This window comes from Gopherus flavomarginatus, chromosome 3, assembly GCF_025201925.1.
Source record: "Gopherus flavomarginatus isolate rGopFla2 chromosome 3, rGopFla2.mat.asm, whole genome shotgun sequence".
NCBI classification, from domain to species: domain Eukaryota; kingdom Metazoa; phylum Chordata; order Testudines; family Testudinidae; genus Gopherus; species Gopherus flavomarginatus.
In genome coordinates, this window is record NC_066619.1 from 101,750,868 (window position 1) to 101,822,956 (window position 72,089).

A 72,089-nucleotide genomic window follows, 5' to 3' on the forward strand; every position below is an offset into this window, starting at 1 on the left:
AGAAGCATGGCTCGGCGGTGTGCTCAGGGGAGGAGGTGGAGGTGAGCTGGGGCAGGGCAGAGAGCTGCGATAGGTGCAGAGCACCCACCAATTTTTCCCTGTGGCATCCCTGGAGCAGCCACAGAGTCGGTGCCTATGACTGCACTGCCTCCTTTCCCCAAATGCTGACGAGGTCCAGCAGCTCAGCATTGCTCCACGTGGGGGATCACCTGGTGCGTAGATCAGGCATGGCCACCTGGAAAGATTCGCTGAGACCACTGCACGCATCGCTGAGCAAAGAGGAAGGGAACTTTTTCAAAATTCCAAAGAAATTTACAGGTGGGTTGACGGTCACCTGAGGGCAGAGTAGTAGAGTTCAAACCGATGACCGGAGAGGTGAGAACAGGCATTGTGGGACACCTCTTTGGAGGCCAATTGCAATGCTGTAATCAATCATGGTGCTGTAGCCCAGGCGCAGAAAGCTCTATGCTGCTCATTTGTGGGTTTTTTAGAGCGCTACAACTGCGCAGTTTCTGCGCACCAAGTGGCTTGGTAGTGTGTACGCCCTGGGAGTTACAGCATAGAAAGCTGCTTTACTGTGCAGAAATTTGGCAGTGTAGGCAGGGCCTTACTTTAAACCTTCCCAATAGCATTTTGTCCCATTGGGCAAAACAGCATAAAATCTCCCTCCAAATCTTACAAGATCTAAATTCTGTTGCTAAATGTGCTATTGCATAGTTAGTTACAGTATGTCATCTATATACATTTTATAATTCTTCACAAAAATTAAAATTAAATACTTGCTATCTATCTTGAAATGCCAAGGGAATTATCCTGCCGTTTCTCCCACATGATGAGAGACACCTGAACAATCAGCTTAGGAAGTACACACGTGATAGGCTGGTAGAAGTTCTGGCCCAAAGTGTCTCTTAGTTTATTACTTTAGCTCATGGTTCATTTAAGGGTGTGATTCCCCACTGCCTCCTCATGTTTATTACTGCAGCAAAAACATTAATTGTAAAGATTATTGTTTCACAGTAAAATGCATCTTCACTGAGACTCTGGATTCTAATATTAAGAGCTGTGTAGTGGTGGAGAAAATTACTATTTAAAAATGATATTTAGATCTGGGGTACTAAGCTGTTGATTCACTTAACTGCACTATAAGATCTCATTGTGAGGTACCAAAGGTATTGTATATATATGTGTGTCTATAACCTGGCGGCGCAAATGCCCTAGTCTATATCTTACAGTAAGTATTTTGGTGTCTTATTTTAAAGTAGTTTGTACGTTGTGTCAAAGATCATTAAAGCCCAATTGACTAAAATTAGTACAACTTTGACCTCTTTCAAAGGTCTATATTTTGTAGAAGGGAGAAGGCTTTTTTCCTTTAACTAGGGCTAAAACACCTAAATGTTTCTTTGTTCACTGTATTTTAAAGGATTTTTAGTCGAGATGAAATAGTCTTACATCAACTCTAGTACATGTAAAGCTGTAGCCCTGATAACCCTTTGTCTGCCCACATCTTCATCATTTTATTTCTACACAAGGACATATAAAGTACCAGGTTTTACCTGTAACTATTTTTTATTACTAGAAACTCAGAAAAGACTCAGTTTTGTTCTTATGGAAGTCAACAGTAGCAGGATTGGGCCCTAACTCAAGGAGATAAAAGAAAACAAAAACCCAGACATAACCCTTACAGCAGTAACACAGATTTAAGGAACCATTCTACTGAAGGGCAAAATTTGACTCATGAAGAAATGCCATACTACAACACAGTGATAATAGTCATCAGATCTTTCTGTACACTTAATTCTGACACTGAAGTAGCAACTACCAGTGCCACTGGTACTGTTTATAGGCACGTCAATGTAAGGATCTGTGGGACTAGAACCCAGGTCTGCAAAAATGGGATAACCGATGGTCCTACATTAGCACTAGGGGGTCATGCGGTGTCACAACCAATGACCACTGTGGAGTTTAGGTGCTGCAGGAAATATCACCCAACAGATCCAGGGTGACAGCTCCCTGTGGCCTTCTGATTGGCCCATTCTCACTATTTAACCCTAGAGAATGCCCCAGGATATTGTCTGGGTAATTTTGCAGACTTCTTATCTTTTTTGCTGATCTCCAATCTCTGACCCCAGCCTGGTCCTGACTCTTGCCTTCTGATTCTAGTCTGACAGCTATCTTTGCTCTCCTGTCTCTGTTCCTGATTTACCACGTGATTCCAGCCCGGTAACTACTTTTGCTTATTGATCCTAGAAGAGGCACCATCTTTCTTAGTTGTTGGGGGAGTGCTTGACCCCCTCTCTGCTCCAGGCCACGTCCCCACCCCTGAGCATGCCCTGCCCTCCCTCCACCTCTTTCTGCCCCCGCTCCTCCTCCTCCCTCTTGCGCCCTGCTGAACAACTCATCGTGGTGCGTGGCAGGCCCTGTGGGGGAGAAGGAGGAGCTGATTGGGGGTGCTTCTCGTGGGTGCTGAGCATCCATTATATTTTTTCGGTGGGTGCTCCAACACCATAGCACCCATGGAGTCGGTGCCTATGGATCCCATCTCCAGTGATTACTCTGATTCTGAGCACTGACTACTGTCTTGTGACCATCTATGAGTTGGTGACATCAGCCCAGCTGTGATTGCTAGACTAGCCCAACTACTCCCTGATCCCTTACAACCACAAACACCTTTGTGTTCACTGCTTAAAGGCAGCAAGGGCCTTTATGTTCCCCATGATCCACCACATGATCTGTAGTCTATATATAATACTCAGCTTTTACATGTGCATGTGTTATTCTGATCTTTCTGTACTAATAATGCACTCTAAACTCTTTAAATATATTTTAGTCAATAAAGAATTTTAATCTTGCTGAGGCCAGAGCTAAGGTTGTGTGGATGAGTATAATTGTGAGAAACTAGATATGTGTGTTTTTGGGGCTATATGTTGGAACTGTAAAGGAGAAGATGAGTTTGAAGGTGTCTGAGAGGTAAATTAAGTGAATTAGGGATGACAACTGCACCTATATTTCCCCTTCATGGTCCAGTAAGGGCACCTGATCTAGGTTCCAAGCTCCTCAGCCATCACCTCTTGGGTGGAGACCTGCATCTCTCTCCCTCCTCACTGGGTCTTTTTTTCCAGGTTGCACAGTTCCCTGCCTATATTGTGAGCCAATAAGCTAGATGACCCAAACAGCCTGTGTCTCCATTTTGCTTTCTCTCCCAAAGCTACAAACAGCATAACTGCTCACAGTTATGTTACCACATGGCCCATTCCAAGCAAGCACTTTTATTCTTAAGGTGAAAGCCTCACAGAGAAAATATATTTAAAATAATAAAAGTATGCATGCTAATAAGCTTACCAGAGATCACCCCCAACTCCCACAATGGATCTGGTAGGTAGTGAGTCCTTCATGCCCCACACAGGGTTTTTTTTTTCTGTGGTTCCAACTTCCACTTTTTGCTCACAATTAGAACCCATATATATATAGATTAGCCTTTCCTTTATACAGATTGGATCTGGGATCTTCAGAGACCATGAATATGTAACCAGTTAGACAGTGGTGCTCTTCTCAGGGCATAGCTTCAAAAGGTTGGATCCAACTGTGGGAATTTGCATTTCCCTCCTTCCAGGAATTTGCTAGGAAACCCACTGAACTTTGTGAGTTCCTTCTTGTCTGGTTCATTGTTTAAAATAGTCCTTTGAACCTCCTAACAGTTCTCAGGGTTACATACAATCCCAAAATAACACATAAACTTTGCATTTATAGTTCAGTGGATTCCAAAGCTGTTGAAACTTAATTCAATAAGATCTCTTAAAGATATTTGCAGTCTCACTGGGTATTAAGGAAATTGGAGCTTTCCAATATTTTTAATAAAAAGTGTTTAAGAAATGCAGTTTAGAAACCTTAACTTTAAGTTAACAAAGGGGGAAGGGTGTATAAAACTATTAATATCGTGAATGTGCACGCAAATTCATTACGCATTTTGGATTTGGGTACAGACTGTCTATTTCAAACTCTTGCTGGTCATTAATGTTTTACATGTTTGTAGTTTTCATGTTTGATATGGCAAACATCTGATATCAATACATTGACTTTTTGCCACCTATTACTGAACTACTTACATGTCAGTCTTTTAAGCCTTTTTGTCTCCTTCGTTTGGAATCTGAAGCTGTTATATACATTTCACAACTATAATACATAATACTGGAGCCAATAACAGCATATCTGATCAGGAAAGCTCTTTGGGTGAATTCTCTGAAACCTATTCCAAGCACAGGGAACAACTTTCCATTGTGCCAGGGGGTGCTTGACCAGCATCAGCTGTGCTCCAGGCCCCGCCCCCCACTCCACCCCTTCCCTCAAGGCCACACCCCTGCCCTGCCTTCACTCCATCTCTTCCCACCCCTGCTCCAGGAGGAAGGAGGGGCGGGTTCATCCGTAGACTTCCTCATGGAAGTGGCTGTTGTTCCATCTCCAGACTCAGCAGATTCTGTGGTTTCCACCCCTCCTTCTTCCTGCTCATGAGTGGAAGGCTGTGGGAGAATCTCAGAGGGAGGTATTTACAAATTTTTCCTCTTTTAAGAAGTGGGAGCTGGGATTCCCTACAGGCATGGCTGCTCCTTATGATAAGGGTGATATTGTCAAAGAGCTCAGCTGAACACTGCGTTCAGCATTCCTCATTTTTTATTAAAGATCTGATGGAATGAAGGGGAATAGTTTTCCCCCAGCACTGAATAGGTTTGGGGTTGTTAGACTTTTTCAGAAGAATTCCATATTTTTCCTGGGTAGTTTCTGACTGACATATTCCACCAAATGGGGAGCTGCATTTTAGAGGTGACAATGAGAAACTTTGATAATCCTAATACAAAATGGCCTATTCCTGCTCTCATTATTCACATGTAATTTTGTTTGTGGTGTATGCCCAAGAATGAATCTGGCCTGGGTGCACACAGAGGTAATGGGATCAGGCAGTGGGCCACAAACCTGATAAGAGTGCATGCGAGCACAGACTTAATATTCGGGGCAGTGCTAGTAAATGTATTGTGAGAGGTGCTGGGTACGTACAAACCTGACTTGATTTTGGTGGGGCGAGAGGGTATGTGAATGCACATAAACCTGATTGATGGGGTATGGGCAGGCTAATTACAAACTAAACAATTGGTGTGTGTTAAGGAGTGCATGCAATCTTGCTTATTGGGGGAAAGGGCACCAATCTAGCCTCTTCCAACACAACTGTCTACTACACCAAACATCCAAATTGACAAGTTTTTTTTGGGAAAAGTAACCAGGTAAAAAGTAGAATAGTAAAAGGTGGCAGAGTTCAGGTATGGTGTTTGGTCTGTTTGAATGGAAAGGCTAATTATCATTCTGTAACGATTATTTTTAATATGGAATTACTGTGTACTGAGACACTGATTCATCAGTATATTTAAGCATGTTCCTAAGTGGAAGCACTAACATCAATGGGATGGCTCACATACTTTGTTAGTCACGTGCATAAGTACTCTCTGGAACTGCGGTTTTAAGGCTGAACAATTACAGAGTTTTCTTTTTTATTCTCCTTTTTGGTTCAATAGGTATTTAATTCAAATCATTACTACTATAGGTTGCCATTTTATATAAAATAATTACACTGCTCTACAGCCAAAATGCTTCTGAAATAAATGTAGTCCAACTTTACAAATTCTCGGTCACTGAGAACGAAAATGATGCTTAAAATTGTTGATTGGCTCTAGTTTTCAAGATATGCTATTGGGTCAGTATATATGACCCCTGACTTGGGAATGGCGGAGGATAAGTGAGTTATAAAGGGAAGGGATCTCAATTTAAACCAGAAATGACTAAAATACATCTTTGACTGGATCTATGAATAAATCTATGACTGGGTTTGGACAGTACTTGCTTTTGAGGGAAAACAATGAATGATGCAATCTGAAGCTGGTATTGCGTCATACATGATATGAATTGCATCATGTTATTCCTAGAAGTCATGGATGATGCAATCATAACGAAGCTTACATCACTCTGCTGAACAAATTGCCCTATATCAGCTCTAGAAATCATACAGTGTCGTGCGCTCTTATTTGTCAGTGTTTGATTTTGCAAAGGGACACATTTCTGTTTAGCCAAAGTGAGCAGAGATGCCTCGTACTTGTGTGAACAGTGCAGATAACTTCTGCTATGTTTGTGGTGAAGTGACTTTTGCATCACAAAAGCGCAGTATAACCACTATGGTTAAGAAAGCCTATCACCTTTATTTTGGCTGCAAACTTGGAGATCAGGACAAGAGGTGTGCCCCACACATATGCTGCAACACTTGTGCAACAAATCTTCGCCAGTGGTTGAACAGGAAAAGGAAATCTATGCCTTTTGCAGTGCCAATGATTTGGAGAGAGCCAACAGATCATACCAGCAATTGTTACTTCTGCATGGTGCCTCCATTTGGGAAAGGTGTGTCAAAGAAGAAAAAGTGGACTGTGCATTATCCAAACATTCCATCAGCTATACGCCCAGTACCCCACAGAGAAGGACTGCCGGTTCCTGATGCACCAGAATCATTCTCACTTGAGTCAGATGAGGAAGTGGAAGAGGATGAAACGTCTGGTCCTGAACCATCAATGTCACAGGACCCACATTTTCTCCCATCCTCCTCCTCCTCTGAACCACACCTCATAACACAAGGTGAACTGAATGACCTTGTCAGGGATTTGGAACTACCCAAGAGTAAGGCAGAGCTCTTGGGCTCCAGACTATAGCAGTGGAATCTCCTGGCAGGCTATCAGGGCAAATGGAGTCCATCAGTGCTTGCAGACTATTGCTGAACAGTGACAAGAGATGCTCCATTTAATGAATACAAGAGACAAGCCAAGAAGCGCCAAGTAGACACTGAATAGGACTAAACTATGTACATAATAGTTTTTTGCCTTTTGTTTCATAATAAATTTTATGTATATAACCCTTTTGCTGATTTTTAAAGTGTTATATAAACAGGACAGGTGAAATATTATCATGTAAAGCAACCATAAACACATGAAAAGATCTAGGTTTACAATTTATGATTAAAACTCTACTATCTATACAATATACATAGACATAAAATGTAAAAACTTAAATATCTTAGAAACTGTAGCCAGTTGTTTTTAATTGTCATATTTGAATTCAGCACATCAAAATACATAATAAATATCACATTTTATCTCTGAAAAAGACGACTTCTCAAAAATTGTAGACTAGTGTTATTTATAAGTTACAAATCTATGATAAATACATAAATAGGAACAATAAATAAATAATAGACTGACATAAATATCCTGTTACACAAATATCATAAAATGATCTGAAAATATTTTCACAGTGCACGGATAGAATAAATAATAACAACAACTTTTACAATTCCACTGCATCTCATTTTAAATCATGTATAAAATATTCCTTGATTTCGGTTAGTACAGTACTTCTAAAAAAGTTAGTATTTAAATTTCTAAACTTCATTGTGAGTTTGTCCTATATTTGAAAACCCCATAATTCCACATGGATTCTCCTGCTAGCACTGAGGCTGAACTGCCTGTTTTATGAAATAATTGGTATCTCTTCACATTCAGCCTGGGAAACTTAGGTTCTTTCTTCCTGGTCAGAGAGTCCCATTTTCCATCACTGAAACCAAACATGTCTCCAGACACCAACCTGCTGATGAGTCTATGTTGGAATCTAAATGGAACTTCCACCTCAGTTTCGGAGAGATTTTTGCAAAAGCGGCAGGAAATATGTTGGAAGATTTCCTGGATTGCCACCTTGACATTCCCCTTCAGGAACACTCGAGGCTTGAAAACCTCTTGGGTCCACCTGAAACGTCTCTCTTTGTTCTGACATAAGAGGAAAACTATTCACATCTTTTTTGTTTGAAAGTTTTTCCAGTTCACATTTGTTATACTGTGATTAAGCTGCATGTTACAGTTCAGAGATGAGATTTGATTACAGAAGAGTTGAACCACAGAAATATATAGCAAACACATAATATCAACAATGTTTAAGGTCTAACCCTGTCTTAATTTTCTTGTAACTTTTTTGCATCAATATCCTTCATTTTGCAATTTAAACTTTGAGTAAATCACAGCATATTATCACATAAATTGTAATATGGGCAGTTGTAATTTCATTATAGAATGAGTATATTGCATAATACAAGGTCAAGCATTATGGAGTCTTAGAAGTCACTGTGGGAAGGATCAGCAGAGAGGAGGAAATCCACTGCAGGGTACAATTTCATCCAACTGGTTTAACCTCTGTAATCACTGCATCCTCGGTTGGAATGAAATAAGATTTGGTTAAAACACAAAGGGAAAAATAAATTTTCCATTGTATTAATGTCAGTTAATTAAATGAAAATATCTTTTCTACACCTCATAATCTCACAAGTCTTACACTATATTCATATTTTTAAAAAATGTCTCTAGGAAACTTTTCAAGCTGTGGTATATGATGAAGACAAATTAATAAATAGCAGCCCTGGTCATAATAGAAACACACTACATATGTAAAAGTCAGAGTACTTTGCAGGTAGAGGGGAAGTATCATTACTGATGACCAAAGTACTGGTGAGGTGGCTAAGGAGTCCAAATATATGTACTTTGTTGCATGGACTGCCAATTATGTAATACATAACATCACCTGATATGTGGGAAATTATGAAGAATTGCAAACCTAAATAAAAGTAGAAACACAGAAAAATAAATTCATATAATTGCAAATCTATTTCCAGCACAGAACTGGAAGAGCCTGAAGCTGCTGCCATAGAAATCAATTTCTATTTGGCCACTGATCCTGTAGAAGAGGATCAGGCCCTCTGTAAGCAGAGTTATAAAATATCCGCTATCTCTATTCAGCTGTATAATTGACACTAGGCTGTCATTTTGGAGTTTTCAACCCCAAAATTGAAAAGGAATTTTCATATTAATTAAAAAGAAGAAAACAAACATATCTGTTCATGTCACTTCCTTTACATCTCCCTGCCCCATCACCTCAAGCACTTTCTTTAATCATAATCTAGAGTTTTGCCTAAACTATTTGGAAGTGTCATTTTAAAGAACGCAGTTTAACTTTAAAGGGACTCAATCATACCAGAGGCTCTGCATTCACTCCAGCAGGAGTACTCTGTGTGCATTTCCTGGCAAGTTGAAGCTTCAGGAGATAATATTTATATGAAAGAGAGAGAAATTTTAAAATCTGAATCTTAACAAGAAAAGCTAAAATAAGAAAGTAATGCAGGGCAGGGGTTAGCTGGTCCGAGAGAGGAACTGATTCTGGCAAAGGGCTGGCTCCTGTTGCAGGGAATAGATCCACGAGGGGGTGTCAGATAACCTAGTCCCAGATTTGGACCTTAGCGTCCAAAATGTGGGGGTTAGCATGAAAACCTCCAAGCTTAGTTACCAGCTTGGACCTGGTACTGCTGCCACCACCCAAAAAATTAGAGTGTTTTGGGGCACTCTGGTCCTCCCAAAAACCTTCCCTGGGGACCCCAAGACCCAAATCCCTTGAGTCTCACAACAAAGGGAAATAATCCTTTTTCCCTTCCCCCCTCCAGGTGCTCCTGGAGAGATACACAGACACAAGCTCTGTGAATCTAAACAGAGGGATTCCACCCTCCCCGTTCCCAGCCTTGGAAAACAGAAGTACCGAGAGTTAATCTATCTTTCCCCCCTCACCCAGAGGGTATGCAAAGTCAGGCGAATAAATCTAACACACACAGATCTCCCTCTGACTTCTTCCTCCCACCAATTCCCTGGTGAGTACAGACTCAATTTCCCTGAAGTTTCCCCCTAAAGAAAAACTCCAACAGGTCTTAAAAGAAAGCTTTATATAAAAAAGAAAGAAAAATACATACAAATGGTCTCTCTGTATTAAGGTGACAAATACAGGGTCAATTGCTTAAAAGAATATTGAATAAACAGCCTTATTCAAAAAGAATACAAATCAAAGCACTCCAGCAACTATATTAATGTAAATACAAAAGAAACAAACCCTTTGGTACTCACAACTTGGAAACAGAAGATTAGAGAACAGAAATCACTTCTCAAAGCTGAGAGAAAAACAGGCAGACAGACAAAGACTCAGACACAAACTTTTCTCCACCCAGAGTTGAAAAAATCCGGTTTCCTGATTGGTCCTCTGGTCAGGTGCTTCAGGTGAAAGAGACATTAACCCTTAGCTATCTGTTTATGACAGGGGGCCATCTCCCTGCTCCTCTCACTGGCCGCACACAGCCAGTACAAAATTCTCCCTGTCAAAGTATGGCTTCTTCATGTTGCAATGGTACCCATTGGCTGTGAGCCCAGTTAGACAGTTCCACTACATAGTTTACCTCATTCAGCTGCTTGATGACCTTAAAGGGCCCATCCCAGGCAGCCTATAGTTTGTTCCGTGGATGTGGTGAAGTAGAGTTTTATTTATCTTGTTATGTTGCATGTGAGTCTTGCTGTCCTATACAGTACTAATACTGCGTGTGCCTTAGTTTCCCAGCGTATTACACCAATGCTTAGCTGGTGGGAATAGGGTGTGTGATTTTGCTTCTGCCCTCAGGACAGCTGAGACTGCCAGCTACTTGCACCTACGTAACCTGAGACCCAGGCGGGGGGTGCGACTAGGTGACACCTTTGGCCCAGGAAGCGAGACAAAGAGAAGGAGGAGGGGCATCAAGGGTGAGTGACAGAGGTTGTGGAGCTGGAGGCCGGCAGTCTGCATGGGGGGACTGAAAAAGGGGAATCCAGGATTCCCAAGATGGACTTGGCTGAAAGTCACTGATGTCTGTAAGAGCAAGCTCTGTTCTACACTGTGTTCCTGTTAATGACTAAACATAAGAAATAGCTCACAGGTTTGAGCATTGGCTTGCCAAACCTAGGGTTGTAAGTTCAATCCTTGAGGAGGCCACTTAGGGATCTGGGGCAAAAATCAGTACTTGGTCCTGCCTAGTGAAGGCAGTGGGCTGTACTCAATGACCTTTCAGGGTTCCTTCCAGCTCTGTGAGATAGGTATATCTCCATATATCAAGGTAAACGTACACAAAGTTTAACCTGTTTTTTGGCTTGCTAACAGGGAGTTTGGAAGGGGAGTGGGAAGGGAGGGGGGGTCCCTTGTCGGTCCTACCTGTTCCCCTGTAGTTCCCTTAAAACCTATAATCCAAACCATATTCCAAACCCCCTTTCTTTAAACCACCCTTTCATTAACTCAGAGACAATGCAGGCAGAAGCCCAGCAGCAGAGTGGGGGCTATCCAGTTTATTGCGCTGAGTGTAGCATGTATGATTACCTGCCCTGTGGGCGGGTGGTGTATGTGTGCAGTCGGTGCAAGGAGCTCCTGGCCCTCAGAGACCACGTACAGACTTTGGAGGCCAGGGTGGCGGAACTGGAGAAGCTAAGAGAGGCAGAGAGGTATGTTGATGAGGCTTTCCGGGACACTGTAGAATTGTCCCACCTTCGCTCAGACAGCCTCTGTGCTGTTGAGGAGGAAGAAAGGCCCAGGGAAGCAGAGCAGTCAATGGGAGCAGAGGGAAACCTTCCCATAGTTGGGACCCTCCTTCCAGATGGTGCTGGGGTTGCCTCTCACACTGAGGTTACCTCTCCGGGGGAGGGAACTCCAGTTTCTAGGAAAAGGCAGGTGTTAGTAATGGGAGATTTGATCATTAGAAACATAGATAGCTGAGTTTGTGATGACCGGGAGAACCGTATGGTGACTTGCCTGCCTGGTGCGAAGGTTGCGGATCTCTCGAGGCATCTAGACAGACATGTGTAGTGCTGGGGAGGAGCCGGTGGTTGTGGTACATGTAGGTACCAATGACATAGGGAAGGGTAGGAGAGATGTCCTGGAAGCCAAATTTAGGCTGCTAGAGAAGAGACTGAAATCCAGGCCCTCTATGGTGGCATTCTCAGAAATGCTCCCAGTTCCACGTGCAGGGCCAGGTAGGCAGGCAGAGCTTCAGAGTCTCAATGCGTGGATGAGACGATGGTGTAGAGAGGAGGGGTTTACTTTCTTTAGGAACTGGGGAAACTTTTGGGATGGGGGGAACCTATACAGGAGAGATGGGCTCCACCTAGACCAAAGTGGAACCAGACTGCTGGCACTAAACATTAAAAAGGTTGTAGAGCAGTTTTTAAACTAGGAGATGGGGGAAAGCCGACTGCTGCAGAGGAGCATGTGGATTGGACACAGACTTCCCTTAGGGGAGAGTCTGATGATAGGGAATCTCCAGGTTATAGTCAGGAGCAGAGGACGGAAGAGGATAATGTAAGGGCCGGATCAGATGATACAGTCACATAAAAAAGAATCTGGAACATCAGAAAAGGGCAGACAAATAAACAGGGACAAGTTTTTAAAGTGCTTGTACATAAATGCTAGAAGTCTAAATAATAAGATGGGTGAACTAGAGTGCCTTGTGATAAAGGAGAATATTGATATAATAGGCATCACAAAAACCTGGTGGACTGAGGACAATCAGTGGGACACAATCATTCCAGGGTACAAAATATATCAGAAGGACAGAACAGGTCGTGCAGGGGGAGGAGCGGCACTATATGTGAAAGAAAATGTAGATTCAAATGAAGTCAAAATCTTAAGCAAATCCACATATTCCATAGAATCACTATGGATAGAAATTTCATGCTCTAATAAAAATATAACAATAGGGATCTATTATCGACCACCTGACCAGGACACTAATAGTGATGATGAAATGCTAAGGGAAATTAGAGAGACTATCAAAATTAAGAACCCAATAATAGTGGGGGATTTCAAGTATCCCCAAAATGACAGGGAACTTTTCACTTCAGGATGAAATGCAGAGATAAAATTTTTCGATACTTTAAATGACTGCTTCATTGAGCAGCTGGTACGGGAACCCACAAGGGGAGAGGCAACTCTAGATTTAATCCTGAGTGGAGCGCAGAAGCTGGTCCAAGAGGTAACTATAGCAGGACTGCTTGGAAATAGTGACCATAATACAATAGCATTCAACATCCCTGTGGGGGGAAGAACACCTCAACAGCCCAACACTGTGGCATTTAATTTCAAAAGAGGGAACTATACAAAAATGAGGGGGTTATTTAAGCTAAAGTTAAAAGGTACAGTGACTAAAGTGAAATCCCTGCAAGTTGCATGGGCCCTTTTTAAAGACACCATAATAGAGGCCCAACTTCAATGTATACCTCAAATTAAGAAACACAGTAAAAGAACTAAAAAAGAGCCACCATGGCTTAACAACCATGTAAAAGAAGCAGTGAGAGATAAAAAGACTTCCTTTAAAAAGTGGAAGTCAAATCCTAGTGAGGCAAATAGAAAGGAGCACAAACACTGCCAGCTTAAGTGCAAGACTGTAATAAGAAAAGCCAAAGAGGAGTTTGAAGAACGGCTAGCCAAAAACTCCAAAGTTAATAACAAAATGTTTTTTAAGTACGTCAGAAGCAGGAAGCCTGCTAAACAACCAGTGGGACCCCTTGACGATCGAAATACAAAAGGAGCGCTTAAAAACGATAAAGTCATTGTGGAGAAACTAAATGGATTCTTTGCTTCAGTCTTCATGGCTGAGGATGTTAGGGAGATTCCCGAACCTGAGCTGGCTTTTGTAGGTGACAAATCTGAGGAACTATCACAGATTGAAGTGTCACTAGAGGAGGTTTTGGAATTAATTGATAAACTCAACATTAACAAATCACCAGGACCAGATGGCATTCACCCAAGAGTTCTGAGAGAACTCAAATGTGAAGTTGCGGAACTATTAACTAAGGTTTGTAACCTGTCCTTTAAATCGGCTTCGGTACCCAATGACTGGAAGTTAGCTAATGTAATGCCAATATTTAAAAAGGGCTCTAGAGGTGATCCCGGCAATTACAGACCGGTAAGTCTAACGTCAGTACCGGGAAAATTAGTCGAAACAACAGTTAAGAATAAAATTGTGAGACACATAGAAAAACATAAACTGTTGAGCAATAGTCAACATGGTTTCTGTAAAGGGAAATCATGTCTTACTAATCTATTAGAGTTCTTTGAAGGGATCAACAAACATGTGGACAAAGGGGGATCCAGTGGACATAGTGTACTTAGATTTCCAGAAAGCCTTTGACAAGGTCCCGCACCACAGGCTCTTATGTAAATTAAGCTGTCATAGGATAAAAGGGAAGGTCCTTTCATGGACCGAGAACTGGTTAAAAGACAGAGAACAAAGGGTAGGAATTAATGGTAAATTCTCAGAATGGAGAGGGGTGACTAGTGGTGTTCCCGAAGGATCAGTCCTAGGACCAATCCTATTCAATTTATTCATAAATGATCTGGAGAAAGGAGTAAACGGTGAGGTGGCAAATACTAAACTACTCAAGATAGTTAAGACGAAAGCAGATTGTGAAGAACTTCAAAAAGATCTCACAAAACGAAGTGATTGGGCAACAAAATGACAAATGAAATTTAATGTGGATAAATGTAAAGTAATGCACATTGGAAAAAATAACCCCAACTATACATACAATATGATGGGGGCTAATTTAGCCACAACGAGTCAGGATAGTGTCATTGTGGATCGTTCTCTGAAGATGTCCACGCAGTGCACAAAGGTGGTCAAAAAAGCAAACAGGATGTTAGGAATTATTAGAAAGGGGATCGAGAATAAGACTGGGAATATATTATTGCCCTTATATAAATCCATGGTATGCCCACATCTTGAATACTGCGTACAGATGTGGTCTCCTCACCTCAAAAAAGATATTCTAGCACTAGAAAAGGTTCAGAAAAGGGCAACTAAAATGATTAGGGGTTTGGAGAGGGTCCCATATGAGGAACGATTAAAGATGTTAGGCCTCTTCAGCTTGGAAAAGAAGAGACTAAGCGGGGATATGCTAGAGGTATATAAAATCATGAGTGATGTTGAGAAAGTGGATAAGGAAAAGTTATTTACTTATTCCCATAATACAAGAACTAGGGGTCACCAAATGAAATTAATAGGTAGCAGGTTTAAAACAAATAAAAGGAAGTTCTTCTTCATGCAGTGCACAATCAACTTGTGGAACTCCTTACCCGAGGAGGTTGTGAAGGCTGGGACTATAACAATGTTTAAAAGGGAACTGGATAAATTCATGGTGGCTAAGTCCATAAATGGCTATTAGCTAGGAAGGGTAAAGAATGGTGTCCCTAGCCTCTGGTCATCAGAGGATGGAGATGGATGGCAGGAGAGAGATCACTTGATCATTGCCTGTTAGCTTCACTCCCTCTGGGGCACCTGGCATTGGCCACTGTCAGTAGACAGATACTGGGCTAGATGGACCTTTGGTCTGACCCGGTTGGGCCGTTCTTATGTCTGTTTTACACTGGTTAAGAGACGGGTGCAGGGCCCTCTGGCTTCTCCAGAAGCCCTGCCTGTGCAGACTTGCTGTGGGAAGCGCATGGTGTGAAAAGGGGATGCTGAATGCTCCGAGGTCAGACCCAGGAAGGTCAGAGCTGTGTAAGCTTCTTGCCCTGGAGACAGTAAGCTCCAAGAAAGGAGGCTCCCCCAGAGTCCTGACCACGGCCGGCTCCAGGAACCAGCGAAGGAAGCAGGTGCCCTGGAGCAGCCAATAGAAAGGGGCGGCATGCAGGGGAGCATGACTAGGGCTAGCACCGACTCGCAGAGCGCTGTCCCAGGCAGCCTCCTCGCCGCCTCCAGTTTACGGCGGCAGAATGTCGCAATCTCGGCTCTACCTTGCATTTGGGGGAGGGGGGGGCGATCACGCTGCGGGCTCGTGGCCACTGGGCCAATGATTGCGCTACCTGCATCCTAGCGGCCAATCGGAGCATGGGTATAAACAGAAACGTGTGACAGGGGCCAATAGGAAGTCAGGCCGCTGAGTGTGATTATTGCCCTGTGCTCTGGCTGGGCCCGCGGGCGGCCGGAGCAGCATCTTTCGACCATGGACGCGAAGAGGCAGGTGGTTAACTTCGGCGCGGGGCCCGCTAAGCTGCCGCGCTCGGTGAGTACCCGCGGGTCCGCGGCTGCGGGAATTGCGGTAGCCTGGCGCGGGGCGGCGCGGACCCGGCTTGCTCTGGGAACCGGAGTTTGCGCGGGGGAGGAAAGCAGCCCCCCCCCCTGCACGGCCGCCCCCGGGAATGGAACAAGACGCTTTGCAGCGGGAGCGCTCGGGGGGAGACGGACTCAGCGGCGTTTAGCACGGGGGTAAATCCGGCTCGTCTGGAATTGGGTTGGGGATGATTCAGGCTGGCAGCCCCCTGTCCCCCGCACCGCCGCCGATCGCTCAGCGCGGGCCTGGGGACGCGGTGCGCCCTGGGGGGAAAGGGAGGGGTAAGGATTGAAATGGGTAAAGCAGAGGCTGGTTGCGGCTGAAGCCAGAGAAATCTGCGGGTGTGCTGGCTGGCCGGCTGCTTCTCCTGTTAAAAGTATCCTCAGCTCGGCACCGCAGATGCAGGCTCGGAGACCTGCCGGGGGTCAGTGTTACCAGGGGCTGTGATAGGTCAAACTCTAGTTTGAACCCAGGGATCTTTCTCCTGAAACTCAGACTGTGGTTAAGGGAGAGCGCCCCTCTCGGGCTGCTCGCTCCAGTACAAAGCAATGCCTGCATTGCAAGTGACTTGTTTTACTGTTAACCCAAGTGGGTAGCTACTAGTCCTCTTCCCTCAGCTGCTAAACCTGAAGCATGTTGGTCATCTGTAATTAATTTTGTTCCAAGGCTAGAGACATAGTGCATTGCTTTCAGGTATAACTCATTGGCATGTTAGGTAATTCTCACTGTCAGTTTTTTGTGGCATATTGCAGTTTTGCAAAAAGGGGTGGGTGCCAATTTGGTTATTGTCATTACAGATCTGCAGACTGAAAAATTAAGCTTAAAAAAAAAAGCATACTATTAACACACCAATGAGTTTTCTTTCTAGAAATAAAACTTGCCCTTACTACTGGGGAAAAGAAAAGGTCAAAGTAATCTAGTTCTCCTAACTGCAAAAACTGATACATTTGTAGTTAATTGTTGGATACACCACTTCAGTATGGGAGGTAAGTATTTGCAGATTCGTTAGTGTAACTACAGCAAATTAAAGCTCAAGCTAAGTGAAGGAGCAGTCTTTAATTGCTTTTATATGGAAAATATGATAATGTCTAAAGCAGGGGTAGGCAGCCTATGGCATGAGTGCCGAAGGCAGCACGCGAGCTGATTTTCAGTGGCACTCAGACTGTCTGGGTCCTGGCCACCGGTCCGGGGGGGATGTCTCTGCATTTTAGTTTAATTTTAAATGAAGCTTCTTAAACATTTTAAAAACCTTATTTACTTTACATACAACAATAGTTTAGTTATATATTATAGACTTATAGAAAGAGACCTTCTAAAAATGTTAAAATGTATTACTGGCATGCAAAACCTTAAATTAGAGTGAATAAATGAAGACTTGCACGTGACTTCTGAAAGGTTGCCAACCCCTGGTCTAAAGTATAGACTCAATCCTTTGGAAAGTTGCATCAGCAGCTATCTGTTATCCAATTACATCTGGGTGGAGGAGTGGCTCATGCTTTAATTTAAAGTTTCCAATTTTCCACACAATGGTTACGTACTGTCAGCATTTTTTGTTTTTTGGAGTTTTGTGTCTGGATTTGTTCTAACACATTCTTGGTACGTAGCTGCTGCTGTTTCTCAAAGTCAGGAGTCTATGGAGCGGCATCTAATGAATTCTCTGGAAATATTTTGTAGGTTATATTGCAAATAAACTTGTCTTTTCTAACAGAGCATTTAGCCAGGAAAGCACTCTTTCATTGGTGCTGCTCTAATGTTTAATCCTGCAGTCATTTAATTGCGAAGTATTAGTAGTCATGTGACTATATGGGATTACTTGTATGACTAAGGACGATTTTTGTGAGCGAAGGAGGACAGAATCAGGCTCTACAATTCGTTAGTTTGTTTTTGCCCCTCTTATTTGGAAATTGCAATACTCTTACAATGGAGTGTTTCACTTCAGTTTTAGTAGGGTCTAATCCTGCTTTCCTTGCATTCCCCAAACTGCCATCGAAACAAAGGAATGCCAGGAGCTGTTGACTTTTGCACATTTTGTTTTAAGACTTGGGAGAGGGGGATCATTTATGTGAGAGAGGAAGAAGCATATTCTTTTGTAAAAGTAATCTCCCTCCCTCCCTCCCTTTTAATTACAAATTTCCCCGAAACAATGTTACTAATACATAACACTGTTTTGTATCTTGCTTGTTTTGATAATTTTTTTCTTCCTGAGCCAATCTGCATGTGCTGTCCACTAGTCCAAAGTTCACAGTCTGCAGCTATCAAAAGTGACACTCTTTCCAGATCAGTCAGGTGGTGACCACCTGGTACCCTCAACAGGTCATGCAGATTTCTTATTGGGAAGGCAGTTTGCTTAGTGTGACAGGGATCCCAGGGGAGCCAGCTGAGGTCAGTCAATTAGGGTGAACTGCAAAGAATGAGGCAGACAATCCCCAAAGCTGGCGGATATTCCAATTCTCTAGATTTACCAAGCCAGCACAAACAGCTTTTTTACCTCCTCACTGGTTGCCTAGAACCCAACAACACGTTTCCCTTAAAGTAACCCAGCCTCAGTCCTCCACCCAGATAGCCAAGTCAAGATTGATGAGGGATTCTGAAAATCTTATTTCATCATATACAAAAGAAAAGGTTCTACCAATCCCAAAGGATCGAACGCATTACCTCCCAGGTTAATGAATATTCCAGATGGTACCCAAATACACACTTATGGCAAATTCTTATTAACTAAAGTAAAATTTATTAAAGAAGAAGAGAGCATGGTTAAAAGATCAACATTCATAGACATGAGTTCAATTACTGAGGTTCTGATTCATAGCAGAGATGGTGAGCTTTGTAGTTGCAAAGAGTTCTTTTAGAATTTAGCCCATAGGTCATAGTTGAATGTCCAAATATCATATTCAGGGTGTATCGGCTTAACTGGGATCTCAGTCTGAGGACTCAAACTTCCCCTAATGAAGCATAAGCAGATCTGAGATGACAGGATCAGGACCCAAGGGTTTTTATACAATGTTCTAACATCCACTTGACCATAGAGTCCTGGGTAAACAATAGGCAACCAGGGTGACTTTGAAGTAGACTTATTTCCTAAGCATCACCCGGTAATTACTCACACAGATTAACTTAAGGCAAGGGTGGCCAGCCTGTGGCTCCAGAGCCACATGTGGCTCTTCAGAAGTTAATATGCAGCTCCTTGTATAGGCACCGACTCCGGGGCTGGAGCTACAGGCGCCAGCTTTCCAATGTGCCGGGGAGTGCTCACTGCTCAACCCCTGGCTCTGCCACAGGCCCTGCCCTCACGCCACCTCTTCCTGCCCCGTCCCCTGAGCCTGCCATGCCCTTGCTCCTCCCACCCAGAGTCTCCTGCAGAGCACGAAACAGCTGATCAGGAGGTATGGGGAAGGAGGAGAAGGTGCTGATTGGTGGGGCTGCTGGTGGGTGGGAGGTGCTGGGAGCGGGGTGGGTAGGTGGGGGTCAGATGCGGGGGGGCTGCTGACTTATTTCTTTGGCAATGTACTCGGGTAAATTCTGGCTCCTTCTCAGGCTCAGGTTGACCACCCCTGACACAATTGCCGTCTTTCCAACATTTGCAGATTTGCTATACATTTAAAAGAGAGATGAATACAGACATCGTATGTTTACAGTTCATTTAAATGTTAAGATGTTCTTTTGATCTCTGAATTAACAGACTACTGCATAGACAGGGACTGTTGATTACTTTGTTGACCCCTACCAATATATATGTAAATACACAAACACACCAACATTATCTCCCCATATTTCTTTAAGGGTTGAATTTGAGTCATTCATCCTGCAGGATGCATAACCCTTTCTGGTCATGCATCACACTTAGTTTTTGCAATTCTCCAGAGTGTATGGTTCCTTGGCAAATCCATAAATGATGTGCTTATGTTTGCCAAGGTGAGCTCTTTGTTGAGTTCTTCACTCTCCTTTGAGGGGAGACAGAGAGAATATTATTTTCATTTTGTGAGCTAAGAATTATTCCACTTGTGGGCAACATGGTTTAATGGTTAGACCCTGAGTGCAGATCACTGGTGTATGATAGCAACAGGAGAGGACATGCTGGGGCATCAAGTCACTTAGGCCTAGACTTTCAAAAGTGACCAGTGACTTTTGTTTGGGGGCACATCGTTTTGTTTTATTTATTTACTGGGTGCCCAACTGAAGACACCTTTAAAGAAAGGTGATTATCAGGAAGAGTTGAGCACCCGTGCTCTGAAAAATCAAACCTCTTTAAGTTGCCTCCAGGTAAGCCACCCAGAATTCACAAGTTTGCTTCTGGTCATAACTCTCAACCTCAGTTTCCCCATCTGTATACTGTAGATAATACCAGTTTGCTTTTATTGATGATCTACAGATAGAAGGCGCTAATATATGCTCTAAGTTTTGGTGGTGTTAAATCAGCACAAAGGAGGTGGAAAGGTCCATCAAAACCATGCAAACACTGTAATAATCTGGATACTGAACCATAGAACTATGACTTGAGATGAAGAAGACTCACCTTGGGCACATGATTTGATTATCCCATCATCTGACAAGCTTGTAGATAAGGTGAAGTTAGAGTAGTATCTGAAATTTCAGTAATTTTTATAATGGACTGAGAAATGTCACATTGCCACAATCTGCAGCAGTTGGGATGTTTATGCTTCAACACTGGCACACAATGATGACAAATTGATTTATTTTTTATTTTTTTTGCGGGGGGGATAGGTATTGCTAGAAGCACAAAAAGAATTGGTGGACTACAAAGGACTTGGTATAAGTGTACTTGGTAAGGCTTTTTAAAAATTATTCTGTGTTTTACGGAGTTTAGAAGTTTAGCTGGATTATGAAATAAGTATAAGAAATTCTGAGCTGTAGATTTCAATCAAGTGTCGCATTTCCTTTTAAAGTTTTACCCCTTTAACCTCTGGAAGGTATCTGAGTCCTGAGGATCTGCTTACACATTAGTGTAGAGAAGAATACAATCATCCACTAGAAGGTTATGAAGTGACATGTGGACAGAGAGATTTTATATTTTATCGCTTCCACACTGAGGCCCAGAATCAAGGAACACAACAAATCATAGCTAGTGCTTCTGGATCTTTGCAAAAGATGTTTGTTCATTAATTTTGTCAGTGGAGAAGAAATGCCTTTTTGATGCCACTATATTATATTTATCTATATTGTATAAATCTTCCAAATTTATATGAAGCCACGTTTATATTTAAGAAGGAAATATGGTGTCTTGTTTGCTGTCTTTTGTGATATATGCATGTCCGTTTCATTGTTCAGAGCCCAAACTTGCAAAACAAACAACAAAGAAAGGAAGAAAAGAAAAAGTTTATGCAATGCACTTAGCAGTCCTGCTCGACAGGATCAGGGCCTTATTTTGTAATAAGTCATATACTTCTACAAATAGTGAGTACAGGTCTGATAATGAGAATTACTATTAATGATTCTTAGCTCTTCAACAGGATTATTGAACAAAGAAGCCTCTTAAAAACTACACTTTGGTTACAGAGCAGCTCTATACTGAAAATATACTTGGATTGTTACCAAAAACAGAATTAAAAGGGAGGGAGTTAGAGCATGGGCCTGGGAGTCTGGCTGGAGACCTGGGTTTTAATCCAAATTCTGCCACTGTCTGCTTTGAGGTCTTAAGCAAATCCCTGGCACCAGATTTCAAATTTAGATGGTCAGTGCCATCTTTAGTTATCTTAAAAATTGCTCTGAATTTCAGAGGTGTAGTGCACCCATGTGTGGGATGAAACTTAACTGGAGCTGCAGATGCATGTCACGTCTGAAAATCCAGCCCCTTACTCGGCTAAGTTTCCATGTTTGAAAAATTGGGCCTTAATGTCTCTGTCTCAGTTTATTTTTTATAAAATGGGAATAATACATAACCAGCCTTTTTAGTATGGTTCATGTTCTTCAGCGGAAAGGCACCATGCTCTGACTCAGCAAAGCACTTAAACGCATGCATTAGTGTCTTGGAGCTTGATCCAGTGCTCATTGAATTCAGTGGAAAGGCTCTCATTGAATTTAGTGGGTTTTGGAGTGGCTGCTTGCCGAATTAGGGATGGACTTACGAATGTGATTAAGTGCTTTGCTGAGTTGGGAACTATGTGAGCAAAGTATTATTAAAATATTAAGCATTGTGGTTTATATTGGGGACAAGTGGCTTACAGAAGGCTTTGCTGCTTATCCAGCTGTTTTATAAAGTCAAGTTTGTGCTATGGTTTTCTTTCACATTCTCTCTCTCTTTTTTTTTTTCTACGCTATAGAAATGAGCCATAGGACATCTGATTTCTCAAAAATTATAAACACAGCTGAAAATCTCTTACGTGAATTGCTGTAAGTTTTGGGTATTTTTAACTATGATTAACGTGAAAGCCCTTCACATCAAAGCACCTGTTTTTCAGATACTATGGCGATAAGAAAATATGTAAATTTGGCACTGAAATTGATCTTCCGTTTGCTAGTTTTTGTTTTATCTGAGTATGCCTAAAGGGTTTTTATTAGGTTAAGAAACTTTTCATATGCTTTTATACAATTTTATTAACTCAAAATAGCATGTTTTTAAAACTCCAATCTGTCATGGATATAGACCTCCTAAACGACAGCGATCCTGTTAGATACAATTGTACATGCACGTTTTAAAAATTTGGTCTCTTAAAGTTAAACTCTACTTTTAAGCTCATTAATTTTACACTTTTAGCATACATCTACTGTAACAATAGACCAATCTGTAAATCTTTTGCCTTCAGGAGTCCATTCTTTTTTCTAAACGGATTGTTTCTGACATTGAAATTATATATTAAAAGAAATGGAAAAATATGATTTTCTGTGAAACTAACAAATCCATTCATGAACATTAATTCTGTTGTACGTATACACCATCTTACTTGTTGTTTATACATGCTACTGTAAAATTAGTACTAGGGAATGGCTTTGTTTATTGTTAGTGTCAGAAATGAGCATCTTAAAATGTTTTGTGAGACCATCTTAAAATGTTTTGTATTGACCAATGATATGGCTCCTCATACCTAGATCAAACCAATACCAAACTGTTAACTTTTTGCTTTAATGTCTTTGAAATGACCCTATCTAAAACTTGTATAACTTTCATAAGACTTTTTCAGCAAGTGTAGCAGCAAAGAGTGTACTAAGTCCTGTGCATAATTTTGTTTGAAATAGAAAACTAATTTCCTTCTTTTACACAGAAATATTCCAGAAAACTACAAAGTCATCTTCCTTCAAGGGGGTGGGTCTGGTCAGTTCAGTGCTGTTCCACTTAACCTTATTGGACTGAAAGAAGGAAGATGTGCAGATTATGTGGTTACTGGAGCTTGGTCAGCAAAGGCAGCTAAGGAGGCAGAGAAATATGCCAAAGTGAACATTGTTCATCCTAAACTTGGAAGTTACACAAGTAAGTTGACATTTAGCTTGCTGTGTCTGAAAATCTTGTAGGTAGTCACATCTAACAAGATTTTCAAGTTGCTCTAGCAGAACAATTCTCCCACATTTGAACCATTCCAGAAATGATTGTGAGGTTACTGAACAGAACCAGTTAAACACTTGAGTGCCCAACCTTTATGTTCACTCCCTCTGGGGCATCTGGCATTGGTCACTGTCGGTAGACAGGATACTGGGTTAGATGGACCTTTGGTCTGATCCAGTGTGGCTGTTCTTATGTTTTAACCTTTTTTGAACTGCCAACATCAGCTATGCTTTCTGCCTGACAGTGTGAGCCATTAGACTGTTCAATATCCTCCTTTGAGGAAGGAAGGGAAGCCCCATCCCTCAGGACTTTTTAAAACTAGACTGAGCAGCCCCTAGAAACTGTGTGATGGGGAACAATCCTGTCTTGACAGGGAGATGAACTGGATGCTCTTAGCCCCCCTCCCCTAAAACCCACTCTCTCTCCCCTCACATACACACAACACGCTCCCTGTCACACTCCGTCCCATCTCCCTCCCCCCGCCATTTGAAAAGCATGTTGCAGTCACTTGCATGCTGGGATAGCTGCCCACAATGCAGCTCCCAGTGCCACTGCAAGTGCTGCAAACGTGGCCACGCCAGTGTGCAAGCAGCTGTCAGTGTGGACAGACTGCAGTGCTTTCCCTACTGCACTCTCCAAAGACAGGTTTAACTCTCAGCGCTCTATGTCTGCAAGTGTAGCCGTGGCTTTCACATCATCCTGTTGTTTCCTAATTTTTGTCTATAATGTTATGAGCTCTCTTGGACCCATTAAAGTTAATTGGAGTTTTTCCTTTTTCTTCAGACTAGAGGCTTTAGGGATGGGTACATTATTCTTTATTTTCAGGGCAGAAGGCTTTTTTTTTTTTGGTACCTAGACTACAGGTGAATTTGATTTGTTGCTGGCAAAAACTATTGTTACCTAGTGTAATAAAACCACTCTCAATAGCAATTTAAAGTTCAGTGCCAAAGTAAAGTTACACACCAGTAAAATCAGAGTGCTGATTCTAGCTGTTTTCGGTAACCTTTGTTTCTCCTCTTATTATTTGTATCAGAAATTCCTGACACAAGCAGCTGGAATCTCAGATCGGATGCCTCTTATGTCTACTACTGTGCTAATGAGACTGTTCATGGTGTGGAGTTTGACTTTGTACCTGATGTCAAAGGAACAGCCTTGGTGTGTGATATGTCCTCAAATTTCTTGTCCAGACCAGTAGATGTTTCCAAGGTACAGTATCAAACATGCTTGCTCTACAAAGTGCAGTCCAACATCTTCAAACTTGGATTAGACAAAAAGGTGGCTGGACTGTGTTGAGCATTCTCCACTCCCACTGAAGCTGTTGGAGCACAGGCCTCCTTTTTTTTAGGTACTTTTTATAAGGAATTAGGCACTTCAGTCTGAATATTGTGTTTCTAATGTGCTATCTTGTTCACTAAGAATTGGACACATCAGATTTTATGTTTAGTGCCGTGTGAGTGCTCAGCACTGTTCACCACATTAAAAGAGAGACAATCATGGCCTTACACTAAGAATCCTCTAAGATAGATAGTTGTTTATATTGTTGTAAGCGATTCTGAAGGCTCTTGAGTATTAGCTTTTCCTTCAAGTGGTTACAGCAGGGGACGAGGTTTCGGGACTTCTGGATTCTACCCCTGACTCTGCCATGGACAAGCTGTATGACCATAGTTAAGGCTACGTTTGTCATGGAGGTCATGGACTCCATGACTTCCAGAGACCTCTATGACATTCTTTGCATCAGCCCCTGGAACTGTAGAACTGGAGCTGGCAGCCATCAGGGCCCTGGCAGGGTTCCAGTGACAGGGGCCCCCTTGCAAGTTTCCAGGGACAGGTGACAGGCCCTGGAGGGGGCCCACCTCAGGCTTCCTGGGATGGGCAACAGCCTCACACAGGGGAAAGGGAGACGCCTAGGGCAAAGGACTGGGGTCTCCCGTTTTCTCTATGGGAAATATGGTCACCCTGCAGCTCCCAGCCACTGTGGGTGCAAGTCCAGCCCCCCTGCATGCCCGTCAGCTTCCAGCTGCTCTGGGCAGAGGGGGAACCCCAGAGTTCCCAGTCATCATGGTGGCAGGGGAAATCATGGAGCTGCAGCAGCAAAAGTCAGATAGGGCATGGTTTCCATGAAATCTTTTTGATTGCTGTTGACCTGTCCCTGACTTTTACTAAAAATAACCATGACAAAAATCTTAGTCTTTACCATAGTCAAGTCATTTAATCTCTGTGTATCAGTTTCTCTCTCTGTGAAACAGGGATATGACACTTACCAGTATTTCTCAAATGCTTTGATATTCTTGCATGAAAGGCACTATGGAAGTATGAAGTGTTATTGATTTGTGCACTTTTTCACTTATAGTGAAACATAGGCATCGGACTGTCCATTGCAACTTGTGCCAGGGGAAAGTAGGGTCAAATAGTTTATCTCCTATTTGGGTTTCACTGAGTCTCCATTCCTTTACTTCCCTTTGAGTAGCTAGAGATTATAGGGTGCCAGTTCTGGACCAGTGGGGGTTTGTTGAAAATGCTGCTGTGTGTTTTCAAGCAAATTGTTTTGGGGTACTAACAGATGGAGACAGGATTCTCTGAGAATAATTTGTGGCTACTGGATGGACCCTTGGTAGACAAAGTGAGATGGTTCTTGAAGTGAACTGCCTCAGATAAAAGAAGATATTTAATTTTTACAGTACTGGTAAACAAAGGAAAATGTTGATTATCTGAAATTTGGAAGTGACCCCTGAAATCAAAATGATCCTCCTCCACTCCTCAAAAATTGGGGTATGTTTTCTTAGCCATTCAGATAACACTGCATATGTCTTGACATTTATAAAGAGACAGATCTTATAACTATATAATATTCCTGAATAAGTCATTGCTTCTAAGAAAATCCTTTTCTTTCTGTTAAAGTTTGGTGTCATTTTTGCTGGTGCCCAGAAGAATGTTGGCTGTGCTGGAGTAACTGTGGTAATAGTGCGCGAGGATTTGCTGGGGTTTGCACTCAAAGAATGCCCTATAGTATTGGACTATAAAGTACAAGCAGGAAATGGCTCATTATATAACACTCCTCCATGCTACAGGTAACTTGTTCCTCCAGCAAACTACTAGGCTGGCATCTGCTGTTGTTGTCAGAAAAGGTTTCAGAAACTGAATGTACATTTTGTTACCAGGTCACAAATAGGCTGGAGGATAAAGTACAGTAAATCAAATCATTATGACTTCGAGTGAGGGAACTACTATTGTAAGCCCCAACCTTGTGTTTTAAATCAGGGTTGAAGGAGGGAGTTGAAAGAAGTTATTATACAGTATGTACTTTTTAGATGATAATTCCACGCTATAGCAGTTTTAGGGCCAAATTCTGTGCTGACCCTAAATTGAAGTAGGTCCAGTGAATTCAGTGGTGATGCCTCGGCTGATGCAAGGAGAGAATTTGGTCCTTAGTCTTTATTGTCAGTCAGTCAGTCCAGATTGATTTAGCTGCCATCTTCAGCAGACAAACCTAAGGCCCAAATATCCACAGAGGGAAAAAACCTACATAGGGAGTTGGAAACTCCTCAAAGTTCCTTGCATGGAGTTTCCCACAAAACCTTCCCTCAAAGGCCAGGACTTATTCCACTTTCCCTTTAACTGCCAGAGCAGCCAGCATTTCAGACCCTAGAGCATGCAGATCCCCAGCAACATACTGAAGGCCAGAGCCATCTACACCTAGACCTTCTGTCTCCACAGCACATCCAGGGCCCCCTTTCCCTGCCCATGGAATACCTCAAGCAGTGAACCCTCCTGCAGGGTGGAGGGGACAATGCATATCTCACCTCTACATTGCACCTCCTTCCTTCCCATGTAGCCTCTGGGAGTGGGGAATGGTACTGTGGAGGTGGCTGATCCCTTATCTGTATGATGGGTGGAGGAAGAAGGGTAGCTATGTGTGGAGGATCCCTTCAGCAAACACAACTTCGAGCCTTCCTTTCAAAGTGCATCCTGCACAACTGAATCCCTCTGTATCTTTGTTGCTGGAAAACGTTGATGGCAGAGACTTATTCTTTTAAATGACTTTTTCCTAAAACATTTTCTATTGTTGCAACATCATTTACTGCAATAGCTGTTAAAGTGAAACTGTAGTCAAGAGTCCAAAAACTAGCATCTTGGTGATCTTGTATTTATTCTCCGTCAGAGCTTTTCATAGTAAATTTGCACCGATTACCACTTCAGGATCAATCTGGCATCCAAAAATAAAACTCTTCTTTCTGCTTCATAATCATCAACAGCAATCAAGATCATAGAATCAGAATGTATCTGGCAGTTTTGTGACTAGATGAAGATACAGCTTGCTCTTCCACAGCTATTGCATAATGACGCTGAACTGCTGACAGTAGCAAAAACAGGCTTTGCTAGTGGAAGATTCAAAAGACATGTAGGCCCAATCCTGCCTCATCTATAGTAAAACTTTTATATTGACTTCAGTGGGATTGGAAGCATTTCCTGTACAGTTTGTGCAATATAAAGGTGATTTAATAAAATACAACCATTGTTCTAATCCAGAACTCACTTTAAAAAAAGTGTATGCCCTGTACCGCGGAATACTGTTTTCTGGGAAACTTTGGAAAGAGTACACAACTTTTTAAGATCAAAATTCTTTGGTTCAAAACTTACACTAATAAAATTTTATGGCTTGTTTTTTTTTTCCACGTCAGGAATTTCAGCATTGTTTGCAGCATAAATAGGATTGGGCCGTATCAAACATTCAGTATATATCATAGGCATGATAATCCTTGTATTTGGGGTCTACCTTAATGCCTTAACTTAGTATATATGTGCAGTGGGTCAAGTTACCAGTGATGTGAGCACTGTAACTTAATGTGAATCACTGAAATGAAATATGACTTTTTATATTTATATTTATTAATGGAGCACTAAATCTAGAGACTGTACGTTCGTTTCAGACTCCGGCTCCGGTGCTTTGTACTCCAAAGTACATTGCACCCTATGGAGCATGCACATTTGAAACTGGTGGTACTGGGGCCCAAAGATGGCACCTCCTGCTGAGTCCCTCCTGAAGTCCTCTTAAAAGTTGGACAGGCTGTTCAGGGGAGGAGGAGGGGTTGACCTTGTCAATATAAAGGTCTTTGTACATGTATTTACATGTTTGCTCTCCCTGTTTACTTAACTGTGTGTGCTGTGTATGCTTAGTAGGCTGTTTTTTACTGGCTGAATAAAAACCTTTATTTTGTAACCACTTATTTTCCTGCTTGCCAAAGTCCACATTCTGTACTGAATACTATGTATTTGGACATGCCAAGTTTTAAATCCAAGCCATTCATGGTTTTTCAAATGCAAAAGTGTTTCCATTTGACAAACAAAAAACTCACCATACCTTTGAACTCAACAGTGCTGATTCCACATTTGAGATGCAAACAAAAATTCATTTCTGGGCTGAAAAGAACACTGAGAAATTTCAGTCATTAGAAACAAATTATCACCAATATAAGTGCCTTTTCAGCTATAACTGCATATCCATTAATAACATCAATTGGAGTGGGAAATGCAGTCACTTTGATCCAAAGTCTCTTCCTTCTTCCCACCCAGTACTTGGCCAGGTTTTACTTCATGCCAGTGGAACCACTTTGGAGGATGTTCCAGAATCAGTGTTTAATACTGACCTAAATTTTGGCAGGATACAGATGTGTTTGGCTTGGTTTTAGGATGCCTGTTCTGTTCTGTAAGGAAATGGCAAAGCTTCTTTCCTTTCCTTCTGCCTCTCCCTATTCTGTTCTAGGGCTAGCTGGCAAATAGGCAGGAAATAATATTAACTGAATTTGCATGAGCCACTTAGCAGAACATTGAATTAAATTAATGTGATGCTGATAGTCTTAACCTATTGACACTAAGAGTCTTGACTTTCTGACACTAAGCTCCTCTGCTAAAATTAATAGCAAATTTGCTGGAGAAATCTCATTTCTCAGTTCCAAGGATTTATTTTATATTTAAAGCTTCTCCAAGTCCTTTTGACTGGCATGGCAGAAGGGTAGGGGATTTTCTCTTCCTGACTGGTTTAAGAGCATCACTTAGGGCTCAGACCTCCAAACCTTACTTGCCTAAGTTGCCCCACAGACTTGGGTAAGTATGAGCTATTTGCAAAATTTATCCCTATGCAGTCGGCCAGTGGAAAGGCTATACACCACTTAAATCTTCAAAATAGAGTTCAGGTGATGCATAGACCTCTGCATAGGGATAAATGACACTTTGCTGTCATGAAGATTGCAGGGCTGAGCCCTCAAAGTCATAAGCTGCTGTATTAATTTATAACAGGGAGTCCATAACCTCTCTCCTTCCACAATGTGTTTCTGAAGTGTTTAAAGATTTAGCATCCAAGGGGAAATTAAAGGTAGTGATGTTAAAACAATCTCTTGGTTGATCTATAAGAGAGATTTGTAGGGTAATGTTGTCTAAGAACTTCCTTGGAAACTGTAACAGAAGGATTAGTAAAAGCAAACATTTTGGAAATATGCCATGAAAACTTGTGAACAGTTTATGTAAAGTGGTGTAGTCGTGGGAAGTGCCTGAACTTGAACAAGCAGAGTTTTGTAGCCAAAGCAGAAGGCAAAAGACTTTGGAGATTTTTACATAATACTGAGTAACTGGCTTTGAGACTCTTGATTTCACATGGCTACAAATCAACTGGCTTCCAACTCTGTGCTTAGGATTTGAATTGGAATTAATAAATATAAAATATTTATTGTTACCACAAGGATAATTGTTTGTTGTGAAAAATAACTTTTTAGATGGCAATGGGGTCATGGACGTATGTTTTATGGTCATGAAAATAAGACTAGATTTCTGGCATAAAGCAGGCAGGTACAATGCAAGAACATCCACAGAGCTTTGTCAGTGTAATAGCACTGGGTTTAAAACACCATCTGCTGTTCCAGTCCTGGGTCTCCCTGAGATTTCTCTACTGAAATTGCTAGTTAGTCTCAGTTCTGCAGTCCTTACAGAGGCAAAATGCCCAAATGAAGTCTATGGGAGTCATGCCCTGGTAAAGACTACAGCATCTGTCAATAGGTGGTGCAATTATTTTATGGAGAACTCCACTAGGAACTAGGTTACATCCAGCAGACTTGTCGCTTATGAAGTTAACAGTTACTCCAGTTAGGCCCAGAAGTTTCACCTGATTTGAAGTTGTCATTATTGGGAACGTGGTCCAGATGCTAAATGTGTAAGTTATTAAAAACAATAATATATCTCCACTTAATTGTTGAGAAATTTTCAGAATGAAACCTGACTATTACTTTTTTCTATTTTTTTCAATAATATAACTTCATAATGTTTTCTTTTGTTTCCTCAGTATCTATATCATGAGTTTGGTCCTGGAATGGATAAAGAACAATGGTGGGGCTCCAGCTATGGATAAACAGAGTTCAATCAAATCACAAATGATTTATGACATTATTGACAAATCTAATGGATTCTATGTGTAAGTTGCAATAACTTGTCTTGGTTTTGAAACTAAAACATTAAGAGTGCTGCTAAAACTTTTTCCAAATGCTAAAATCATGGGCAGTGGGAGGGGAGTTAATGAGCACAAGCATTACCTTAAACTCCTTTTCTCTGGTCAATGTCCAAGGATGAATCTGAATCTGTTGCAATGGGATGGGAAGTTATTAAAATCTTAGCCTGTACAGCTCAATTGCGGAAGCATATGAAGAGCTCTCGTCTAAACATAAAATTCAGTACCTAGGAAAAAGCAGTCCATCTCTGCACCGTAAGGAATGCATGGGCAGAAGCTTTTATGCTATAACCTACATTTGGTATAGATAGCCGATGTCCCTGAAAGTACTTTGGCTGATTCAAAATACACATGCCAAAATGGGCTTTAATAGTCTAACAAGATGCAGTATGTGCTCCCCCACCCCAGTCTCTTCTTCACACCAACTCTTTGTACAGTCTAGAAATGGTGCTAAACTCTCCTCTGTCCTTTCATCCAGGGATCAGTGAGTGACATGCTCATACTCACCCATAATGCTGAATCCTACTTTTTACAGAAATCAATGTCTAGAAACTCCCTTTGGAATGAATGGGAGGAAGATCAGGCCTAAAAAATAACTTGCTAATGTTCATCAAATACATCTGAAAGTGTTTTTCAAGGAAATTTAACATTATGGCAGATTTGGAGGGTTACTAGTTATTTATGAGCTGAAGGGACCCAATGTTAGACAAAAGTTGATAGTTTAATAAGTAGCAAACTGGCTGGCGAATATTATTCAAATTCTGCAGAAATATTTTGCCTTCAGGATAAAACTAGAGATTCTCAGATTTAACCAGTTTTCCAAGTTAGTTATGATAGGAGAAAGTTAGAGGGGGATTTTCAATGAAAATTGTTTGTTTGCAGCCTTCATATGGAAAAGATATATAGCCTCTTTGTAGTATCTGATGCTTTCAGCCTATCCATCTCATTGGCAGTATAGTGACTGAGGCTTAAGTCTGCTCCATTGAAGTAAAAGTGAGTCTCTCCCCCCACTCCCCCCGCCTTCCCCCATTGACTTCAGTGAGAACAGGCTCAATCCCGAGAAACATTTTGTGACGCACATAAAATGTATGGCTGTGGTGACCAATCATTTCTTCAGCTTGAAGACAAATGCAAACGTGATTACTCAGGCAAATACATCCATTATAACTTCCATAGATGGATTAAAAAAGAACATAGATTAAGGACAAAATGTAATAATTATATTTTTCAGATGCCCTGTGGAGAAAAAGAGCCGAAGCAGAATGAATGTTCCGTTCCGCATTGGCAATATTAAGGGTGATGAAGTGTTGGAAAAGAAATTCCTTGATAAAGCTGTGGAATTGAATATGATCTCTCTGAAAGGACATCGGTAAGTACAAGCCCGGGATGAATTCATTTGTTATAAGTTTTTTAGGTCCCTGTGCAAAATGAGGCAAAATGGTTGCCATTCTCCCCCAGTACTATAGCAGCACTATCATCTGAGTGGGAGTATTGGGACTGGCAGTCCTGAGGTTGTAATAGGAGCTGCTGCTTCTTTGGGCATGGAAGGTAGGGAAAACTTCCTCCCTGTTCTCACCATCTAAGTCCTTTGGCAGTTCTTCCCAGTCTGGTTATTCAGGCAGCATGCTGGGCAAAAGGGTTGTATTGGATGTAGAAGTCCAGCAACAGAGTGGGAGCTATCCAGTTTGTTGCAACAAATGCAGCATGTATGCTTACCTGCCCTATGGGCTGGTGGCGTATGTTTGCATTTGGTGCAAGGAGCTCCTGGCCCTCAGAGACCATGTACGGACTCTGGAGACCAGGGTGGCTGAGCTGGAGGAGCTAAGGGAGACATGGAGGTATATAAATGAGACTTTCTGGGACACAGTAGAATGGTCCCAACCCCGGTCTGACAGCGTCTGTGCTGGTGAGGAGGATGAAAGCCTTGGAAGGAGAACATCCAACTGGAGCAGAAGGAAACGATCCCATAGTTGGGACCCTCCTCCCAGATGATGTTGTGGTATCTTGCACTGAGGATACTTCTCTAGGGGAGGGAACTCCAGTTATTAGGAAGAGACAGGTATTAGTAATGGGTGATTCGATCATTAGAAACCTTGATAGCTGGGTTTGCAACAATTGGGAGAACCGCATGGTGACTTGCCTGCCTGGTGCAAAGGTTGCGGATCTCTCAAGACCTCTAGATAGACTTATGTGTAGTGCTGGGGAGGAGCTGGTGGTGGTGGTACATGTAGGTACCAATGACATGGGGAAGGATAGGAGAGAGGTCCTGGAGGCCAAATTTAGGCTGCTAGGTAGGAGATTGAAGTCCAGGACCTCCATGGTAGCATTCTCTGAAATGCTTCTAGTTCTACACGCAGGGCCAGTTAGACAGGCAGAACTGCAGGGTCTCAATGTGTGGATGAGACGATGGTGTAGGGAGGAGGAGGTTAGAATTAATAGAAACTGGGGAAGCTTTTGGGAGCGGGGAAGCCTATACAGGAAGGATGGGCTCTACCTATACCAAAACGGAACCAGATTGCTGGCGCTTAAAATTAAAAAGGTCGTAGAACAGTTTTTAAACTAAGGGCTAGGGGAAAGCCAACAGGCGCGGAGGAGCAAGAGGCCGTGAAACTGTTAAGAGGTGCCGGTGGATGGTGTGAGGCTGGTAGCGGCCCCCAGCGCACAGGGACTGGGTCTTCTTGGAGTCGGGTTGCTTGGGAATGCAGCCCAAAGTTTTTGGTAAACTCCATGTAAGGCTAAATTGTACTATAGAATCTCTATGGATAGTAATTCCATGCTTGAAAAATAAGAATATAGCAGCAGGGCTATATTGCAGACCACCTGACCACTCTGAAATGTTCAGGGAGATTAGAGAGGCTATTAAAATAAAAAACTCAATAATGGGGGATTTCAACTATCCCCATATGGACTGGGTACATATCACCTCAGGAAGGGATGCTGAGATAAAGTTTCTTGGTACCTTAAATGACTGCTGCTTGGAGCAGCTAGGCCTGGAACTCATAAGAGGAGAGGCAATTCTTGATTTAGTCCTAAGGGGAGAACAGGATCAGGTCCACGAGGTGAATATAGCTGGACCGCTTGGTAATAGTGACCATAATATAATTAAATTTAACATCTCTGTGGCGGGGAAAACTCCACAGTGGCCCAACACTGTAGCATTTAATTTCAGAAAGGGGAACTACACAAAAACGAAGAGGTTAATGAAAAAGAAATTAAAAGGTACAGTACCAAAAGTAAAATCCTTGCAAGCTCCATGGAAACTTTTTAAAGACACCATAATAGAGGGTCAACTTAAATGTAAACCCCAATTTAAAAAACATAGTAAGAAAACTAAAGAAGAGCCACCGTGGTTAAACAACAAAGTAAAAGAAGCAGTGAGAAGGGAAAAAGGCATCCTTTTAAAAAGTGAAAGATAAATCCGAATGAGGAAAATAGAAAAGAGTATAAACTCTGGCAAATGAAGTGTAAAAATATTATTAGAAAGACCAAAAAAGAATTTGAAGAACAGCTAGCCAAAGACTCCAAAAGTAATAGCCATTTTTAAAAATACATCAGAAGCAGGAAGCCTGCTATATAACCAGTGGGGCCACTGGACGATCGGATGCTAAAGGGGCTTTCAAAGATAAGGCCATTGCAGAGAAATTAAATGAATTCTTTGCACCAGTCTTCACTGTTGAGGATGTGAGGGAGATTCCCAAACCTGAGCTAGTCTTTTTGGGTGACAGATGTGAGGAACTGTCCCAAATTGAGGTGTCATTAGAGGAGATTTTAGAACAAATTGATAAACTAGACAGTAATAAGTCTCCAGGACCTGATGGTATACACCCAAGAGTTCTGAAGGAACTCAAATGTGAAATTGCAGGACTACTAACTGTCATCTGTAACCTATCATTTAAATCAGCTTCTGTACCAAATGACTGGAGGATAGCTAATGTGATGCCAATTTTTAAAAAGGGCTCCAGAGGTGACCCTGACAACTACAAGCCAGTAAGCCTCACTTCAGTACCGGGCAAATTGGTTGAAACTATCGTAAAGAACAAAATTGTCAGACACATAGATGAACATAATTTATTGGGGAAATAGTCAACATGGCTTTTGTAAAGGGAAATCATGCCTCACCAATCTACTAGAATTCTTTGAGAGGGTCAACAAGCATGTGGACAAAGGAGATCCAATGGATATAGTGTATTTAGCTTTTCAGAAAGCCTTTGATAAGATCCCTCACCAAAGGCTCTTAAGCAAAATAAGCAGTCCTGGGATAAGAGGGAAGGTTCTCTCATGGATTGGTCAGTTTTCAGAATGGAGAGAGATAAATAGTGATTTGCCTAGGGATCTGTACTGGGCCCAGTCTTATTTAACATAGTTTATTAATATCTGGAAAAGGGGGTAAAGAGTGAGGTGGCAAAATTTGTGGATGATACGAAACTACTTAAGATAGGTAAGTCCCAGGCAGACTGTGAAGAGCTGCAAAAGAATCTCACAAAACTGGGTGACTGGGCAACAAAATGGCAGATGAAATTCAGTGTTGATAAATGCAAAGTAATGCACATTGGAAAACATAATCCTAACTATACATATACAATGATGGGGTCTAAATTACCTGTTTCCAAGATCTTTCTTGAGTGGTGTCATTGTGGATAGTTCTCTAAAATCATCCACTCAATGTATAGTGGCGGTCAAAAATGTCAACAGACTGTTGGGAATTATTAAGAAATGGATAGATAATAAGGCACAAAATATCATATTGCCTCTATATATATCAGTGGTATGCCCACATCTTGACTACTGTGTGCAGATGTGGTCGCCCCATCTCACAAAAGATATATATTGGAAAAGGTTCGGAAAATGATCAGGGGTACAGGACGGCTTCCATACAAAGAGAGGTTAATAAGACTGGGAGTTTTCAACTTGGAAAAGAGGCGACTAAGGGGGAATATGATAGAGGTCTATAAAATCATGAGTGGTATAGAGAAAGTAAATCAGGAAGTGTTATTTATGCCTTTTCATAATACAAGAACAAGGGGCTGCCAAATCAAATTAATAGGTAACAGGTTTAAAACACACAAGTATTTTTTCACACAATGCACTGTCAACCTGTGGAACTCCTTGCCAGAGGGTGTTGTGAAGGCCAGTACTATAACGGGGTTCAAAAGGGAGCTAGACAGATTCATGGAAGATAGGTCCATCAATGGCTATGGATGGGCAGGAATGGTGCCCCTAGCCTCTGTTTGCCAGAAGCTGGAATTGGGTAACAGGGCACAGATCACTTGATGATAACCTGTCTGTTCATTCCCTTTGGGGCAGCTGCCATTGGCCACTGTCGGAGGACAGGATACTGGCTGGATGGATCTTTGATCTGACCCATTATGGCCGTTCTTATGTACATGCTTAGGAGAGGAAGATTAAGAGGTTAGCCTGGGACTTGAGTAGCCTGCGTTCAGTTTCCAGCATCACCAGAGACTTTTCTGTGTGACTTTGAGCAATTCATGTAATCTTTCTGTTTCTTAGTTCCCTGTCTCTCAAATGGCGTTAATAGCACTTCTGTATCTCATAGGAGTGTTGAGATTAAATACATTAAAGATTGTAAAGTTGCTTAAACACTAGGATAATGGAGGCCATATAAGTAGCTAAAATAGATACTTGGCTTCCATTGACATCAAAGGAAGCTGCGTGGACAGTTTAAAAATTGGAATGTCGCCTCTCAGGCCTGGTGTACACTACACGTTTAAACCGAATTTAGCAGCGTTAAACTGATTTTAACCCTGCACCCGTCCACACAGCGAGGCCCTTTATATCGATATAAAGGGCTCTTTAAACTGGTTTCTGTACTCCTCACTGACGAGAGGAGTAGCGCTGAAATCGGTATTGCCATGTCGAATTAGGGTTAGTGTGGCTGCAAATCGACGGTATTGGCCTCCGGGCGGTATCCCACAGTGCACCATTGTGACTGCTCTGGAAAGCAATCTGAACTCGGATGCACTGGCCAGGTAGACAGGAAAAGCCCCGCGAACTTCTGAATTTCATTTCCTGTTTGCCCAGCGTGGAGCTCTGATCAGCACGGGTGGCGATGCAGTCTCAAATCCAAAAAGCGCTCCAGCATGGACCGTACGGGAGATACTGGATCTGATCTCTGTATGGGGAGACAAATATGTTCTATCAGAGCTCCGTTCCAGAAGACGAAATGACAAAGCATTTGAAAAAATCTCCAGGCTATGATAGAAAGAGGCCACAGCAGGGACTCAGCACAGTGCTGCGTGACAAGCGTAACGGAAAGCCAAAGAATGAAATGGACGCTCATGGAGGGAGGGAGGGGGTACGGAGGACTCCAGCTATCCCACAGTCCCCACAGTCTCCGAAAAGCGTTTGCATTCTTGGCTGAGCTCCCAGTGCCTGAAGGATCAAAAACATTGTCCGGGGTTGTTCAGAGTATATCTTGTCAATTTACCCCCGCCTCCCTCCCGTGAAAGAAAAGGGAAAAAATCGTTTCTTGCCATTTTTCAGTGTCTCCGTATGTCTACTTCATGCTGCTGGTAGACGCGGTGCTGCGGCGCTGAACAGCAGCCTCCCCTCCCCTTCTTTTCCTGATGGCAGATGGTACAAAATGGTGGAAAACCATAATCTTCCCATGAGTGCTTCTGGCTGGCCTTGGTGAGGTCTGCCAGGGGCGCCTGGGTAAAAATGGGAATGACTCCCGGTCATCCCTGGCAGATGGTACAGAACGGCTGGTAACCATCCTCATCATGGCAACTGGAGGCTGAGCTCTATCAGCCCCTCTCCCGTTTCCTATCTAAAGAAAAGATTCTGTAATGCCTGGACTATCATAGCCGTGGGAGGCTGGGCTCCTCTCCCTCGCCACCCTTTAATGTCCTGCCTGGACTATTATAGCAGCTGGAGGCTTCCTCCCCCTCACTTTATCTCACTAAAAAGTCAGTGTTTCTTATTCCTGCATTCTTTATTACTTCATCACACAAATGGGGGGATACTGCCACGGTAGCCCAGGAGGGTTGAGGGAGGAGGGAAGCAACGGGTGGGGTTGTTGCAGGGGCACCCCCTAGAATGGCATGCAGCTCATCATTTCTGTGAGATCTCTGGGGCTCTGACACGGAGTGGCTGTGCTCTCTGGTTCTCTAGTACACTTGCCCCATATTCTAGGCAGGACTGACTCTATTTTTAGACAAAACATAAAGAAGGGAATGACCTGGGGAGTCATTCCCATTTTTGTCCATGTGCCCCCGGCCGACCTCAGTGAGGCCAGCCAGAAGCACCCATGACAGCAGCAGATGGTACAGAACGACTGATAACCATTATCTCATCGCCAATTTACAATGACATGGCAGACGGTGCAATACAGATGGTAACCGTCTCTGCTACCTTGCAAAGGGAAGTGAATGCTGCTGTGTAGCACTGCAGTGCCGTGTCTGTCAGCAGCATCCAGTACACATACAGTGACAAAAGGCAAAACAGGCTTCATGGTTGCCATGCTATGGCGTCTGCCAGGGTAATACAGGGAAAAAGGGCTCGAAATGATTGTTTGCCGTTGCTTTCACGGAGGAAGGATTGAGTGACATTTACCCAGAATCACCCGCGAAACTGGTTTTGCACCATCATGCATAGGGATTTCAACCCAAAATTGCAATGGGTGGGGGAGACTGCAGGAACTATGGGATAGCTACAGGATAGCTACCCACAGTGCAATGCTCCAGAAATCGATGCTAGGCTCGGTACATGGACACACACCACCGAATTAATGTGCTTAGTGTGGCCGCGTGCACTCGACTTTATACAATCTGTTTTACAAAACCGGTTTATGTAAAATCGGAATAATCCCGTAGTGTAGATATACCCTCATTCCCATGAATTTGAATTATCCCCCATATATGGAGGGGAAGATAGCTGTGTGTAGTTAATGGTAAGCACACCTTTACTGATATGTACAAAAGTAACTGTTTTTTGCTCTTAATTCAGATCTGTGGGAGGAATACGTGCCTCTTTATATAATGCTGTGACAATAGAAGATGTTCAGAAGCTTGCAACGTTCATGAGAAGCTTCATGCAGATGCATCAGCATGAGTGTGCATGAATTAGTGCAATGCTGCAGATATATGAAATAAAACATAAAGGGTTTGACATTTATTGTGATGCTGCATAAAATGCACAACTTTAGCAAACAAGAATTTTGTTTTAGTTTATATACCTATTGTAGGTAACTAAATAAGGATGAAGGGCCCAGTCCTACAATATCTTGAGCACCCTCAACTTCCATTTAAGTTGAGGACACTCAATACCTGACAGGATTGGTCCCTAAATTTGCAAAGGAAATAACTTTATTGGCAATCTAACGGTGGATAGTATTGTAATCTGTGTAGCTTAGATTCTGATTTTAGTTACACTGCTGCAAGCGTTACTATGGATTTACACAGATATAATTGTGATCATAAGCTATCCCAGTTGTGTGGAAAAAATCTTGTTTTGTTACTCTTATTTGTAACTGTAAAAATCATTTTTTTTCCAAATTAATGCCTTGTTCTCACTAAATTTCAGTAGTGCTTGTTTCTATAAACAGAATTTCATAAATACTGTGAACAAGCACATGAGGCTAGAACTGATGGTAATTGAAAATACTTGATTGGTATGTCAAATACATTCCAAGAATGCATCTCCATAGTCCTTGGGGAAACTGATGTTGGCATTTCCTAACTTCAGACCTACTCACAGCATAAGGAGTCCCACTGACTTCAATATAGTGATAAACATTATTGTAGTAAGTGTTTGTATGGTTAGGCCTTTTATTTGTTTTATCATTTAGAGATGTAACAAGACACATACTTGTATGTACTAAAATCAGTGTGTCAGATGTTTGTTTCTGTGTGCGTTTTATATTTGAAACCAGTGTAGGGTATTTAATTTTGTGTGTGTTTTCCCCTCCCCACAAGAACTGCCCTCCTTTTAATTTAACCCTCTGTTAAACTGGACTCTCGAGTTTTACTTGATGGAACACCTGATTACTTCCTCCTCCTCCTCCTTACCGATTGACCACAATCCCATCTTGCTCCCTAGCAGTCCAGATCACAGGAGCTAAAATAGTTTCCCTTGCCTGATATTTCCTCCTTAGTTGCTTCATTAGCTTCCTTCATCATCTGCATGACATCACCCTTCTCATCTTACATGTGGGGCTCTGAACAAATCCAGCTGGTGTAAGTCTTGGCTCCCATCTTGTTTCCTTCACTCTGCCGGAGAGAACTGTACCCCCCCCCCCCACTTACCTATATGCCTTTAATCCATGCTTTCCTGGACACCTAAAACTCCTTCCCTAGCCCAGGTTTCAGGGACCTTCTTTGCACACACAACTTTTCCTTGAAACTTTATTTGTTCTGCATAGCCCACAGTCACTAGTCAATGCCAATAAAAATGCCAGCAGCCTTTTGTTGAAACAAAAACAACAAAGGAACAAATGATTCTGTTAACACTGTCATCTGGGACTCCTAATGTAATTGTGTTTTTGATTTTTCTGTCTTGTTCAGACTGTAAGTTCTTTGGGGCAGGAATATGGCTTTTGCTTCTTATGTAGTGCCAAGAACAGCATTAAAGCTTTAATAATCTTAATGATGGACCACTTCATCCCTGTGTAACTTCACTGAAGTCAATGGAGTTACATCACCGGTGAATTAAATTCCAATTGATAGGTAGTAGTTTTATGACTGCTGTTTTAAGAACTCATTGTCAATTTATTTGTTTAATTTGTGGAGAAAATAAAGTCTTAGAACACTGAGTGAACAATGCATCTGTTTTCTTTTGAGGCCTTCAGACTATTTTTTTTCCTTCTTTAGTGAGGAAATAATAAGTAATTACACTTGGATAGTATTTTAGTCCCGATCTTGCATATTGAATAGTTTGAACCTTTCCATTCAGATTGGCATTTGCTGTTGACAGGAGCATTTGCCCATGCCACTCACCAAGTTCCTTTTCAGACTTCCTTTTCCAAAAGTCTCAGCATCATACTCGCTCGTGTGCAAACTTCCTTCAATAAATATGCACTTTCCATCGCGCCCCAGCTCAGCAGCCCTTCTCTGCTAGCAGAGACTCCCCTCCTGTGCCGTAAAATAAACTAGTATTGCTGCAGGCAGCCCACCTTGGTGGGCTGTTGCTGATGGATTTGTCCACCATTAGGTCCCTCTAGCTCCCCTCTAGATTCAGTCAGCACATACTGTTATCTAGGACTCTTCATTCATGGGAGAGGATTTAGAAAGAACAATACAAGTTGGAGGCAGTCATGGAGATCAGGGAGGTCAGTTGAAAAGGCAGCCAGGTGAAGGATTTTATGATCATAGGTGATAGGACTGTGGGGAGACAGGAAGTGGAGGCAGCAGGAGCAGCAGTTATTAGGGATAGAACACCTGTGAAGGGATAGATGGATTAGAGGCTGTTAGCTGTCATTTGCTGCAATCTGATAGATAAAAATTTGCGAGGGCTGCCCCTCTCCTTGGCATTGGGCCTTTTCAGGGGATAGTTGTGGTGGTCTTTCTGAGTCTGGACACACAAGGATTTAGTAGTAGTTATGAGCACATCCTTACTCACGCAAGTAGCCCCGTTAGAGTCAATGGGGCAATTCACGTAGCGAATGATTTGAAGGATCACGTTCAGTGTTTCAGCTGAAACTGAATTTTCTTCTTTTTCTGGTTTGAAGAGATTTGCTCTTAATTTTTCCTTCTTTCTTCAGCTGGTACTTCTAAAAGCTTTTTTAAAAAAAATAATAGGGATCAATTCTTAAATGGATTATTTGCTATATTCAATTTTATATCCCCTTCCCTATCCTGGAGTAAATGTTAGCAGAGAGAAGCAGGGATAATCATAAAAAATGGATAGAGTACTTGGAGAGATTAGATATTGTCAAATTATGGTGAAAGTATTATTAGGTCTGGCATTATATCAACGTATGATTAATGTTTGTTGTATTGCATTCTCTGAATGCAAAATAAAATCAGAATGAATCTCTTCACATTTGATAAGAATGTGCATAATTAAAAAGTGAAATGTTACTAGGTTTTATATGAAATCAATCACTGTAATTGGCAAGAGGTATCTTTTATTCCTGTTGGTAATTGGGCTCTTGAGAATTTTAAATCAGAATTCATGACAGTTTGTGATAAATAGTCTCCTTTTAGGCTAAGGAAGCTAAGAAGTTATAATTACCCATGGATTACTCCTGAATGGTTGGAAGGGTTTGATCAAAGAGATGCAGGGAGATATATAGAAAAGCTGGTAGCATGTGAACATTTATTTTTATTATTTTTTTTTAAAGTAGCTAAGGAATAAAAGTGTATTTGATGTGACAGAAACAAAAGCTGCACAAGCAGCAAAGATAAGTTTGATAAGTGGCATCTTATAGACTAACAGACGTTTTGGAGCATGAGCTGCACAGTATTTGAAATCCCACAAAATAAAATGGATCTTCTGGGAGTTCACAGTGCATGGAAAGAGAAAATTAGGTATTTAAGTAAATGAATTAAACTACCAAAAATAGAGTTTGAAATTGTAGGAAAAATTGCCATTAGGATGATTCAAAATTGTAATTTTTAAATATAATTAAGAAATCTGGTTACAAACATTTTGGCATGGGATTCTCCTTTCCTTTGAATCTGAAAGTCCTTAGTAAATAACTAAAATTGAGAGGCTTTATAGATGTACTTAAGTCAGTTTATAAATGTTCATTGTATATGTGAGAGAGAACTGTTTGTTTGTATTGAAAACAAAATATTTTAAATACATGAATTTTGAGGCCAGATGCTACTTTTGTACTTGGACAAACCAAAATTCAAATTCAGAACAATCCTGAACTTTTTAGAAAATTTTGGTCTATCTTCAAACTTTGCATTTTGGGGTCCTTCTCTAATTGATATTTCAACTAGCTCAATCCCTTACTTGCCACTACTACATAGACAGCAAAATATGTTAATAGTCTCATTGCCCGTGACCCAGAAGGCCGGGGAAGCAAGGAAATCATTGTGGACTGGGGGGGGGGGGCTATGCAATAACTTCTAATCTTACAGGGTAGCCACTACAACCCCTCTATGCCACTTACACAAGGGAGCCACTATGTGGGGCAAAGAGATGTGTGGCCTGGCTGCTGGAGAGAGTACATGTGAAATAACTGTTTAGTATATTCCACTCCCCAGTATTAATGACTGATGGGGTGGAATGCAATGAAAGTTACTGCTGATACAGTTATGCTTACAAATTAAATGATTTTCTTTCAACAACATTGAGTTCCCAGTGAATGGGATGTCAGACAAAGCACAGCCTTCAAGGATTTCCGGTGTATACATTTTTTTTTTTTTTTTTTTTTTTTTTTTTGGAAAAAAATTCTGATATTGTTCAAGGTACTTATCCTGCAGTATTCATATACTATTGTGCCAATGGTATCAGAAGGAAATATTCCTTTGTTAATAACCTTTGCATTATACCATATATTGGAAGAATGGCTTCCAGCTGAGCAAAGTTAGGACAGCTGTTAGTGGCTTGGCCAATGAGTGGGTTCATTTTTACTCAACTGTAGATCTGCCTGAGAATCACCCAGTTCTTGCTTCCTGGATTTCACATAGAGGGCTACAAGCTATCTGGACTTACGCCATACAAAGTCCATGGGAAACAGAGACAAATTCAGTGGTGATGTAAGCCGTACTGTAAGTTCATGTTGCATGCATGTTGGTTAGAAAATGGGTATACTGGGCAACGTAAAACATGCATGGATTTGACATTTATTGCTTGTGTAAAAACAAAGGAACAGACCAGAGGTATATGAGGAAAAGCAACTGATAAAAGGAGTAAAATAAAGGTGCTATGTTGTTTTGCCCCTGGATGTGTAAGTTACACTTACTTTGCCTGCATGCTGAATGTCGAGTCTATGCAGTTTATTTCCAGCATGTATTTTACATCCTTCAGCCCGCGTTGCTTCCACCAGCTCCCATTGGCCTGGAGCAGCGAACTGCAGCCGGTGGGAGCCGCGATCGGCTGGATCTGCGGACGCGACAGGTAAACAAACCAACCCGGCCTGCCAGGGGCTTTCCCTACACAAGCGGCGTCCCAAGTTTGGGAAACTCTCTTCTAAGTGATTGAAAAATAAAGCATTATGGATTGTTAGCAGGAAACCTAAAGACCTTTGTCTTTTCATACAAAAAGGTAAACTGGTGTGTACGCTATACCACAGCATTACCTTAATCACTACTGAATTTGGCACAGGGAATCCAATTTGGGATTCTGGTAGATGGCTAATTCTCCTGTAAATATTCTCTAACTTGCTAATTCTCCTCCTCCTGTCTTCTGGCCATTGGCCGATAGACATGTTGAGTCACATCTGAAAATACAAGTATGCATTTTCAGTCTTGGGATGTGTGACAACCTAGGAAGATGTCTGTAATATCTTTTCTGACTACTATGTGTGACTCGGTTCCTGCTGTTCAGTTTTGTATGCTGCCTGACTGAATGCACAAAATTAAATCAAAGGAAGCTGTAGAGAGGTTACAGAACCCAGCCTGAAAGGTAAAACAGTGACTGAGATAAGTCAGCCTCATGTATGTAGCTTAATAACAGTTAAGATAACAATGGCTGGGCCATTAACTGGTGGGAGAATTTACTAGCTGGTTTCATCCAGGCTAAACCTGGGGAAGACCCTAGAAAAGCGATGGGTGGGTTTTTTTTATTTTTTTGGGTGAGCTGCAAGAGACTGCCAAGGATGTGTCAGTGAAAAGGCTGACAATCTGACTGAAACTTGGGGTATTTTCTACACCGCAGCTGGGAGTGTGCTTTCCAGCTCAGGTAGACAGACACATGCTAGCATGTAAAAATAACAGTGTAGCTGGGAGTAGCATAGGTGGTGGCTCAGGAGAGCTACTCAGATATGTACCTAAGGGAGCCAGGCTGTTCTGTATTCAGGGAGCTAGCTTGAGTTGCCATTTCTGCTATCCCTGGCTACCCTGCTATTTTTAGCATGCTAGCATGAGCAGAGCTAGTTTGTCTATCTACCTGAGCTGCAAAGTATGTTCATAGCTTCAGTGGAGACAAACCCTCCGAAACAGAGTGACCAGGAGAGGGAATAAGCTGGACCTCTTTGAACTATAGATATAGGTAGGGGAATATGCATGTAGGCCTCTTTGGGTACATCTACACTGCAGCTAGGAGTGAGCTACACTACTATAAAATAACAATTTGGACATAGTGGTGTGGGCTGGAACTCAGGCTGTCAAGCCTGGGGTTGGGGTGGATGGACTTGAGTTTCTGATTTCCAGAAACACCTGCTCAACTGTTGTTAATGTGCTAGCTTGGGCCTTGCTAGCATGAGTCTGTCTACCCAGGGAAGCTCACTCCTAGCTACAGAGTAGATGTATCCTTGGTTGTTTTAAGTTTACTTTTCTGATTGCTGTATACCTTTTGGGCAAAATAAATCACGCTTTGTTTTGAAGGTGCTATTTCTGTACATATGCTGTCACAGGCTCTCAAAGAGAAACCCTTGCAGGGAGCAACCCTGGCTGTACCTCCTGAATTAGTCACAGTTGGTACTCAAAGAGCTATAACCCAAATATTGGTCTGAGTTGGTGAATTCCAGAGTTCCCCTCCAGGAGAGGCAAATACCCTAGGCCTGACTACTGGGGGGTGCACTCAGAGAGATTCCCAGAAGGGAAAGTTGTAGCTGTGACAGGAGGATGCCTCTAAAAGTTCAATCAGAGGACTCTAGTTACATTTTAACAAGTTTTCATTAATTGTTAAATGTCTAAAGCCCTGATTCTTGTGAAATGTTAGTTTGCGGTCTGGTCACGTTGATTCTATGTAATTTTTACATGTGACTTTGAGATGAGTTCTCTGGTCAGTATAAGAACAGATAGATTTGAGAATTTTAAAACTTTGAGCAAGACAGATCCAGGATATATTAACTGGAAAGAGGAGCAAAAGGAAGAGGGGTATCTGCAGATTTACAGCATCACCCCTCCTTCCCCAGAAACTGTTGGTGCTGTGTGTGTATGGAGTGGCAGGACAGACTGGAGTCAAGAGTTTGGCACCACTTCCAATGGTATGTAATAGAGCAGGACAAGATAATAATTACCCAGACAGTATTATCTTGCAGAGCATGTTGGCTGCTGAACAGTGACCCTCACATCTCTACCCTCTGAGGTGGAATTTGGGGCTGCCTGAAATAAATGACTTCACAGGAACCTGGTTGCTATGAGAATTGTGCTGTTGTGGGGGGCCAGTCTCCTCAGGAATGGCCTCCTCTGTTAAGATCTTTGGGTGTAAAAGATTGAACCCTCATCTGGGGGATGAACTCTTGCTTACAAGCGTACAGCTCAGCCTACTGAATATTAATGCACTCATCCCAAAGTGGGAAACAACAGGCAAACACCCAGCCTCACAGTCACAGCAGCAAAGTAGAAAGTTGTAATTAATCTGGAAAGTCCGTGAGACAGTGTGCCTGCGGACTGTGTCTAATATTGAAAGTATGTGCCAGCAGCCAGGCTGGAGCTGCTGAGCTTTCTGAATGTCTCTGTATTCAACTGCAATAGGCTTAATTAGCCATTCCCCTATAACACAATACTCTTATCAAATACAGGTCTGATTACTCACTATATTGTAGCTCAGGGATCGGCAACTTCTGGCATGTGGCTCGCCAGGATAAGGAGGGTGGCGGGAAGCCACGGCCAGCACATCCCTTGTCCTGCGCCGCTTCCCGCAGCCCCCATTGGCCTGGAGTGGCAAAACGCGGCCAGTGGGAACCGCGATCGGCCGAACCTGCGGACGTGGCAGGTAAACAAACTGGCCCGGCCTTGGTGAGCTGCGTGCTAGAGGTTGCAGACCCCTGTTGTAGCTGATCTCAAGTATGATAATGCTCTCACAAGGTCTGCAGCAGCTCTGGTGCTATTGATGCTGGTCTCTTATCAGATGGGTGTGGGTCCAATTCATAGGGGTTAACAAAAGGACCGATACTCAAAAATCCAGTCTTGGCTGGCCAGCCAGTGCTATGCCATACATCAGGGTAAAGGAGAGAGACAATTAATATGGAACACACCGTAAATTCCAGCTCTTGGGCCTCCATATTGTTTATAGTAAAATATACTGATGTATTCTCATATTACTTAAGTATTAATGAATAAGACATATCTGTACATGAATCTGATCTCACTTACATGACTCCACCATTACTGGGCCAGAGATGTTTGGGGAATCAGTGACAGAGCTGGGAATAATACCAGAGATAAGTGGAACAAAAGAATAAAAAATGATCAGCCGTATGATTTCCAGTCTCAATTGCTTGTAGATGTTGGCAGCTAGGAATGCTGAAAAATCTGGGCACTCATGTCCTAGGGGAGAGCATGTCTCACATCACTTAACAGATGCTGTACCTTGTTTGTAATGTCGTTTTAAGTAAACATAGACTCCTATTGTTAAGAAAAGGACAGACAAACCATTCATTCCATAACGGCTGAGTGTTTCTGTAAGAATACTTAGAAATCAAGCTCTGTTGTAAGTAACTGTTTCGTGAATGGGATTGTTCTAACATTTCTTATAAACAAATATTTACCATTAAGCATCTTAGTATAGAAACAATTTTTCATAACTTCTCAACACATTCCCACTGTTATATTCATTCCAATGGAATATCTGGGCCCAAAGAGTCAAAGGTATTAACATGATCTTGTAACCAGGGCCAGCTCTAGGTTTTTTGCCACCCCAAGCAAAAAAATTTTTGGCTGCCCTCTGTCTCAGCCCTGGGCTCTTCACCGCACCCCCCTGCTGCCCTAGCCCTGGGCTCTCCCACCACACCCACACCCCCTGGCTCCCCAGCTCTGGGCTCCTCCTTTACTCTCCACCATTGCCCCCTGTCATAACCTTAGTCCCAGATTTGGACCTTAGCGTCCAAAATATGGGGGTTAGCATGAAAACCTCCAAGCTTAGTTATCCGCTTGGACCTGGTACTTGCTGCCACCACCCAAAAAATTAGAGTGTTTTGGGGCACTCTGGTCCCTCTGAAAAACCTTCCCTGGGGACCCCAAGACCCAAATCCCTTGAGTCTCACAACAAAGGGAAATAATCCTTTTTCCCTTCCCCCCTCCAGGTGCTCCTGGAGAGATACACAGACACAAGCTCTGTGAAACTACACAGAGTGACTCCCCCTCTCCGTTCCCAATCCTGGAAACCAAAAGCACTTTCCTATTCCCCCAGAGGGAATGCAAAATCAGGCTAGCAAATCCAACACACAGATCTCCCCTGATTTCTTCCTCCCACCAATTCCCTGGTGAGTACAGACTCAATTTCCCTGAAGTAAAGAAAAACTCCAACAGGTCTTAAAAGAAAGCTTTATATAAAAAGAAAGAAAAATACATACAAATGGTCTCTCTGTATTAAGATGACACAATACAGGGTCAATTGCTTAAAAGAATATTGAATAAACAGCCTTATTCAAAAAGAATACAAATCAAAGCACTCCAGCACTTATATTCATGCAAATACCAAAGAAAAGAAACCATATAACTTACTATCTGATCTCTTTGTCCTTACACTTAGAAACAGAAGACTAGAAAGTAGAAACTACTTCTCCAAAGCTCAGAGAAAGCAGGCAGACAGACAAAAGACTCAGACACCAACTTCCCTCCACACAGAGTTGAAAAAATCCGGTTTTTCTGATTGGTCCTCTGGTCAGGTGCTTCAGGTGAAAGAGACATTAACCCTTAGCTATCTGTTTATGACCCCCCCCCCCACACACACACCTTCTGCGGCCCCAGCCCTGGACTCTCCCCCTGCCCCCACCTATACTCTCCTTCCACCGCAGCCATGGGTCACTGGTAACTCTCTCCCAGGGCAGGTCATTCAGCAGGAGTTTTGGATGTGCACAGAACACAGACAGGATTGGTTCCCAAAAGATTACAGAACTACAGTTAAGTGGAACAATTTTCAGCTTGTGTGACTGGAGGATATCTGGATGCATATTATAAGACTGTCCTCCATAAATGAAGAAAAGTTGAGGTGCCTTTATTCTTTTGTTCCACTTTCTTTCATTCTATGGGGAATTTGCCAATGCAATATCACTGTCTTCCTTTTAAACAAACAAAAAAAGGCAATGGCTGTTGAAAATAGCAATTCCAGTCCTAATAACCACTGGGAAGTATTTCTTGCTCAATTTGATCCTACTTTTTCTGCAGCAAGTTACAGTGGATCAGTATATTTGATTTGGGAGTGTCATAAACAAATGGTTAAGGGTTAATGCCTCTTTTACTGATTACAGTTCATTACACCACAATCACACCAAAGATTCCCAGGCACAGATGCCTCTCAAATACCCTCGAAGCGAAGGGAAAACTTGAGAGTGGGTGGAAAGAAGGTTATCGCGTGGAGAAACACTGGGGCACAAGTGTCAGCTATCCACCAATCCTTAGTGGACCCCAAATTCATCAACCCAGAGGCCCAAGTGACAATTCACCCCTTCATGTCAAAATCTTTAAACTTGCCTACAGCTGAGTTGCCTGTCCAGTACAAGGGCTGGTCAGGACTGTGGACTTTTGCAGTCTATGACAATTATCCCATCCCCATGCTACTGGCGGAAGACTCGGCCAACCATGTGAAGCTGGCCAAGAGGGTGCAAAAGGTCAAAGGCAGCCAGGCCAAGCAAGCTTCCACACCCATCCCTGTTCCTGAGCCATCCACCAGGGCCCTGTCTGTGTTACCAGAGACCCAGACAGAGGTGGTGGAACCGGATCTTCTACCCATGAATGCTACAGCCATAGTGAATCCAGTCCCAGAACTAGAACTGGCAAAGCAACCAGCACCAGAACCGTTGCTAGCACTGACTCAGCGCTTGCAAACCCATCTACAACTCCAACACTAGAGGGCACCAGCAGGCCTGAACTGGCAGAACCAGCGGACAACCCTATCCAAGAGGCTCAGCCAGAGCCTGAAATATCACATAGTGCACCAGCAGACAGCGGTTCACAATCAACGAAAACAACCCCATCACCTACATCGCTTCCACAGGGACCAAGCCCAAGTCCACAGTCTAAGGAGGAACCGTTCAAGGGAACAGTTCCAGGCTGAGCAGTAAGCAGTTGACAGCCTTCAGAAAGCCTGGGTGGCGGCACGGAGCACCCAACCGCCTCTCAGCTCTTCTAACCAATCCTGATTTGTTGTAGAACAAGGACTTTTATACAAGGAGACTCTTTCTGGTGGACACCAGGAAGACTGACTTCCTCAAAGACAGTTGGTAGTTCCAACTAAGTACCGGGGAAAGCTCTTGAGCTTATCCCATGGTCATCCCAGTGGTCATTCTGGGGTGAAAATTTTTGACACGGTAGGTTGGCTCTCCGACATCCTTACAGATTCGGGAACTAATTTCCTGGCAGGGACCATGAAAAATCGGTGGGAAGCTCATGGGGTGAATCACTTGGTTGCCACCCCTTACCACCATCAAACCAATGGCCTGGTGGAGAGGTTTAATGGAACTTTGGGGGCCGTGATACGTACATTCGTAAATGAACACTCCAATGATTGGGACCTAGTGTTGCAGCAGTTGCTTTTTGCTAGGGCTGTACCACATCCCAGTTTAGGGTTTTCAACATTCGAACTTGTGTATGGCCACGAGGTTAAGGGGCCATTGCAGTTGGTGAAGCAGCAATGGGAGGGGTTTACGCCTTCTCCAGGAACTAACATTCTACACTTTGTAAGCAACCTACAAAGCACCCTCCGACACTCTTTAGCCCTTGCTGAAGAAAACCTAAAGGATGCTCAGGAAGAGCAAAAGGCCTGGTATGATAAACATACCAGAGAGCGTTCCTTCAAAGTAGGGGACCAGGTTACGGTCTTGAAGGTGCAACAGGCCCATAAGATGGAAGCGTCATGGGAAGGGCCGTTCATGGTCCAAGAGCACCTGGGAGCTGTTAACTACCTCATAGCATTCCCCACCTCAACCCTAAAGCCTAAAGTGTACCATGTTAATTCTCTCAAGCCTTTTTATTCCAGAGACTTACAGGTTTGTCAGTTTACAGCCCAGGGAGGAGATGACGCTGAGTGGCCTGAAGGTGTCTACTATGAAGGAAAAAGTAACGGTGGCTTGGAAGAGGTGAACCTCTCCACAACACTGAAACGTCTGCAGCAGCCACCGATCAAGTTGCTGTGCACTAGCTTCGCACCAATGTTCTCAGCTACCCCAGGACGGACTGAACGGGCATACCACTCCATTGACACAGGTAATGCTTACCCAATTAGAACCCCACCCTACCGGGTGTCTCCTCATGCCCAAGATGCTATAGAACGGGAGATCCAAAGAGTGCTACAGATGGGTATAATCCGCCCCTCTAACAGTGCATGGGCATCTCCAGTTGTTCTAGTTCTCAAACCAGATGCGGGAATATGCTTTTGAGTGGACTACCGTAAGCTAAATGCTGTAACTCGTCCCGACAACTACCAATGCCACGCACCGATGAGCTATTGGAGAAATTGGGATGTGCCCAGTTCATCTCTACATTAGACTTAACCAAGGGGTACTGGCAAGTACCGCTAGATGAACCCGCCAAGGAAAGGTCAGCCTTCATCACCCATGCAGGGGTGTATGAATTTAATGTGCTCCCTTTCGGGCTGCGAAATACAACTGCCACCTTCCAAAGACTTGTAGATGGTCTCCTAGCAGGATTGGGAGAATATGCAGTTGCCTACCTCGATGATGTGGCCATTTTTTCTGATTCATGGGCAGAACACCTGGAGCACCTGGAAAAAGTCTTCGAACGCATCAGGCAGGCAGGACTAACTGTTAAGGCTGAAAAGTGTCAAATAGGCCAAAACAGAATGACTTACCTTGGACACTAGGTAGGTCAAGGAACGATAAATCCCCTACAGGCCAAGGTGGATGCTATCCAAAAGTGGCCTGTCCCAAAGTCAAAGAAACAGGTCCAATCCTTCTTAGGCTTGGCTGGATATTACAGGCGATTTGTACCACACTACAGCCAAATCGCTACCCCATTAACAGACCTGACCAGAAAGACACAGCCAAATGCAGTTAAGTGAACTGATGAGTGTCAGAAGGCCTTTAACCAGCTTAAGGCAACACTCATGTCAGACCCTGTGCTAAGGGCCCCAGACTTTGACAAAGCATTCCTAGTAACCACAGATGCATCTGAGCGTGTTGTAGGAGCAGTTTTAATGCAGGAAGGACCGAATCAAGAATTTCATCCTGTCGTGTTTCTCAGCAAGAAACTGTTTGAGAGGGAAAGCCACTGGTCAATCAGTGAAAAAGAATGCTACGCCATTGTGTATGCCCTGGAAAAGCTACACCCATACGTTTGGGGATGGCGTTTCCAGCTACAAACCGACCATGCTGCTCTAAAGTGGCTTCATACTGCCAAGGGAAACAACTTCTTCAATGGAGTTTAGCTCTCCAAGATTTGATTTTGAAATTCAACACATTTCAGGAGCTTCTAACAAAGTAGCTGATGCACTCTCCCGTGAAAGTTTCTCAGAGTTAACTGGTTAAATTGTCCTTGGAATGTGAAAAATCTTGTAGTTTTACATAAGTAGTAGTATATTTAAAGGTACATGTGTTTTATTAATCTGTTTATTCTAAGTTTCTAGGAAGAAATCACCGCCAGTGTGGTTCCACACTGTCTGTGATTTGGGAGGCATGTCATAAACAGATGGTTAAGGGTTAATGCCTCTTTTACCTGTAAAGGGTTAAGAAGTTCACCTAGCCTAGCTAACACCTCACCGGAGGAACCAATGGGGGAACAAGATGTTTCAAAAGGAAGGAGGGAAGTTTTTCCTTTGTTGAGAGTTTCAGTTTCAGCCGGAGTGAATAAGATCAAGGAACCAGCCTCCTATCAGAGCAGTAAATTTAGGAAGGAATAAATAGGTTTGTTCCACTCTTTGTAACCTGTCTTATGCAATTAGAGAGAGAATCAAATTGGGTATTTTTTTTGTGTAACTAAATTTGTGCCCAGGGGAACATCCTCTGTGTTTTGAATTTGTTGTCTGTGAGAGTAGCTGGTATGCTAATCTCTCCTAGAGGGTTTTCTTTTACCTTTCTTTTCTTTAATTACAAGCCTTTTTCTTACTACCTGATTGATTTTTCCTTGTTTTAAGATCCAGGGGATTGGATCTGGACTCACCAGGGAATTGGTGAAGGAGTCTCTCAAGGCTACGCAGGGAGGGAAGGTTTTGGTGAGACAGGGAGTGATCCAGACACTGAAAATTCTGGATGGTGGCAGTGATACCAGATCTAAGCTAGTAATTAAGCTTAGACATGTCCAGGCAGGTCCCCACATCTGTACCCTAAAGTTCAGAGTGGGGAAGGAACCTTGACAGGGAGAAATGAAGTAACAGCTGCCCAAACTGATCTTGAGCACTCCTGAATGTTGAGGTGTTCAAATCTGGAAGGCAGGTGGTGGGGTGGGGCTGTGGCTCCATGGGGGAGCATGGCAGCATGTATGTAGCAGCTTGTCTGGCACTTTGCGGAGCCAGACACGCTGGTCTGAGTGGCATGGTAGGGGGACTGGGGGGTTGGAGAAGAGGTAGGGAGTTCCAGGGGGGCAGTCAAGGGACAGGGAGCAGGGGGAGTTGGATGGGGTGGAGGCTCAGGGGGGCAATCGGGGCAGGGAGAAGGGGGGGTTAGATGGGTCAGGGGTTCGGGGGGGGCGCTCAGGGGACAGACAGCGGTTGGATAGGCATGGGAGTCCCAGGGGTTTGTCAGGGGACAGGTAAGGATGTGGGGTCCTAGGAGGGGATTTGGGGGGGTCTCAGGAGGGGGCCATTGGGGACAAGAAGGGAGGCATAGATAGGGGGTGGGATCCCAAGGCGCAGTTAGGGGCAGGAGTCCCGGGAGGGGGCAATCAGGGGACAAGGACTAGTGGCACTTAGGGGGTGGGGTCCTAGCAGTAAGTTAGGGGTAGGGGTCCTGGGAGGGGGTGATCAGGGGACAGGGAGCAGGGGGGGTTGAATGGGTTGGGGTTTCTGTAGGGGGCAGTTGGAGGGAGTGGATGGTGGCAGGGTGGGGCTTCCCTCCCTCCCCTGGAGTGTCCTATTTTTTGAATGTTAAAATATGGGATCCCTACCCTTCACAATGCAGCTCTCCATTCACAGTGTGAGATCCCCCTGCTTCCTTTCCAGTTGGTAGTGGCCAGGGGAATGCTGGGAAATGTTGTTCTTTCCCTGCTCCAGGGCTGGCTCTATAGGCAGGGAGCTAACCAAGGAACGACAGCTCCCAGAGCCCCATGTTGGTTCTCATCTCCCATGCTGGATCCCTGCTGCCCCTGCAAATGGGCCGCCTCAAGCATGTGCTTGCTTTGCTGGTGCCTAGAGCCGCCCCTTCCAGTAACTGTTCCCTATTACAGTTTTAAATGGGGTTTGTTGGACAGAGATCTCAGCCTGCTGGTACCATGGCAAACATCCCTTAAGAATTCTTTTAAAACTTTAATTAAAATTTAGAAAAATGAGGAAAAATAATTAAAACATTTAAAATATGCAGGATTAAATAAGTCCTTAATTTCAGCCATATCCCTGGATCCCTTTTCCTTTAGCCAGAAAGAGTTTTTGGAAAGAACCACCTCTTGTTTGACAGTCTCTTAAATGGTATTAAAGGACAGGTTTTTCCATCTTTAGGGAAAAGAGAAAGAAGTTAGCTGAAAGGGCTGAAGTTATTGTTAAACTCCTGTCCATTCCTCCAGACACCAGCAAAGGTAGAAAATGCAGCTTCTCTCTCTGGTGCTGACTTTCATTTGCAGCCTCCCCGCTGGAGAAACCTAGGGATTATACATAATTTTATTAGCCATGTCAGGATCTGGTAAACTTGTATCACCATTGGGCTGTGTATGACTTGGCTTTTATCTGCCCTTTCTGATCACTGGCTTACAGCAGTGTTGCAAAATATATCATCTTGGCTGGCTAAGGCAGACTCCTTACTAGACAGAAAGAAAAAGGAGATGGCTAAGAAAGAGAAGAAATTAGGTAGGGAAGAAAAAGATACACAGGAGGTGAGGCAGTAACAAAGTCTTACGATCCAGGTGGTGGTTGTGATTTAATCAAAGTAAGTGGAAGCAGCAATGTCATCTGGGTCTCTTTCTCTGGCTTGGTCTGATCAGGACTTCTCTCAGGATCAGGCTGATGAAGGCCCAACAATATTACGGTAAATCCCAGGAGACAGTAAGAATGGCAGCCATGGTGGTAAAGCTTGCTGCAGAGGTTGTTGTAAGACAGCTGCTGCTTCTGCTAGTTTTCCCTCAAAAGTTTTTCTTTTTAAAATTTTTTTTATAAAAACCCAAAAGGAAGTGGTGGCTGGAATAGCCCATCCCCTCATTATTCACTAATTAGGCCTAATTTTTGACACACTAATTTTGGTCCATTCTTTTCGGGACCTATGCTTCTCTTGTTTATCCGACATAATCTTTACACAATCCTTGTATTACACCAGAAGGCCTTTTTGTTTGTACTAATTCAGTCTCTCCCTTTTGCACCTTTTCCCATCAACATTTATTGTTATAGGTGATTGTGATATTTTAAGAACTTTCACTCACTTTTCGCAGTAGAGCTCAAAATTTGGGTAAATTTGTAGGCTAATTATCACAACCTTTCCCTCCACCTCTCCTTTCCTCACTCCATAAATAATACTGGACACTATGTTATAGATGGGACTGGTAACACTTCCTGTTACACGTTGCTTGACACTTTCCATTATAAGATCCTGTATTCAGATGCTTATAACTTTGCCAAACTTTAACTGTTTGAGCTGAAATTTTCCATGCCAGATGTGTGCCTCAGGCTGAATGTTTTGGAAAAAATGTCAGCCAAACAGTTGAGCCATTTTTGAGAATGAGACTTGGGAAAAATAATTGTCTTTCAGTGTTAAAATTTGGCAATCTTATCTCTGAACAGTTCAAGAGCCCCCATGCTTTGGAGCAGGGACATGAAATTTGGTGGGGAGGGAGAGAGAAGGCATTTATGTCAATTCCTGGATGTGCCTCTTGCCATCCGCATGAAAATCTGCCTAGATTTGCATGAGGGAAAGGAGTAGAGTGGGACGAGGAGTTGGTGGGACTGAAATGGGAGAGGTAGAGGAGAGAAACTGGGACTGGCTGGGCAAGGAGACTGGGGCTGGGAGCTGGAGAAGAAGGGGTGGCAAGGCAAGCTTGATGGCTTTTGTGATCCCATTCTTAGGCACTTAACTTTCCCCAGGCATTGTGTGGAGAGCCTGGGCACCTAACTCAGACACCGCAATGCTGAGCCTATTGATCTAGCTCTTGGTGACTTTTCCAAGGTCACACATGGAGTCTGTGGCAAAGCTAAGTTCTAACCCATTGCTTTAATCCAGAGGTGGGCAAACTACAGCCCGTGGGCCACATCTGACCCACGGGACTGTCCTGCCCAGCCCTTGAGCTCCTGGCCAGGGAGGATAGCCCCGGAGCCTCAGCTCGCCACGCCGCCAGCACTCTGGGTGGTGGGTCTGCGAGCTCCTGCTGGGCAGCACGGTTTGTGAGCTGCCAGCCTGTCCTGGTGCTCTAGACTGCACAGTGATGTGCCTGGCTCCTACTTCAGTAGAAGTTAGGTACCTAAATACCTTCCATGGTAAGGGGATGGGGACCGGGGAGGTTGCATAAGGGGTAGGAGGTCCTGGGGGAAAATCAAGGAACAGGGAGCAGGGGGTGGTTGGATGGGGGTGGGGTCCCAGGGGGTGGTTGGGGCAGGGGGTTCTGGGAGGGGGCAATCAAGGGACAAGGAGTAGGAGGAGTTGGATGGGTCAGGGCTTCTGAGGGGGGCAGTCAAGGGATGGGAAGTGGGAGAGGGCGGATAGGGGGCGGGGGCCAGGCTGTCTGGGGAGGCACAGCCTTCCCTTTCTGGCCTTCCATACAGTGTCAGAATCCTGATGTGTCCCTCAGGCCAAAAAGTTTGCCTACCCCTGCTTTAATCAATAATACCTAAATACCTTCCAGGATTAAGCAGCATGGAAGAGCTATGCTTCATTCAGTGTCCAATTCTAATTGGCTGCCCATAATATCAAAAGTTTCAAAGCACCCTGCTCAGACTGTGTCTGGGAAGCTCACTCCTTAAAGGCCCGCTTTCCACTTCCACAAAGCCCAACGGTTCTGACTCAGGGTCATGCACCTGTCTGGGGACATTAGATGCACATTAACATATAGCAAGTCTTTTCTAACATTACTTTTCTCAGTAAGCATTTGCTGTAGATGTCACAGGGACAATATACAATCACAAATGGAATTATGATCAGTAGGTGAGGAAGATGAGACCCTGTACTGACAGAGAAAAAGTTAAAAATCTCTCTCTGAGCAGTGGGAGGCCCTCAGCTGTCTCCTGTCACTTAAGAGATTATAGCAGAGAATGAAAGAGACACCAGCTGTGCGTGGTGCCTCATCAAGAGGATATAAGAAGTTAGGTTAGCAGATGCCAGGCTTTTTAATCTGTTGAGCAGGGGTAGATATCAGGCAGTATGTGCTAGGATTTTCCTGAGTGTTGGAGAGAAATCTAGACTATAGAAACCTGTATCCCCAAGTGGGAGACAGTCTGTAGTAGCTGGTGAAAAGGAGACTGAGCTGATGATTGTTCTTCTCTGGTTTTTAAAAGGGATTAAACTATTTATTTTTCCCTTGCTCCCTCTAGTCTCTACCTTTTGTTGTCCTTGAAAATGGGGTTTAGACTTCTTAACTGCCCAGGTGAAAGGGTTGTTTCACTCACCATTAAAGAGACCCCTTTTTATCACCTGTGGCTTGTTCAAGAGCCATTGCTTTTGGGAATGCAGAGGTGGCTAAATCCAGAAATCCCTTACACTGCTGTCCCATCTCAATTGCATAATAGCTGCTACTACACCTATTAGAGTGACCAAAACCCTTGAAAATGAAACTAGAGGTGCTGGCATATGAAAGTCATAGTTCTTTAGGTCTCTGTCATTGTAGATACCTCTCCTGGCAAAACTATGGAAACAGCTTTTAAGATAGTTTTATCCACAGGTGCATCACTTTTATTCTTTGCTTTAAAGAAGGTGTTTAATTCTCCAGAAGTGGTTTTCTTTGGGTGTTGCTGAGAACAGTGCGAAGTGTAGTCAAGGAAAATCATTGCTAGTTTTACTATCTTACTATTGCCAGAAATCTTTCTACTGCACAATATTTTTTCTGCAATATGCTGTTGGCCATACTAAACAATTTCTATAAAAAGAACTTAAAAAAAATATAACTCCACCAGCAATGAGCTGATTCAAGCAATTCTTTAGTTGCCCATTAATGTAGTCCTTGGGTGGCAGAAGCAACTTGGCCTTCAGCTCTGTACCATACAGTTTCAATAGGCATGCATTAATAGCCCATTAAAGTACACTTTGTAATATCTTATTTCTTAACTCATATTGCCTACTTTTAGGCCTAGGGAAATGAGGATATAAATGGGATTTATCTATTCTTCAGCAGTCTGAATTTTTAAAAAGTTATCTCCTATCGATCAAACATTAACTATAAGGCGGAGGGATCTCAATAATCTGCTTTGATTTTGCTTCATTTAAAAACGGTTCTAATTAGTAAGCATGGAGCAATTCTACAATGCTGTTGTTTCAGTGTTGATTCAGTTGCTCAGGAACCCATGTTTCTCAGCAGGGCTTGCCCTAATTTCTGTGGGGCTCTATGTGAAGTCATATGTGGGGCCCTCATTCTACTACATTTCTCAACTACTGCTGTAAAAGCAGCAAAGAATCCTGTGGCACCTTATAGACTAACAGACGTTTTGGAGCATGAGCTTTTGTGGGTGAATACGAAAGCTTGCATCTGACGAAGTGGGTATTCACCCACGAAAGCTCATGCTCCAAAATGTCTGTTAGTCTATAAGGTGCCACAGGATTCTTTGCTGTTTTTACAGATCCAGACTAACATGGCTACCCCTCTGATACTTGAATTACTACTGTGTTTCCCATCTCAAAGTACATGATAGCCCTCTTGTCTGCTACCTGTGATCCAAATACAACTCCTCTAGTGACTCTCCCACCACTCACCCAGACATGTGGACCGTGAAGTCTAGAGATGGAATTAAAGCACAGTTTTCCAAATAAGGATAGGAAGTAAAAAGATTTATTCTTTGCTGTGGTACAGTTACACTGGTACCAAGCTGAAATGCAGAGGAAGACTAGAGATGGCACTCTGACTGGCAGAGAAAATGTGTGCAGGTGGTGCAGGTCCCTACCCACCTGCAAGTGTTTCATAAAAAGCCACAAGACACAGACAAGATGTGTGCAGAACCACCACAGCAAGCATATGACCTTGTAACCCATATCCTCCACTGTGTGACCTGATCCCTCTATTTCACTCCTGATTTGTCATGTCTCTTTTTAGATTATAAACTCTGCAGGACACGGACCGTGTCTTTTATTTGTCTTTAAAGTGCCTAGCACACTTTGGATTCTAAGTCAATCTTGACTGCATTGGATGAAGAATGCCCATCACTTTATTTTACAGAAGACAAAACAGGCATGAATTTTGCCTTTATTCCTATTCAGGAGATGTCTGTTTCCTCTTCTTTAAGGAGGCTGCTAATTCCTTTTGTACACTGTCATCAGGGAGTGATGGCACTTGGTTGCTAAAGCCATAAATATTATCATGCAGAATGGCTATCATCAAGTGAGAGCTTCCTTGTAAGTCGCTCACTGTAGGCTAGTTGCAAGTACTTCTTTTTTCTTGTAAATTGCTACATATGACTTGTTGTTTTTATTTGTACTGTGGTAGCACCTGGAGGCCCCGATCAGGGTCCTGTCACATTAAGTGCTGTGTAACAAAAAGATCCCCTGACCCAAAGAGCTTAAAGTCTATTTCATGTAGCCAGTCACCCACTGTGTAGTCTAATGCTTATGCCTTTTGTAAAAGGATCTCTCATCAGTTGTAGTACACAGCATTATTACTCTGCATCTGTCTTTGATTGTACCAAAATACTCAATATCTAAGCAAAGGAGAACGCCAACATAATAAAATGAAAACCGAACAAGGTTGAAAGTTGCTTGAACAAAATTCCACTAGTGCCCCAAAACACTATATGTTCTTTTCAAAAGTTCTACCCAGCAAAACTGCCAAAGACTTAGATTATCTGGAAATGAACAATAGTTAAGGAATCCACTTGTTTTCCACAGCCATATAATCCTACGACATTCACTGCTTTCCAATCCAGTTTATCCCTACAGCACATTCAAGCCAAGGTTCTCATGAAACGTCTTGGTGGATTTTATTTTTTATTATCCCAGTCTTCAATGAGCAATTGTAAAAGATCCATAACCAAGCAAAAAATCCAGACAATAAGAGTGACTATTAAATGGGGATTATTTTTTGCTTTCTTTCTCTCTGTCTAAATACTTTAAAAAGTCTTCCATTTGATCAACAAGGAGAAATAGAAGACATAATATATTCCTAATTTTATATATCTAGGTGTAAAGTGTTAAATATCCAGTAGTGTAGCATAAGAATTGATATGTGATCATAGCAGAACTCTACTGGGCCTTTAGTGTTACAAAATTCAATTGCACAACAATAAATGTATTTGAAAAGAGAATCAATGTGTTATCCTTAGTTGCAGCAAAAAAGAGATCAGATTCATTAGAATTAGCTCTATTCAAATACCACTGAGTTTTGAGCAGTGACAGGTACAATAAAAAAGTTGGTGGAAAAGAATCTGTGAGTTTCTCTCACTTCTGAAGGGTTTGGGCATCCTGGTGTTTTCAAATTGCTGTAAAATTTTGGAAAGCAGCTGAGGAATAGTAGCAATGGCATTTGGAGTAGATGGTTAAGATTGTGTCAAGTTTTAAACATGGGTTCCCAAGGGAGTAAGGAAATTGCTGTATAATCATGTAATTTATTGATTGAGCTTATATAGTAGGTTTACTGGTTCATCTATCCTGGAAAGACTCTGGCATTGACAATTCTGGCCCCTGTGTCTGAATCTGGCCCCTGTGTCTGAATCTCCTCCTCACATATACATTTAGGAAATGTGTGTGATTAGGAGTGGAGTAATTATGGAGATCAATCCCCTATATGTTATGTGCCATATGTTGGAGCTTTTTGGAATATTTGCTTTCCAGATCCCAGTTTCTTTTCTGTGAACCATCATCTGTTGTATTAAACTGCCAAATAATCAGACACAACAGTGGCTGTCTTTACTCCACTGTAAAGCCCTTTTAAACCTGTTCTGTGAAGCTTTCCAATCATAATGCCAACTCTGTCTGCTTATTATGTCAAACCTGTTCATTCTATTAGATTCTCAGGACATTAGATCTATCTTCAATATTTTTAACCCTACAGCATTTGCAAAATGTGTATGTGATGCCTAATGGGAGGCCTCAGATACTACTACATTGATGAGGGCAATATAAGTCCATGTGTTCACACTCTAAAAATAAAAATATGATTTATTTCATATACTACAGTAGAACCTCAGAGTTACAAACACCTCGGGAATGGAGGTTGTTCGTAACTCTGAAACATTCATAACTGAACAAAAAGTTATGGTGGTTCTGTCAAAAGTTTACAAATGAACATTGACTTAATACAGCTTTGAAACTTTGCTATGCAGAAGAAAAATGCTGCTTTCCCTTCATTTTTTTGGTAGCTTACAATTAACACAATATTGTACTGGATTTGCTTTTTTTTCTTTGTCTTTCCTGCTGCCAGATTGTGTACTTCTGGCTCCAAATGAGGTATGTGGTTGACTGGTCAGTTCGTAACTCTGGTGTTCATAACTCTGAGGTTCTACTGTAGTGTACAGTTTTTGCTGCCTTCCTATCTACCATTGTTGCTGAGAAGCTCTTTGGCTAGTCTTGGAGATGCAGCATGAGTTTATCAAATCAATGTATATTACAGTCTGCGTAAGAATTTACAACAATAGATTATGGACCACTGTAGTGAAAGCACATGCATTATTTGAATGACAGGAAAAAATGACAATAAAATGTCCTTGTCAACTGCAAAGGAGTCCAAAAAAATCAACTAATTCAAATAGAGAAGTCTGAAGGGAGAAGGCTGATTAGAAACTGGATTGTAATTTGGACAGTAAATCCTTCTTATGATAGTCCAGCAGTCATTAACTATCTCTGCTGCAAGAGAAAACTGGACTATTAACTTCCTCAGACTGAACCAGAAGGGAAAACCAATCATTTCTTTTACAATCAGAAGGAAAGGCTCTGCTCAATAAAGATCAATTAAACATTTCTCATAAAAAAGAAGGCTTGGTAGCTAATGCCAATGTAAAGAGATATGTGACCATCATAACCTTTCTTAGTGATTTTTAAAGGTCATTACTTACTATTTGCCTTTTAAATTTCTTAAACTACGGATTCAGTAAGCTTTTTCTGATGTTGCTGTGATTAATAATTCTGTTGGGCACTGAGTGGTCTTACCAGAACACGGGATTTGTTATACTGGATGAAACTGGTGACCCATCCAGTCTAGTACTTTGTATCTGGCTGTGGCCAGGATCAGATTTTTCTGAGGAATGTGTAACCCTCACATTCTAATTATCTAATTGCTCTGTTTTCTCTCTTTTTTGTATTTCAGTAACATCTTTATCTCATTGTTATACTGTGACTGAGTTCCACAGGTTTATTGTACATTATAAAATAAATGACATAATTTTATCATTTTGAAATATGTGTCCTTTCAGTTTCCTTGGGTTTTCTCTTGTTCTTTTACTATAAAACCTTTTCTGTACCATTATTGCTGTTGAAGGTTGGAAATATTGAAATTGTTGTCTGGATTTTGAAAATAGCAAGTGATTTTTAAAGAATCTGCACTTATTTATCATTTGTTTCTGGTATGGCCCTTACATGCTATAAGCTTTTCAAGCAGAAAAGAATAGATGGTCCTGTCCTGAGGAGCTCACAATCTAACTACAGACAAAGAGGTAGAAAAGAACAGGAAGGGATACCAGTTAGAAGAAGAGTGGCCCGTCTTGGCCACGTTGTGATGTTATAAGATTATATTAACCAGATTGGTCATTTTCTTTCAAGGAAAAGGGTAATAAACTATTCCCAATCATTCCTCCAATTTATCATTATCAGCCTATATGTTATGTATCATGATAACTAGTTTGTAAAAAAAAAAAAAAAAAAAAGGAGATTTTAAGGGTTTAGTTGATATCTAGGTAGCTCACCAAAGCACCAGATCCAAAAGATAGAGAATGGATTATTCCAATTTGTTCAAGCTATCAGTAGCTGGATATCACAGGAAACAAGATTACTACAAACAATGAAATTACTGGTTCTCTTTCAGTGTGCTGTCTGCAATAGTTGAAAGCCTGGCTTTTCTACCAGTATGTGAATTAATACATCTAATGGCAGACAAAGCTCCCAAATGTGTCTTCCCTTTTTTCAGTAATATGCAGACTGGACCCTATTTTTTATTATGGGCCAAATAATACAGTTCTTAACTCAGGTAAAATCCTCAATGAAGGTCAAAGTGTGATTACCCTAACTGCAGATTTTGACCGTAGACTTTCAATGTGGGCCATATCTCATATACTATTAGATGGGCCAAATGAAAGAACTCTGGGAGTCAAAAGCTTTTCCTTGTACCAAAGACAGCGTTCCAAAAGGTATGTGTCTCTCCCCGATAAATATTCTATTATTTTCACTGTCTACATTGGGAGTGAGTGAAATATTGCATACAGAGAGGAGAATTATCTCTAATTTCCATTCCACTCAAAAGAGGTTTACAGATTCAGTTGGAACTTGAATGTTATTGGATTTGCACTCTACCTAGGAGAGACTGAAAAACCAAGGAAGGAAGGGGTAAGAGAGAAAAATTGTAACATAAATACAGTATAGAGGGCATCTGCTTCAGCAAGTCTGGTGAACAGGCATTATTCTATCCCTGGCATACAGTTTCCTTTGACTAGAAAAGAATGGTTTGTTAATTTTGGAAATCTGCAACTTCCTCCCAGCAAAGTAGATGGGTTTGCAAACCCTGAGACTGCACAAAGTCCTGTCATTTTTATTATTTGGAATGGTGGGAGTGTAGTAAGGATTGAGGGGTACATTTTCACAGAGTTGTGTGAAACTCCATTGAGGTCAATGGGAGTTCACTGTTTTAAGGGAGATCAGAAAGTGGGTCATTGACGATAAGGAAAATCGTACAACTAAAAGGAACACACAATGTTTTGGGAATGTACCCCTATGTGTTTTATAATAGACTGATGTCTCTTAAGTCACTCATGACAACAAGGTATAATGTCCACTTGTAGAGAGAAGGAGTGTGTGTGTGTGTGTGTGTGTGTGTGTGTGTGTGTGTTGAATAAGTCTATTTGCAGGTTGCCTTTCAGATTACATTGTTTCACACCTGGGCAACTTGTGGTTCAGTTTCCAGCTTGGTCTGCTAGGTTAAACAATTACAAGAGCAGTAATTAGCTGGCAGATTCTCCTGAGATTACTCTGGTCATCAGGGAATGGTGAAAGAAATGGAAGCAATAGTATCCAAGATCTTCCCAGAGTGACAGAGAGATACCCTTGTGATAAGGAGAGTTTCATACTTTAGATATATAGATGCAGATGGGATTTTCCAGTATTAAGATGATGTCAGTTTATTAAAATAATTGGGTCAGATTCTGCCCTCAATTATATTTTTGTAACCTTGTTGGCTCTGTATGACTCAGAGAAGAATTTGGCCTCAGGTCTTCATTTTTGACAGGAAAGGCCTATGTAGCTAACAGCAAAGAGACATGGAAGCTTGGATTAGATGTTATAGAAGAGGTCGGGTTATAGCAAGTAAGGGAGATATAGATTTGAAAGACAGATAATATACCTTGTTATGTTTTAGAAGGTTTTGTGCTTTTATTCCAAATTTGTTGTAATTTGAAACATATGGTGGCTCAGCAGGAGCCATCCTTCATTATTTCCAGATTGGCTGTGTGCTCCTGGTCTGTATGATGTGCATTCTTCTGCAATACATTGGGAAAGGTCTCTCTTGCAGAGATTTTCAAAGCTCATCTGAAAAATGTAGTTATATTTAGATATAGCATTGTTACTTTTGTGTAATATAGTTTTTCCCAAACCCAAACAGTTCAAAAGCTTGCAAATCAGAAACTGTGCATTCCAAGGTGGGGTATTTTAGAGATAGTGAGATTCCTGATTTTGGAATTTCCTTCATACTGGGGCAAATTAAACCCCATACCATTGAAAATGAGTTTGCTTTACACAGAGGCTAGTATTAGCAGATGGTTAAAATATGAAAACAAATGAAAAGTAAAGCAGGGTTAAATTTTGAGTACAATACCTTTTGGAGGCCCCTCACAATATGAAAGAACTTCATTAAAGGAGTTTTCTTATTACTGAATGGATTGAGGGATAGATAACATTCACTACCTCTATACACCCACCCCTTAATCTCTACATTCTCTTTGGAAATAAAAAAACAACTAACTGTACTGCAGATGTTTTAGAATTTAATAATTGATTGGTTTAAGATTTGACTTGGTGTATTTCATGCTGCTATTAGTTATATTGATGCTTTGCATTAATCATTTCCTTTTTTCTAAGGTTAATGTTTTTAAAAGTCATTGCTTGATGAGATCATGCAAATTCAGCTATCTGTGAGGCTGTTAAGAGAGGTTTTGAGGTATTGGCTACTTAAGTTCTTGCAAAATACAGTATTTCAGGCTACCAAGAAATGTTATGTGCAATATTTTATGGGAGGGAAAAATCAATCTTGAATCTTTTAGTCTGGCAATCACAAAGCTACTGCATTGATTCTGTTCAGTCTGGTTTGCAATTTATTCTGACCTGATTTTAGCAGACTTGAACTCTACTTTGTCTGGGAAGTATTCATTTGAATTTGATTAATGTTTTGCATATGGTTTTAAAAACAGTGTTGAGCTCTTTCCATAAACATTAAATTATAGAGTTTACTCCACTTTTTGCTGTCTAAAGAATTTGGTGTTAACTATAAGCTATTGACACAAGAGGGAGACAAAGACTTGGTTAAAATGAGAGATAACTAAGCAGAGCACTGAGACTTCTATTTTCCCTTAGCCATTCAAATATCAGATATCAAAGAAGAGCCAGTATAGGATTATTATGACTTTATACAATATGGCTACTACAAAAGAAATATAATTTACCCATGATGTAAGTGTACTCTTTATCATGTATTTTATGGTTTTCTAAACTGCCAAGAATATTCTCAGAAGCACAAAGCAGCATTAAGAAACAACTGTCCTTTTTTAAATCAATTAGCACCAATGGAGTAAGAGCCAATTTTTTAAACTAAAGTCAGGAACGACCTTCCCTCGCACACTGGAAATGGGTGGCACTAAAGTAATTTTTGCCAGCAGATGAGAGTCACATTCCATCACACTAGCATTATTTAATCGCTTATTGCAGCCGGGTCTGGTATATGTAGTTCTTTTGTTTTCAATGTAACTCTTTTGTGCATATGTGTGTGCAGTTTTTTCCGATGAATAATATATCTTAAGAAGTCTCAACAAACAGGTCATGTAGAGATTCACTTTTTAAAGCCCCCCAATATTTTTCTGGTATACAACATGATCAAACAGTACTCTCTCTCTTTGTTGTCATTTGTGCTTTTCAGGCTTTTATTGAAGGAAGTGCCCAGGGAACTTGACAGATTTCCAGCTCTGAAGACTGACACCCCATTTCTCCATGGAACAAGTCCAGTGGCATGGCAAGCTTCCCCACACTGCTCTGCCAAAGTGAGTTAGTTCTGACTCTGTGGAACATTCCCTAGGGAAGTTTACCCTCTGTGCTGGTTCATTCATTTTCTGGCCTCTCTGATGAGAACAAGGGTGCTAATTAGTGATCAGTGATCACAACCACATATGATGTGGAAACTTGTTTGCTAGGAACTTTACTGAATCCAGCCAATTCACTTTACCCTGGCCATCAAACAGCTACTAGAGGATTGTTGTTGTTGTTTGTTGTTTGTTGTTGTTCTCTTTCAGTATTGCATCATGAGAATTAAAAAAAACCCAACAAATAGCCTTCACAACATACAAGATCTTCAAGTATAAGAAGGGGAAAGCTACTGGCTCAAATTTATTCTGACCACTAACCAACTCGATAGGTTTGGGTGGTCAGGAGTTTTGTTAAGCCTTCCACAGATTGCCTGCTTTTTAGGTGCTCAAACACATTTGTTCTTCTTTGGTTTTCCTTAAAATTCTAGCAGTGGCTAAGGGTTCTGTCATCTAGTGGGCGGGGCTTGTGATGTCTTGCGCTTTTAACATGTTCATGAGCTGCTCATTCATATCCTTAGGGATTACTCCAAGTGCTACAATAATCACTGGGCTTGTCTTTGTTCTAATGTTCCATAATTGTTCCACTGAATAGAAGAGTTCTTCAGACCTCACTATCTTCTCTTCTTGTTTGTCTTTTATGTTTCTGTTTGCTGATATGGCAATATCAATTAACATGGTCTCATTTATATTCTTTTCTAGATCAAGGTCCAGCCTGCTTGAACTGTTTGGTCTGTGATAATTGCTAGATCCCATAAAATCTTTAGCCTTTTCATTCACTAGTGCGCTTTCAATTCGGTGGTCATAATATTGCATAGTTAGTTTAAATCTGTACTTGCTTCTGAGGCTCCAATGGAGACTCTTGGTGACCTCATTGTGTTTGTTTATGTATTCTCTCCCAGCCAGGCTTCTGCATGCCCTCAACACATGTTCCACCATCTTCTTCCTTTTTGGAACACATTCTTCAGTTTGTGGAGCAGTTCTTTCAGACAGTTTTGTTTTGAACGAAATTAAGCCTTAAGAACTGTTCTTCTGCACTCATAATGAGGCTCTATCTCTCTTTTGAAGTATCCTTCTACAAGCCATGAGTTTGTTTACTTGGGATCACCAATGAGTTCGTTCTTTCTCCACCACTGTCCTTGCATTGATTTCTGTGTACATCTTTTGAGCCTTTCTTTGGCTATTTGATATCTCCTTTTATGCTTTCTTGCACAAGGATGCACAATTGGTTGCTTCTTGTTATCATGACCAGATGATCTTTTACTCTGACTGACTCCTTAGACATTTTATTTTTAGATTCTTCATTATCAATTGCTTCCTCTACAGATAGCAAAACTCCTTTAATTGTCAGATATACATCCTGTCCATCTCTTGACTAATAGTCATTACTCTGTGTATCTCCAGGAGCTTCCTTGTTTGTATGTCAGATTTTTTATTCTTTTGATTCGACTTGATCACTCTGGTGGTGTACCATACTACTGGGATGACTCACATATTAATGGCTTGGATGAAAGGCTTCTAGTTGAGTTTTGTCCTTAGAATAGTTCTTTTTTGACTTTCTTATATTCTGACTCCATCAGTTTCATGATTCTAAGGCCTGGTCTACACTATGCGTTTAAACCGAATTTAGCAGCGTTAAACCGATTTAACCCTGCACCTGTCTACACAACGAGGCCCTTTATATCGATATAAAAAACTCTTTACATCGGTTTCTGTACTCCTCATTGATGAGAGGGGTGGCGCTGAAATCGGTATTGCCATGTTGGATTAAGGTTAGTGTGGCCGCAAATCGACGGTATTGGCCTATGGGAGGTATCCCACAGTGCACCATTGTGACCGCTCTGGAAAGCAATCTGAACTGGGATGCACTGGTCAGGTACACAGGAAAAGCCCCGCGAACTTTTAAATTTCATTTCCTGTTTGCCGAGCGTGGAGCTCTGATCAGCACGGGTGGCAATGCAGTCCCAAATCCAAAAAGAGCTCCAGCATGGACCGTACGGGAGATACTGGATCTGATCGCTGTATGGGGAGACAAATCTGTTCTATCAGAGCTCCGTTACAGAAGACGAAATGACAAAGCATTTGAAAAAATCTCCAGGCTATGATACAGAGTCCACAGCACAGTGCTGCGTGACAAGGGTAACGGAAAGCCAAAGAATGAAATGGACGCTCATGGAGGGAGGGAGGGGGTACTGAGGACTCCAGCTATCCCACAGTCCCCGCAGTCTCCGAAAAGCATTTGCATTCTTGGCTGAGCTCCCAATGCCTGAAGGGTCAAAAACATTTTTCCAGGTGTTTCAGGGTGTATGTCGTCAATTTACACCCTTCCCCCTCCCCCAAAGGAAAAGGGGAAAAAAACGTTTCTCGCCTTTTTTCAATATGTGCATGCTGCTGGTAGACGGGGTGCTGCAGCACTGAACACCAGCATCCCCTTCCTGATGGCAGATGGTACAATATGACCGCTATCCATCGTCATCATCAGCCCGTGAGTGCTCCTGGCTGGCCTCGGTGAGGTCGGCTGGGGCGCCTGGGTAAAAATGGGAATGACTCCCGGTCATCCCCGGCAGATGGTACGGAACGGCTGGTAACCGTCTTCATCATAGCAACTGGAGGCTGAGCTCTATCAGCCCCCCGCCCCCGTCTAAAGAACAGATTCTGTAATGCCTGGACTATCATAGTAGCGGGAGGCTGGGCTCCTCTCCCTCACCACCCTTTAATGTCCTGCCTGGACTATTATAGCAGCTGGAGGCTTCCTCCCCCTCATTTTATCTCACTAAAAAGTCAGTGTTTCTTATTCCTGCATTCTTTATTACTTCATCACACAAATAGGGGGATACTGCCACAGTAGCCCAGGAGGGTTGAGGGAGGAGGGAAGCAACGGGTGGGGTTGTTGCAGGGGCACCCCCTAGAATGGCATGCAGCTCATCATTTCTGCGGGATCTCTGGGGCTCTAACACGGAGTGGCTGTGCTCTCTGGTTCTCTAGTACACTTGCCCCATATTCTAGGCAGGATTGACTCTATTTTTAGACAAAACGTAAAGAAGGGAATGACCCGGGGAGTCATTCCCATTTTTGTCCATGTGCCCCCGGCTGACCTCAGCGAGCCCAGCCAGGAGCACCCATGACAGCAGCAGATGGTACAGAACGACTGATAACCATCATCTCATCACCAATTTACAATAGCATGGCAAACGGTGCAATGCGGATGGTAACCGTCTCTGCTACCTTGCAAAGGGAAATGAATGCTGCTGTGTAGCACTGCAGTACCGCCTCTGTCAGCAGCATCCAGTACACATACGGTGACAGTGACAAGGCAAAACGGTCTGCATGGTTGCCATGCTATGGCGTCTGCCAGGGCAATCCAGGGAAAAAGGGTGCGAAATGATTGTCTGCCGTTGCTTTCACGGAGGAAGGATTGAGTGACGACATTTACTCAGAATCACCTGTGACACTGTTTTTGCATTGGGATCTCAACCCAGAATTCCTATGGGCAGGGGAGACTGCAGGAACTATGAGATAGCTACAGGATAGCTACCCACAGTGCAACGCTCCGGAAATCGATGCTAGGCTCGGTACATGGACGCACACCACCGAATTAATGTGCTTAGTGTGGCCGCGTGCACTCGACTTTATACAATCTGTTTTACAAAACTGGTTTATGTAAAATCGGAATAATCCCGTAGTGTAGACATATCCTAAGCTATTGTAGGAGCTATACTGAGAGATCTCTTAATAGTACCTTTGTTAACTGGTATGTAATCTGATGTATTAGTTTGCCCCTCTTTACAGATGCCAATTCACATTTAGCCAAACCAACCTGTATCTTTATATCTTCACCAAACTTTTCTGCACATCATCAATCTCTATAACTCAGTTTATGACCATCCATATAAATTCAAACAATCTATGTATAACACATGGTTGTTGCTCTTTGCTGATATAACAACAATTGACCTCACAGAGACCTGGTGATAAGGAATCCTGTTGAAAGTTTCCTTTTTTAATTAGAACCTCATCCATGAAAGTCCATTCCAGATAGAGTCGAGTGTGCCAGTTAACCATAAATTGCTGCAGAAAGGAAATGATCTTTGGAGGAAACTGCAGCATTTTCTGTCTCTTTATGAATAACGGATGTGGAATGCTGTCATATGTCATGTGGAATGCTTTTTGGTCATCTGGCCACCCGATCTCTACATTCTTCTTGTTTTGTTTGTTTTGCATCTTTTGTGATCTTTTGTCCCTTTCGTGTTTACTTTGCAGCATTTTTGGTCCATAAGCAGCGTTCCATTGTGAGCTAGTGCTGCCCAGATCGCCTTTGCCAGAATTGCCATGAGAAGTTTCAACATAGTCGATAAATCCGTGGTAGGACTATAATTCATAGACTTCTTTCTTTTCTTTAGTGAGGACGGTTCTTCCTGTGACCATCCACCTGTTCGTCACATATTTATTATATTGTTCAGGGAAACAGTCTTGGAGAGTTAGGTTTTTCAGCCAGATTCTTTGCAATTTTTCATTCCTCTCAGTACCTCATCTATTTCTAATGATTATTTATTATTATTTTGGTAGCACCTGGAAACCCCATTGTGCTAGCCACTGTACAAACATATAACAAGGAGAAAGATCCTAGCCCCCAAAAGCTTTCAGTCTAAGTTTTAAGTGAGAGAAAGCAGCTGGATATGATAGAGAGAAAGCACAAAGAAACAGCAAGACAGATATGAATAGTGGAATAAGCAGTGGTGATGGTGGTTTCAGCATACCAGCTGCCATTACAACAATATTTTTGTGTTTATACCTGTAGGCAAAACTTACAGATAAATTGTCAACAAATACTCTTACAAGGAGGGGAAAAATATATGCAAAGGTTGCTGCATATTACTATAAGGGGTTAATGTTTCAAAGTATGTTAAAGTCTTTGACAGTGTACTTCACCAAGAGGGATGGGTTCAGCAATTTTTTGTCACTACTATGCTGAGCTGGAGTCAAACTTAGAGGTGGAAGGTTCTATATTCCACTCCCTTGAAATTATCCAGCATTCCTTATATTATCATTATCTACAGCTAGATGAACAACACTTACAAACTGCATCAAGGAGATATGTGGGAGATCTATATCTAAATCCTATATGGCCGCATGTAATATATGGAAATGTAGTAACACTATATCACACTGTCTATGAAACATGGGCAATTTTCATGCTATTAAAAAGGATATATTTCTATAGGTTTTATGAAAATACCCATTGGCTGGTGGTACCCAATAAGGTAACTGGACTTGGGGTGCACACATGAAGCATTCAGGTGACATTTAGAGTAGCACTGGACAGAATATATTGCAGTTGTCCATTATGGAGGCATTAAATACCTAG

The 72,089-nt window shown here is 42.3% G+C and overlaps 1 protein-coding gene across 2 annotated transcripts; it reads left to right on the forward strand.

The window, feature by feature from the left end:
* Window positions 1-15,824: 15,824 nt before the first annotated feature.
* On the forward strand, window positions 15,825-40,762 carry PSAT1 (phosphoserine aminotransferase 1). Of its 2 annotated transcripts, XM_050944213.1 has the most exons (9): window positions 15,825-15,962; window positions 20,733-20,793; window positions 22,289-22,358; window positions 23,228-23,433; window positions 24,539-24,711; window positions 26,404-26,573; window positions 30,836-30,964; window positions 32,229-32,366; window positions 38,963-40,762. In XM_050944213.1, exons 1-9 carry the CDS (start codon window positions 15,903-15,905, stop codon window positions 39,075-39,077), a joined length of 1,122 nt encoding a protein of 373 aa, XP_050800170.1. In that variant the 5' UTR covers window positions 15,825-15,902; the 3' UTR covers window positions 39,078-40,762. The 2 variants fall into 2 exon arrangements, with proteins under 2 accessions (XP_050800170.1, XP_050800171.1); XM_050944214.1 differs by lacking the exon at window positions 20,733-20,793 and having other exon boundaries at window positions 15,872-15,962.
* Window positions 40,763-72,089: the final 31,327 nt, after the last annotated feature.

What these genes read in the sequence shown, in the direction of transcription:
- PSAT1 (XM_050944213.1), top strand. Translation starts at nt 15,903, where the DNA reads ATGGACGCGAAGAGGCAGGTGGTTAACTTCGGCGCGGGGCCCGCTAAG. An exon ending in TAAACTTGGAAGTTACACAA is followed by an intron (nt 23,434 to 24,538) that starts GTAAGTTGACAT and finishes TATTTGTATCAG; the next exon opens with AAATTCCTGACACAAGCAGC. An exon ending in GACCAGTAGATGTTTCCAAG is followed by an intron (nt 24,712 to 26,403) that starts GTACAGTATCAA and finishes TTTCTGTTAAAG; the next exon opens with TTTGGTGTCATTTTTGCTGG.